The 72,089-nt window shown below is 43.6% G+C and overlaps 1 protein-coding gene across 1 annotated transcript; it reads right to left on the reverse strand.

Annotated features, from left to right (window-relative positions):
* Positions 1-1,912: 1,912 nt before the first annotated feature.
* RAD23B (RAD23 homolog B, nucleotide excision repair protein) lies at positions 1,913-58,671 on the reverse strand. The gene is made up of 10 exons (XM_054178293.1): positions 58,450-58,671; positions 27,001-27,082; positions 22,200-22,279; positions 20,072-20,322; positions 17,313-17,368; positions 7,351-7,478; positions 5,647-5,770; positions 4,427-4,554; positions 3,864-4,040; positions 1,913-2,048 (listed from the first exon to the last, which is right to left on the reverse strand). Exons 1-10 carry the CDS (start codon positions 58,513-58,515, stop codon positions 1,935-1,937), a joined length of 1,206 nt encoding a protein of 401 aa, XP_054034268.1. The 5' UTR covers positions 58,516-58,671; the 3' UTR covers positions 1,913-1,934.
* Between the last annotated feature and the right edge of the window lie 13,418 nt (positions 58,672-72,089).

Genomic DNA, 72,089 nt, shown 5'->3' on the forward strand with positions numbered 1-72,089 from the left:
ACATTCTGCTTGCAGAGTGTTACATCAAAATTCACCTCTTCCAGCCCAGAAAAAATACTGAGGATCCTATTTTGCTGAAGTCTACTGTCTAACTCAGGTAACTGCTTCTCTAAAATGAAAGCACTATGAAAGACTTATTTTCTATTTAGCAATATCACACCTCCTACTGATACTGATAGATTTGGGTTGTGTTACTGATCACTTATAGACACCTTTGAGATTTTAGAAGAATAAACCCTGAATAATTAGAATACATACAAACTGGAAAAAAACATCATGGAAGTCAAAGAAAAGAAAGAAAAAGGCTTTAACACATTTTGCTGTTTTGTGCAGGTAATTTTTTAACAGACTATGGCTAACCAATGAAGAAACAGAATACAAATACAAACATTACAGTCTCTCACTTTCTTCTCTCTGGACAGTTGACTTGTACTTTACTGCTAGGCAGTAGTTAAAGAGTTAATCCACCAATACACAACCCAAGCAGAAAAATTTTCAGTTGTGCCACTGAATCTCTAATCTCTCATCATTATGTTGTACCACTATTCATATCTTCTTGGTTACTGTAGAGATAGATTTTTTTAACCCAGGTAATTGCAGTACAGCTGTAAAAACTCAAAATATCCCCAAGCTGTGTTCAGGAAATGTCACACATATTATCTTTCTGTTAAATCAGAATTTGTTTTCATTGCTAGCATTGCAATGAAGGGCAAAATTGTCTCCAAAACTCAATGTATACTAAAAGGAAGATAGTTAGGCTTTGTGTTGACTAAAAATAAATGGCAATAGGTGCCAAGCAGTAAGATTCAAAACTCTCTAAGCATAGCTTATTTTCCACAGAAAGCTATGAGTGGAGATTTTTTTGGGTTGGAATAACTTGTTTGCTTGGTACCTCTAGTTATGAGCATCTCTTCCTCAAATATCTCCAAAAGCAGTCCTTACTGCACAGAAAGAGCTTGATCATTACAATTAGCTCAAGAGCAACAGAATGCTAGTATCTGCAGGTGCTTACACCTGTATTATAAAAGCTGGTTCAACAAAGACAGGAAGATGAATTTTGATTTAATTAAAGTCTCATTGCTGTGAACAGAACTGATGCTTGAATTTTGTTTGCTGGCAAAAAAAATAAAAATAAAGTACTCAGTCCACAGGAGCGCATGTAACAAAACCAAACATGCAGTCTGCTGCTTTCAAAACTTTTACTGCGACGCAACATCAAAGTGAACGTTATCACATAAAAGTGATAATTTTACCTGTATGTATAGATCATTTGAGGGGAGAAAAGGTGGGGCTGGTATTTCTCAGGGATCAAGACACTTGGAAATCAAACAGGTTTCCATTTGGGGAAAAAAAAAAAAATCCAACACTGTTTTAATCCAGCTTTAAACCAAATACTGTGCTTCTTGCCCTACCTTAACACATCTGCAAAGGCAAAGTGACTGCCCAGATTTTGGTATTCCTATGTATGTATGGTATTCCTATGATTTGTTTGGATTTCACAAAGATGATATCCAGTGTTGCCATAAAATACAGACAGTAGAATCTAGATAGCACAGGCTACTTCCAATACCAATATTAAGCAGATAAGAACATGAAGCAGGGCATTACACTACGTTTCTGGAATTAATACGGTCAGAGGGAAAACCTGCAAAAAGGTAACCTACAGTTTATTGAAGGATTTAATTATCTGCAGAAGCTGATTTTTGGTTGTGTATTATTTTACACTGCGTGATTTTTCTGCATCTGCTCATTTAAAGCAGACATCTTGCTGCTTTTCTTTTCCTTGTTTCCTATGTTCTTTTCTCCTCCCTTCCCCATGCACCAAGAATTATGAATATAAACCACAACATCCCAGACAATCCAGTGAGCAAAAGTAGTGTAATGCACTGGTGTGAGGTGTGAAATTAAAAAAAAAAAAAAAAAAAGAGAGTCTCTCAGTCTTCATCAAAGTTCTGCTGTAGAAGAAAGTTGGCAGCCAAGTTTTCATTCTTCTCACATGCAAAATATGCCTGTATCACAAGTCCTTCAGGAAATCCTAATGCCTTCAACTGAAGAAAAGAAACACATTTAGAAAGTACTTTTTGTATATTAAACTTCTTTGTATGTCTTTGTATGTCCTGAGATGCCACTTAAACAGTTAATGCTTTCTTAAAATAAACATTGCTACCTGGCACAATGCAGCATTTAGAGAGCAAAGAATGAGAAGGTGTTGCTACTGTCTTTAGTAAACAGAAGCCTCACTTGAAAAGGTGATTTGAATTAATATAACAAAGCACCATCAAACGCTTCACTTTTCTTTCACTGCTAGAGTAAGTCACTGCAACAGACCTGAGTCACAATGATGTCGGGAAGTATTGGTACATTGCTCCGCTGCAGGAAAACATTTTCAACAATTCCCATTTTAAACTATGGATTATACAAAGCTCAGGATTTTTAACAGACGCTGCCTGCAACAAAAGCTTCCAGGCTGTGATCACCAGTAGGCAGCCCAACCCACCACATTAAACCATACTTTCAATTATTCCAACAGGACTTGGATTTCGTAGAAAACTGACCACAAGCTGTGGCCAAGAGAACTAAGGTTACATGCAATCTGTTTTTCAGAAGTCAAGTAACTAGTTATTGCCTAGGAAACTATGACAATGGAGAATGAGAATACTACAGAAGAGCTTATTACTGTGCTCAGGGGAGTGACGCTAGCCTACACTTAAAGACATTCAGCAAACCAATCTTGTTTTAACAAAACCCAGGAATGTAAAACCATTTGCAGATTTTGTTAAAATCCTCACAGCACCTGCAAGGTATTTTACATATGGGGCAGATCAAATCTCTGCAGTCAGCTGTGTCCTATTATCCTTTATCAACCATTCTTAGATTTAATTTCATGCTTTCAAACAGCATGAATGTGTCAGCTTGTAAGACATCAACATTTTGAGGTATGTCTTCCACTGAAAGAGGAAGAAGCATATAGGTCTCTGTTGTGCTCTAGAATGGGTGGTAGAAGTAATGCTTTCCTGTATAAAATTATTTTTAAAAGCAAATGCAGCTGACTAGAGATGATCAGACTAATTTTATTAATTGTCAATTTACTTCAGATCTAGACAATTGATAGTTATATTGAAATATTCTTTTGTGATAATCTTTACATAAGCTTTTGCTTTGCCAATTGAAAAACATTGTCTTTAACATACAAAACCACTACTGTGCTATGACATCTTTGCAATTTGTTCTAGAAAAAAATCTCAGAAGCACTGCCAGCTATGCAGATCCATATTTAGTCCCTGTTACACACAGTATTTACGAATGCAGTATTACACCCCCGAGTACCTTCTAATAGAAATGTTTACCTGTATTTTTAGAAAGCTATAATTACCTAATTCTTAAGGATAGACAAATAATTGGATTAAATAGCACCTTAAACTAATCCACTCAACTGTTAAGAGTTCTTACTGTCCAAGTACTCTGCAAACAGTGCTCACATAGACACACCTTTGTACCTGGAAACCTATCACAGCACAGTCTACAACAGTGCTGTCTGAGGCTTTTGCAAGAGGAACTATTCCCCGAGTTCCTGTTCCTGAGGGAAAATCATTCAATCATCAGTTACTACAGACAGCTTCTGATAGTTAAAAAGATTCTGCATCTTCTCAAGTAAGATAGATTCAAGAGATTTTAGACTCAATTGCTACAAAGCCAGAAAAGGCATGATCGAAACAAGACTACAACGGCTATGAAACACCAATGTAAAACACCAAAAATGACACAGAACTACTGAGCATAAACAGACAAAGTTTAAGACATGTCTTAAGCATGCAGTAGACAACACTTTATGGCAACAGCTAAGCAATGTTTCAATGGCTTACCCTTTCTATAGCTTCTTTTTCTTGAGGTGTTACTTGAATGTAGTTCATATGACCATTTCCAGCTTCCACTACACCTCCAGTGCTGGCACCATCATCACTGCTACTTAAACCTTGGCGGGACTCTAGAACTGGCTCATTCAACATATGAATAAAATGTTCCTGGTGTTGGCTTATTTGCTGTGATGCATGGAGAAAAAAATATATTGAAATAAAGCAGGTTTAAACCTGTCAACAGGCAACTCAGTGTTTATTTTCAGTGAATAAGTAGGCAGAAGAATGTGATAAAAGTATACAGAGAAAAACTATTACATCTAGCTAAGAAATGGAACTTCATGTTCAACTGCAGTGACCCTTCCCTCCTCCCGATGCCCTTTGCAACTCTTATAGGCTCACAATCTTTTCTAATGCCATAGAAAATATGTTCTGTGGAGCAACAACTTTGCTGAAAAGACAAAAAATAGAGTATTGCAACTGCTATTAACACACCATCCCACTTACCATCCACATATCCATTTCCTGGAAAGCTACATCAAAATTAGTAACATTATTTTGTTAAGATTCACCTGGAGTAGTTGAGGGTTTTCTCGTCCAATCTGCTGTAGCAATGCTGGTAACAGGGAAGGATTTTGCTGAATAATTTGTCTCATCTGCTGGAACTGAGGCTGATTTCGTAGAAACTCAAGTGGATGTCCTGAAAATCAATGAGGTAATGTGTTTTTTCAGAAAACTAACCAAGATTCTCAATGACGTATATTCCTGCATGATGTAACAGTATACCGAAAAAGGACATGGAAGCAGACAATACATCCCCCACTGAAGGTCAGAAGAGCTTGCTTCCTCACAACAACTTCCTCTAACTTTAAGCATGAATTATTTGTACTAAGGTTAAATGACGCATTTTGCTCTCACCCAGCCTTAAGGTAAACAGTCTCTTGTCACTGATCTCCAGCACTTTTCTCTGTCTGTCTCACCTGTTGAATAAACTCATTTAAAGACATTTACTCACTACTGTCTTGCCTCTATGCCTACAACAGAGTTCTCTACCTCCTTCAGGTCAGTTCTGTCCTTCTTAAGCAAGTCTCACCTTCCCATACTATTAAATACTGCCTTGAATGCAGCACAATCTGAAAGTTGTCTGAAATATCCCACTTCTCTGTATGGGCAATGTTATGTGTGCCTGTCACTATTATTTGTATGTTTAACGCTCCAGCCTCTATCAAGGCTTACATCTTGAACACCATCACTGCCACAACCTCGAAGTTTTCCTACTCCGTGTCTCTCCAGACATCAGGTCTCAGCAGACACCAACCACTCTGTCCTGTGCTCCACTGCTGAAGAGCCCTTGGTTATGGATAGGTTTCTCAGGTGCTACACCTTGTGGCCTCATTGAAGGTTTCTCCTTTGCTATTCTAATCTCCAAGCAGTAAATGCGTAAGTACAGTTACAGGTGACAGTACACAGCTAGCCACAGAAGTAGGAAGCCAGGGTTTAAGTGGGAGAAAACACACCCTTCTCCATGTCTGTTGTTTTACATTTAACTCCAGAATACTGAGTCAAAGGTATTGTGCAAGTTCACAGAAGCTTCCATGTTTTATTCCAGGTATGCCCACAATGTAGCAATCCATTAGTTCCAAGCAAGTACCATACTTAAAATTTCCATGTTACAGCTCTTAGCCAATTCACTGTTATCAGCTCACACACACAAGGAACTTAAAATTCACTGGAGCAGAAAATGCTTAATTATGAGGCTTTATCACACCCTTTCAAATGTAACCTTTCTTACCTCCTAATGAACTAGTAGTTGTAGGTATAGTTGCTACTGATGCTGCCACTGCTGAAGATTGAGGGGCACCAGTGTTTGATGCTTGAGGGGGTTCAGCCACAGCTTGATTATCTCCCGGGATACCCTAAAGCCACAGTTCACATAGTTACCTACAGAATACTAAAGGATTTGTTTTATTGCATGTATTAGCTTTCATAATGAAGAGAAAAAAACATAAATGCTTTCACTGCAAATACAAAGCAAGGTGCTGTGACAGGTATGCCTTTACAGCTAAAAGAGAACACTGAAAAGAGCAATTTATTTTTTATAACAAAAATGTCTTCAGCCATAGTTTCTGTGGCTGAGATCAGGGGTTTCTGATTTACGCTGTCCTCATATTCCCTTAAATCGTTGGCAAAGTCACAGACAGCTTTAGGACTTCCATCCTGTCCAGTCAGGAGTATCCCTCCCAATGTGTGAGCATATTTCTGAGGAGCATGCTGGGTGAGTTTCTTTAAGAAGGGCCATCTCATGGGCACCTCATCTGGGACCAAAGGGAGCTGGACATCCCCGTAAATTATTTCCAGCACAGCCATCTCTCTCAGATACCAAATGCCCTGTTCCATAGTTGTCCATCTAACTGGGACTCTTGAGTGGTACCGGCTCTTTACAGCATTAAGGATCCAGACCCAGAGAGTGTGTGTTCCATCAAGTTTGGCTAACTCTTTGTCCAAACCAGCATCATGAATCAGGGAGCCTAAAAGCTTCACCTCCCTCTTATCCAGGTCCACTGTGTCCACCCCCTCATCCCAGCATCTCAGGGCACAGCTTAGTATTGGCTCACCCTCTTTCCTTGCATAATCCAGACAGTTTTGCCTTAATTCCTTTCTGGGTAGAGATGTAACCATTATTTCCTGATCTGAATCATCTCCATCCACCGCTGGGTTCTGTGAGGTGCTGGGCCCCACTAATGTGCCTTGTTCACCATCTGTGCCTGGAGATGATTTTTGCCTTCTTTTCTGTATGGCACCACATCACTTTAAAATACATTTTACTGCACAAACAAATGCTTGCTTTGATATTTGATATCAGTGAAATAGTGAAACTAAATGTAGTGGTATAACAGTATCTTAGAGAGTTATGCAAAAGAGGAACACCATTGTAGTGAGCACTACAAGTGAGACTATAGATGCCATACAGCCTGGTTCTTTGGACCTCTTTCCTCAGTGTGACAGCTTGACAGCTTATTTAGTGCATTGTAAGTGTGAACTGGTCTGTATGTTATTGAATTTTAGCAGTTGAAAAGAAAGGTAGCTTGCATTTTTTTACTTTAAATGTGCAAGCAACTTCATATAGGAACTAACTGCCCTGAAGGATGAAATGGACACACTGACAAGAAGAACAATTGCAGTGAACTAGAATGTGGGTTACACAACCAATACAGACCTTTCTCCTACAGAGAATCCTTCAAACTTACCACCCTAAATAACTTTCTACTGTCATTGAAATCCTGCACCAGATGTGTCCTTTCCACCTTTCTCCCTCAGGCCTACAAACTTAGGCAGCTTGACATGGGACAGACAGTATGAAAGATTCCTATATGATTATAAGCCTTGGTGGTATAGGCAAGGAAAGCTGGCTGACAGGAACCCCAAAGGGGCAAGTCTTTAGTGAGAACAAAACAAAAAGTGAAAGAGTAAAATGTAGGCAAAATAAACTGCTCACCATTAAAAGGTATTCCACTGCTCTGTCAGGATTGTTGAAGCTCGCCCTCAGTGCTGCAATTACTTGCTCTCGTTCATAGCCCATTGACATGATCTCAGTCACCATATTCTCATATGACTGACCTGTCACTAGAAGTAACAGGACCACCATTGGAAGGGAACAGGAAAAAAACATCAAAACAACAACACAAAGGTTTCAATGGACAGATGTAATTTCTATCCAAATTTGAGTGATTCATCAAAGAGTTAAAAATTGCTCATATAAAACTTGCCATGGTTCTGCTGTTTTAACTCCTAATGTGTTCTGGTAGTCCTAATGTGACGACGGAGGTTGGAATCAATACAGCTGATCAGTATGATCTAGTATCGTTCCTTTATTGTTCCAGTATTCCAGGCCTATGGCACAGGCCTATAGTAAGAGTATATAGCACAGTAAAGTAAAGCATGGAAGGAGAAGGGATAGGACAGGCAGAAGTGCCTAGCAAAGGAACTGCTACAACTTATATAAACTCAGAGTGCCTTGTTGGCGTGGACTCATTGGTTCCCTTTGAGTGACCACACATCACACTATTATAGATTATTGGTCCAACTACTGATGACACGCGAGGTTTGTTGATGCAGGCGCATGTCCTGTTGTCCCAAGATAACTTGCTGTGTTTATAGCTACCAGTGCCTTGCTTTAGTTACATGCTGCAAGACAGCACTGTTTCGTACACTGATAGCTGACTCTGCACTTACACTGAGCATGGCCTACCACCATGGCAGGCTCTAGGCCTGCATTGCCAGATTGCTCACACTGCTCGTCGTTGGCATTGCCACACTAATGTGTTCTGTGAGAGTAATAAACACAAGGCAAACTTCTGCTGAAAGAAGCAGCATTTGTGACACTTGGGATACAATTCAATACACTAAACACTTTCATCTAAGATCAAGAGCATCCCCACAGATAGCGCTCAACTCCTAATGTAATCAAGAAGTTTCTTGCAGTGTATATTTGGAAATTAAACTTTCTAGGTAGAAATCTGCCTGCCAAACTTTGCTGGTCAGGTTTGTCCAAATAAAACCTTTATGATGCCATGGTTAGAGAGATGATAAAATGGTTGTGACCAAGTAGCAATTGTATATTGCTATGTGCTCATGATGATGATCAGTCATTTAATCAACTTAAAGTGGACTAACTGAAGTCAGACAAGTTCCATCTTGGCTCAGGAGAATAAGTTACCTTGTTTAATTAATACTTATTTGATTAGACATACATCACATCAAGTCCCCTGCCTGCGGCCACAGGCAAAAAAGGGTACACACTAATATAAACCAATTTAAGGACAAGTGATTACTACATTAATGATATCATAGCAAGAATTATTATCTCTTCTCATAATCCTTAGTTTTCCTTCCTTAAAAGCAGAGGACAGGTACAACAATTAAGAAAAAAACCCAACTATTCTACTATAAATGGTAAGTGAGCAGCATCTTAAGGGTTATCTTTGTATGCAAAAAAAGGCAGGGGGGTTGTGCAGGAACCCAAAACAAACTTAGGCATTACATGACTATCTCCTTCCTTGGATAAAGGTATTTGTGACCGTTTGAGGCTGTGCCTTTAAGAAAGGGACAGTACTGGGACACTCTGGCTGCGTATTTTGTAAATATTGATATTCTAAACGAATTTCATTGGTAGATTGGTAGAATGCAGCTTTTAGTGCAGTTAGAATCTTGTTCAGCGTGTGTGTGTGTGTGTGTGTGTGCACCTCTTTGCTCACCCCTTACAGCCTGTCTGCTTCTGGGCATCTAGCCAGTACGATCGCAGATAACAGGTAAGCATTAATCCTCCTGCACTAATATTGAAGGCCTACTAAGGTCTTTTCATCGGGAAGCCGTATCGGGACTGCGCCGGGACCTGCAGCCACCGGGGATTGTCCGATTCTCTCCTGTTGCGGCTGCGGGAGCCGCCAGGACTGCGAACACCCCCTGAACATGCCGCGAGGTCAGGTGGAATTGTCTCTTCGCGCCACTGGGGCTCATGATCGCTACGTCACCCCTGGCTGATTTAAACGCTGTTTGCTGCCGCACGCGAGGGTCTTTTCATCGGGAAGCCGTATTGGGACCACGCCGGGACCTGCAGCCACTGGGGATCGTCCGATTCTCTCCTGTTGGGGCTGCGGGAGCCGCCAGGACTGCAAACATCCCCTGAACATGCCGCGAGGTCAGGTAGAATTGTCTCTTCGCGCCACTGGGGCTCATGATCGCTACGTCACCCCCGGCTGATTTAAACGCCATTTGCTGCCGCGCGCGAGGGTCTTTTCATCGGGAAGCCCGTATTATCGTGGTTTCGCTACCTTTTTTTCTTTTTCCAGTGGGTGCTGTGGTCAGGGACAAGCGTGGTTGTAACTCGTAGCAAAAACTCCCTAAAAAAGTCAGTGTCGACCCAGACTGAGGTAGAACACAAGCAGGTAGCTGTCCGGGTATCTGGCTGTAGAGAGTGCTGGAGCCTGGCTCTTGAGATGCAGAGTAGTAGGGGTAACTCTTGCATAAGGTGTGAGCAGATTGACTACCTGCTTAATCTGGTGGCCAGACTAAAGGATGAGGTTGCTAGTCTTAAAAGTGTAAGGGAATGTAGGAAAGAGATGAACCAGAGGGGGAAAGAGATGAACCAGTGTAAGCAGGCTCTGCAGGCTCCCTCAGCAGAGGCTGGTTACCCAAAAAGCAGAGGGGAATGGACACAGGTTCCTCTCAAAAGACACAAGGTTAAACCTCCTTGCCTTCCCACACCTTCCCCGCTGCTCTTGAAAAACAGGTATGGGGCACTGGAGATCGAGGGTGAGGTGGTCTTGTTGCCAGAGGACACACCATCTGGGGTTCTCCCTGTGGCTAAAGAGCCTAAGGTTAAACAACCTAAGGTTAAACAGCCTAAGGCAAAGCAGCCTAAGGTTAAACAACCCTCCCCGGCATCAGGACCTGCTCCCTCAAAAAAAAAGAGGAGGGTAATTGTTATTGGCGATTCCCTTCTGAGGGGAATGGAGGGCCCCATATGTCGGCCAGACCCATCTCATAGGGAACTCTGTTGTCTCCCTGGAGCCCAAGTTAATGATGTTACCAGAAGGCTGCCCAGGCTGGTACAGCCTTCTGACTATTATCCTTTGCTACTTATGCAGATAGGGAATGATGATGTTGTAATCATAACTCCCAGGGCTATCAAAAATTATTTCAGGGCCCTGGGAGATCTGGTTGAGGGGTCAGGTGCTCAAATAACTTTTTCCTCAATACCCTTAGTTGCAGGAGGGAATACCACAAGGAACAGGACAGCAGCCATAGTCAACAAGTGGCTCAGAGGCTGGTGCAGCCAAAAGAATTTTGGGTTTTTTGATCTTGGTAAACTTTCTACTGCACCAGGCCACCTGGCAACAGATGGAGTACATCTGTCCCAGAGAAGGGGAAAGGTCACAGTATATGAGAATGGCCTGTCCCCCAAAGGTAAAAAGATTCTGGGGAGGGAACTGGCAGCTCTCATCAACAGGGCTTTAAACTAGTTTTGAAGGGGGAAGGGGCTGAAACTAGTCCCCTCAGGCAAGAGTCTGGGGACAATAAGCTAGGCTCAGAGGCCAAACCAGCAGCCCAGCTGAGGTGCATGTACACTAATGCACGAAGCATGGGAAACAAACAAGAGGAGCTGGAAGCCTTGTTGCAGCAGGAAAGTTATGACGTAGTTGCCATCACAGAGATGTGGTGGGATAGCTCACATGACTGGAGCACTGCAATTGATGGCTACAGGCTCTTCAGGAGAGACAGACAAGGAAGAAGGGTGGAGGGGTGGCCCTGTACATCAGGGAGGCACTAGATGCCATTGACCTGAAGATTAGGGACGATCAGGTTGAATGCTTGTGGGCAAGAATTAGAGGGAAGACCGGTAGGGCAGACATCCTGGTTGGAGTCTGTTATAGACCACCCAACCAGGAGGATGATGTCGACGAAGCATTCTATAGACAGCTTAAGGCTGTCTCAAGATCTCCTGACCTTGTCCTCATGGGCGACTTCAACCTGCCTGACATCTGCTGGGATCTCAACACAGCAGAGAGGAGACAGTCTAGGAGGTTCTTAGAGTGCATGGAGGACAGCTTCTTATCCCAGGTGCTGCGTGAGCCTACCAGGGGCAAGGCTATGCTTGACCTCCTCTTCACGAACAGGGAAGGGCTGGTGGGTGATGTGGTGGTCGGAGGCTGTTTAGGGGCCAGCGACCACGAGATAATTGAATTTTCAGTATTTGGTCAAGCTAAGAGGGGCAGCAAGAAGACCTCCACTCTGGACTGCCGGAGGGCGGACTTCAGGTTGCTCAAGGAAATAATTCAGAGGGTTCCTTGGGAGAAAGCCCTTAAAAATAAAGGGGTCCAGGAGGGCTGGACCTGCTTCAAGAAAGAACTGATGAAGGTGCAGGAGCAGGCTGTGCCAATGTGCCGGAAGATGAGCCGCTGGGGCAGACGGCCAGCCTGGTTGGGTATTGAACTTTTAATAGAACTAAGGGGAAAAAAAGAGGGTGTATCACCTTTGGAAGAAAGGTGAGGCAACCCATGGAATGTTTAAAGATGTTGCTAGGGCATGCAGGAAGAAAATTAGGGAGGCAAAAGCACATTTGGAACTTAAACTGGCCTCTGTTGTGAAGGACAACAAAAAGTCCTTCTATAAATATATTAATAGCAAGAGGAAGGGCAGGGACAACCTCCACTCCTTGGTTGACATGGAGGGAAATGTTGTATCACAGGATGAGGAAAAGGCAGAGGTACTTAACACATTCTTTACCTCAATTTTTACTAGCGGGAAAGAATGTCTACCAGACAGCTGGCCTGCAGAGCTGGCAGAGGGAGCCAGGGAGCTGCATAGTTTCCCTGTGTTCCATGAGCAAGTGATCGGAGCTCTCCTCAGCAGCTTGGACCCCCACAAGTCCATGGGACCAGATGGGATCCACCCTAGGGTGCTGAGAGAGCTGGCAGATGAGCTGCCCAAGCCACTATCCATCATTTTTCATCAGTCCTGGCTCACTGGAGAGATCCCAGATGACTGGAAGCTGGCCAGCGTGGTACCCATCCACAAGAAGGGCTGGTTGGATGAGCCACGGAATTACAGGCCTGTCAGCCTGACCTCAGTGCCAGGAAATATTATGGAGCAGGTCATCCTGAGTGCAATCACACAGCACTTAGAGGATGGCCAAGGCATCAGGCCCAGCCAGCATGGGTTTAGGAAGGGCAGGTCCTGCCTCACCAACCTGATCTCCTTCTATGATCAGGTGCCCTGCCTGGTGGATGTGGGGAGGCCTGTGGATGTAGTTTACCTGGACCTCAGCAAGGCCTTTGACACCGTTCCCCATAGCAAACTCCTGGCCAAGCTGTCAGCCCATGGCTTGGATGGGAGCACACTGTGATGGGTTAGGAACTGGCTGGAGGGCCAAGCCCAGAGAGTGGTGGTGAATGGTGCCACATCCAGCTGGCAGCCAGTCACTAGTGGTGTGCCCCAGGGATCAGTACTGGGCCCCATGCTCTTTAACATCTTTATTGATGATCTGGACGAGGGCATTGAGTCCATCATCAGTAAATTTGCTGACGACACCAAGCTGGGGGCAGGAGTTGATCTGCTGGAGGGTAGAAAGGCTCTGCAGAGGGACCTCGACAGGCTGGGCAGATGGGCAGAGTCCAACGGCATGAGATTTAACACATCCAAGTGCCGGGTTCTGCACATTGGCCACAACAACCCCATGCAGAGCTACAGGCTGGGGTCAGAGTGGCTGGAGAGCAGTCAGGCAGAGAGGGACCTGGGGGTGCTGGTCGACGGTAGACTGAACATGAGCCTGCAGTGTGCCCAGGCAGCCAAGAGGGCTAATGGCATCCTGGCCTGCATCAGGAACAGTGTGGCCAGCAGGAGCAGGGAGGTCATTCTGCCCCTGTACACTGCACTGGTTAGGCCGCACCTTGAGTACTGTGTCCAGTTCTGGGCCCCTCAGTTTAGGAAGGATGTTGACTTGCTGGAGTGTGTCCAGAGAAGAGCAACAAAGTTGGTGAGGAGTTTGGAACATAAGCCCTACGAGGAGAGGCTGAGGGAGCTGGGGTTGCTCAGCCTGGAGAAGAGGAGACTCAGGGGTGACCTTATTACTCTCTACAACTACCTGAAGGGAGGTTGTAGACAGACGGATGTTGGTCTCTTCTCCCAGGCAGCCAGTACCAGGACAAGAGGACACAGTCTCAGGCTGCACCAGGGGAGGTTCAGGCTAGATGTTAGGAAAAAGTTCTATACAGAAAGAGTGATTGCACATTGGAATGGACTGCCTGGGGAGGTGGTGGAGTCGCCATCATTGGAGGTTTTCAGGAGAAGACTTGATGGGGTGCTTGGTGCCGTGGGTTAGTTGTTTAGGTGGGTTGGATTGGTTGATGGGTTGGACGCGATGATCTTGAAGGTCTCTTCCAACCTGGTTGATTCTATGTATTCTATTCTAAAATTCTTCTTTCTTATAACTGCCTTTTCTCTCTCTAACCCTCTTTGGAAAAAAAAGGGAGGTAGGGGGAGAGAAGTGGGTACAGGGGGGAACCCCCCTCTGTCCGGGGGTTTTGTTCCTGTATCTTTCTTTGCTGTATATTTCTGTATATATATTGTAAATACTGTATGTATTGTGTGTACATACCCTGCATTTCCATATTGCCTGTAAAATACAGCATTCCCTTTGCTTTTCCAGCTGAGTTAGCTGTGGTTTTTTTTAATTCCTTCTTAGTGGGGGAGGGAAAGCTGGGCCTTCTCTCTCAGCCCACCACAGTATTCCAGATCTCAGTGAAATTCTATTATTGACTAACACTAGCAAATTAGCAGCAGGAGAATTAAAGTCACCCCAAAACTGAACAATTTTTTTTTAAAGTAGAGAAAAATACTGCTGGAGCTATTCTGTTAAGACAAGTCACAATTAAAAGAACCAAAAAAAAACCATTAAGTGTCATTCCCTTAGGGAAATGGTGCTTAAACTCAATCCAAGATTAGCACAACCACACAGACTGGCAATTTTTAAAGAATGCTTCTAAATAACCAGTGAATATATGACTGAGAGCAATGCACTCCAGAAAAAAATAGTAGCCCTAGCCCAAAGATACTTTTGTATTGCCCATAAACATTTAGAAGAAAATGCATTTATACCTCTTGACTAATTTGTGAATTTGTTTAGATTTCAAACTAACAGTCCTGAGTTTCAGTGATGCTAAGTTCATGTCTTCATGCACAGCCACAAGATCAACAGTTTTACATGTACCTTCATTATTCCAAAAACATTTTTTTTAAACCATCTAAAGACACGTACTTCTGCACATATTTTCAAAAAAGCCAAGCCAGCACTGTGATTTTGCTGAACCTACTGCTCATGCTCTATCTCACGCAGCACTAGTTTACCCTTGATACTGTTAACTATTAAAATGATCAATGTAAACAGCAGACAGGACACTTTTTGATCTAGTTAGTTGTGGCAATGGTAGCAATAAGCAGTGTGAGCAATCTGGCAGTATAAGCTTAGAGCTTGACATGGTGGTAGGCCATGCTTAGCGTAAGTGCAGAAGTAGCTAGCAGTTTAGCAAGACAGTGCTGTGCCTGCAGCATGTAACTAAAGCTACAAACACAGAGAGTTATCTGGGAATAACAGGACGCACACCTGCATCAACCACCTCACATGTTATTAGTAGTTTAACCAATAATCTATAGTAGTATGATGTGGGGTCACTCGTGGGGAACCAATGAAGCTATGCCAATGATGCTCTCCTCGTCTATATAAGCTGTAGAGGTTCCCTTAATAAACAAACAACACCAGATCATATTGGTTGTTCATATTGATTCCATTCTCCATCATCAACAGTTAGTTGCAACTTAAAACATTTCCATAGTGCCTTTTCAATAAATGCTGGGTATAAAAGTACAAAGTATTTGATACAGGGGAAAAAAAAAGATGCAAAAAAGGCCTACTTGCTTTGGATAGACTGCTACATATGTCACAGTTAAAAGCTAAAGAAGGAACCAGAATTACTGTGAACTTATGCACATATACTTCAGTTACAATCTACTTACACAAGTTATGCAAAAGTAACAGTAATTCAGGAACTGCACACCAGCAATGAGAAGACACGGACTCAGGCCTATCTCTACACAATGGTACTAGGTATGTTTGTGAGGTCAATATTGAACTGGCTGTGCTCTTTGCTTTCGTCTTTCAAATGCTGTTCTAAAGCTGGATTAACTTTCGAATCTAGTTCATCACACTCCCCACAGTAATTCTTGTCCCACGCCCTAAAGAAAGCTTAGGCTGCTCTAGGGAAAGGTAGCATTTCACAGGAGCTGCAAGACATGCAGATCTGTGTGGAGCACAAAGCTGCATCAATTTTCAGCATAGCTAAGAAAAAGCAGAACAAAACAATAACAACAAAAAAACCACCCAACACCAAAGCAGCAGAAACTAACCCCTTTTTCAGGTGGATTCAGGTACCTTCAGATAATGTCATTGAGAAGCCATAGCAAGAACATGCCTAGGATCCTACTTAAAATGTAAAAACATACTACATAAACTCTGGCAAATTCGGTTTTAGATAGTTTCTAAAGAAAAAAAACCACAGAGATCATGCCTTTGAAAATTTTTGGCATATAACCCTTGCAGTATGCTTATGCAGGAAATTACACTCAGTGCCTGTTATTTCCCAGCTGTTAGGGACATGTGGGTTTACTGTATCAGCTGCCAATCAAAGAAATTTATTTTAAATGGAAGATAAAGTGATGTTCTCCTGCTGCACTGAAAGGAGATTATTTTTCCTTGGTTCTAAAGATGACTAAGTGAAGATCACCAGCTTAATCAAACTTGTTGCTCATTGTTGTTAACGTGAATGTTTGTGATGACCACATCGCAACCATCAAGGTACAACAAATGATTAATGAAGCATGCATCAGCTTTGGTGGCAGCAGTCACTTTAAAAATGTAACAGAACTCAACTGTTTGTCTCCTACAGTATCTATCTGCTATTTCAGTGTATACATTTCCTCAGCCTGTAACTGTACTACAAGAAAAGATGTAAACTGCAGTTAAGATTACACATGCAGTTAAGAACACACTTAAAACATTACTACTGCTCCTGAAACACCTTGGGCTGCTGAATCAAAACATCTGCTTCTAATGCATCCACACACCTTTACAAAAAAAAATGTATGTGAAACCCTTTCATTAGTTTAACTTTTTGTACTAAGTTGAAGCTTAATGTTTACAGAGATAAGACAAAAAATAAAAATCCCCCTTATTGCTATGCCTTAATTTATTGCACTCTAAAAAGTCCTCTCAAAAAAAAAGAAGAAAAATGTAAGTAAGAATAAAGAGTTGTGGGTTTGTGTGGTAATTTCCTAGCTACCAGAACCAACGTAAATAAGGGGCAGAACTTCCTACTATTTTCCTACTGAGAAACAGACATTTAAGCTGTCAAAAGAAAAGTGAACTGACTAGTCAGTATAAGGAAGCATTCATTACTCAAACCAGAAAGCAGCAGATCTGGTGAATTTATCTAATCTAAACATGTCAAAAGACAATCTTGTCAAAGCAAATGAATGATAAAGGCAGCCATTTTATCAGATCTGCACAGTAGAGAGAAAAGGTGAGAAAAATGCATATACACATTTACATCCAGTCTTCTGTTCAAGCCACTTCAAACTGAGTATTTGGAAGAGAAAATATGGCAAATAGGTAAAAACTGGCAATTATAAAAATCTTTTTACACCACAAAAAATTATGATGTGAAATACTCTTCAGTGAAAAAATCCTCAATACTGGTTCTAAAATACCAACTTCAGCACTTAAAGAAGAGTACCTTTGATTGTAACTTAACAATGAGAGACAAGAGAATGTCAACATCTGCTACTCCATCTTTTGTTTGTGCTGCACCACATTAAGGTCTACATGAGAAAAAACACTCCACTTACCAAGTGCACTTATAGCATCCTCAAAAAGATTTGATCGAGATGTATCACCTGTTGTACTGTAAGATGAAGACAAGTACAATGGTAATAATAAAACTTAGGAAAACTTCCTGTTTTTTTCAAGAGTAGTGGCAGCACCTGTAACTCTAACAGCCCCTTTTGTTTCTAGAAAAGAACAAAGCTTTCCAAAGAGCTCTCTTGATCTTACAACAAAAGCAGAGTTCACAAACTTAAAATACTACCATTTTTAACACAGGGCCAACCTTCTCCTTTATGCCCCAGTAGTACGGCTCTTGTCCATCTGCTCAGGGATTAGCCATATGCTTGCCTGAACACTTTAAAGGGTAGGAGAACAAGGTGAATTTTGTAAAACGCACAGCAATCTCACTATTTGCTTCCCCACAGTCCTCAGTTTAATCTTAATGAGGACACAATGAGGTCCATGTAAAGCACTTATTAAAATCTCAGTATCCTACTTTCCCAACAATATAAACTGCTAACATTTGCAATTGCTCCATCTCAAATTATCAAGGCTGGCAACTGAGGAGACTAAAGTGCATGCATATTCTGCACGGATGCACATGCTGGCACGTGTGTAATCACCAGCAAACATCATTCTTGATTACAGTGAGTAGGGTAAGATGCTTGAGAGATGGGTATTGAATGGCTACAAGTCAGAGTCAGCTGCTGGAGAGGGTCTGAGGATGGAGCTGCTGGAAAAACTCTAACAGCTGGTAGGGTCATAGGCTTCAACCAGCTAGTGGGGAAACTTGTTTATGCATCCATGAATGAAACAAGTGTGTGACTAGGCAACTCTGGGACTAGACACCAGGGTCAGTGAATGTCTACAGCCTGTTCCTGGGTGGATTCTCTGTGCGGGGGCATCTGGACATGCAAAGGAATGTGAGTAACTACAACTGGAGCGGGATTGCAGGGTTCAGGCAGTCACAAGGTCTCAAAAGCTTGTGAGGGTGAGAGACAGGGGCCAGCTATCAAAACAGACTATCATCAGCTACTAAATTCATACTGTTCTTTTGTGCGTGTACATGTGTATTTTGCACTAGTGGGCTTTGCCCTAGGTTATCAAAAGACATTTCGCAGGGCACAGGATTCACCTGATAGTGTTCTACGGTTGCTGGGGCACTGGTTTTGTACTCGCCTGTGCTGACTTATGCAGCCAGCCATACATACATGTTGTGCACATTTGCTGAGAATACTTGTTCCATCTTGACAGATCTGGGAACCTGGAGCTGCAGCAGCCTCCCACATATCAGGCTGCTACAGTCAGCAACTCGTAACAGCAAGTGAGATGTCATCAGATGGTGACACTAAACATCTACCAAGGTATGCAGAGATGCCTTTTTTTTTTTTTTTATAGTTAAGAAACTGTTTGTTCTAACAAGAATGATTGACTAGTATTTATCACTAGTAAGAGTTACAACTGAAAAAGATCAAGGGCAAAACAGACACCAGCTTACCAGGCCACAGCTCAACAGATTTTCAACAGCCTTAGTAATTTAACTGCTAAAGCAAATCAGAAACCCACTGAAATCGAGGCAGGTGTAACTACAATGTATTTGTTAAATTATTCTCCTGCTTTCTGTTAAGTATGTACACTCAGGCTCTCTTACTGCAGTTTTACTGTAATCTGTACATGGAAAACCTGGAAAGCTGGATGAACCAAGCAGCAAAAAAACCACCAGCCATCAGCATCAAAAAAATTCTAAGTTAGTCAATTCTAAGTTAGTCAAATGAAGCTTCATTTATACTCTAGTTTTAACATATGTCCAGTTCTTGAAATTGTGACATTAAATCAAATTAGGGTATTTACTGCAAGAATTCTGTGATTACTTTTTCAAGATATCAGGCAATTGCCAATTTTACTTCCTTACCATCAAATCATTATTTGATGATGTCTAAATATAACCACTCCAAACATTAATGTCTTGTGCACCAGTATTTAGATAATTAACACAAATAATTGAAAACCAGTGTACAAAAAAGCCTTGATGCCATTAAACTACACTTAACAACATTTTTATCCATTACAATACTTCAGCATCTTAAAATGACCAAAAAAGGTTTCATTATACAACAGGGATGAAATGTCTACGTTCCATTTGATTCCATTTGATGCAGAGAATTGAAATTAAAATCCAACCCACCTTACACAATTACTTGAAGATGGGCAAAGGAAGATTCATAACCCACAAGCTTGTAGGGCTTTAAAACGTTACATGATTAAGAGAATATCATATCCTACATTTTGGAAGGAAAAGCTCTTTGCAGAAATTAAGAGACTGCTGCAAGCAATGAAGAAATTATTGTTCGATTCTAACCAACATGATTCAAAACACGATCAGAGGTCTCATGAAGACAACAGAACACATTCTTCAGAAGTCTTTAAGAGCTTTATGGACATGCAGATGGGTATTTGCAAATAATGTCAGACTAAATCTGGGTCACATTAACTCTTGAAATGCCTACAGGGAGCACATGTCCTGTATTATTTAACTCGCCACTTCATACATTTAGTTCTAAGACCAGACTTCCCACAGGAGGAAGGGTAAGTGGGAAGGGACACTTTTTACTATCAGTAGTTACACTTGAGCCGTAGACTCAAGTTACAATTAATAAAGAAGAAAATTAAGTAGAACAGACAAAATTATTGGATGTCCACTGTAATGTGAAATTCACCATAAAATCAAAGCTGCAAGCAACAGAAACGGACAGAGAAGCCATTTGTGGAGGCTCATTCATACCTGTCAGTTGCTAATGAGCTGAGAGCAGCTGGTGCCTCAGCAGGTGGGTCTTCTACTGGCTTCTCTTCTTCCAGAGCACTCACAGGTTCAGATTCACAGGCAACTGCATCTAGCACTGGTGGTGGAGGGACAGGAGCTGGCACAGGGGCAGCAGCAGGGACTGGTGCAGTGACTGGTGTGGGAGCTGCAGTTGTCAAGCTAACAGCGGTAGTAGCATTTGGCTGCTGAGTAACTCCAGCTGCTGCTTTGGGCTAGAGGAAGACAACAGAATTCAGACAACACAAAGCTCCTGTTTAAACCCAGGTTTTTAAGTTTCGATAACACTATTCGTGTTTGAAATTTCTGCCCTAACTTCCAGCATAATACTGAAACATTGCAAGACATTAAATCTGTAATGCCTCTTATGGTGTGCAAACATGCAACTGGTGTCAGTACTGTACGCAAGTCCAGTATCTGAGTATGAAGTGCAATACAAAGACACCCTCTAAGTATTTACAGACTGCAATACTGTAAACATGAAAACAATCCAGTGTTTTACAACTGGAGTTGGGCATTACTTCAGTGCTATGGGTTTTACATTTTTCAGAAGGATTTTATGTTTTCAGAAGGAATTAAAACAGCTGCCAAAGAACGTGTGGCAAGTTTAACAAGCATATGGACCTTAAAGAACATTTGAAGAAGCCTTTGAGAAAAACATGCCTGAGCATCGAAGTTAACAGTTGTACTTGTATAACAGGGCATGTCTTACTCAGAAAAGAAACTGAGCTTAAACACTTAATTAAAAAACCCATAACACTGAAGTAATGCCCAACTCCAAAAAATAGGCCCTTTAATACAGCAAGGTATTGCATTTAACAGAAAGTCTATCTTCTGCTATAAACAAAACTTAAGCCATACTCTGAAATCTCATCTGCACCTGTTTTGCTGTGCTGATAAACATCTCTTCTTCAGGCAAAGCACAGATGAGAACACTGTTCACAAGACAGCAGTAACAGAGAATCTAAGAAGCCAGTATCAGAACAGAAGTGATGGGGAACTGAATGGAAGTTTACTTTGTCAGAAGGAGGACCTCTAATTTCAAGATTAACTTCATATTTCAAGACAGAGATGAAGCCAGTTTTAGTCAGCTCTCAAGGGTCTGGAATGCCTAGAAAAATCAGGCTTGACTTTCTTCTGGCTTGACTCCCAGAATCAATCTGGCTACTGGTTAAGAGGACAGATAAGATACTTCAAATATATGTCACAGTCATTCCCTTCTAAATTGCAGTTGCAGTCATTCAAAAGTCACAGGCTATGTAACCTTTCTTTACTGGTTTGAGCTGCTGAGCAGCCGTGAGTTTGAAAAGTGATGTGGCACAGCTAGAAGGGATCTGTACAGGGGATTTTGTAACAAACTATCTATGTTCCCTTCTTTCTTTTAGTAGTATCACTGGAAAAATAAGAGAGACATAAAAAAGAACAAATAGTAACATCAGCCACTAGAAATTTTTTTCTTTGAGGTACATGTTCAGCACTGAACAGCAACAACAATCAGTGCAGGCATATTAGGACTGCGAAGCAGTGTTTTTCTACTTATTCACACAGCCATGTAGTGTTGCTATTGATCAAAATTTTGACATGATTACATTCAACTGGTTTTAAGAACAGGCATATACAATTATTTTGTGGTTTAGGCCCAGCCAGCAGCCGAGCCCCACACAGTCACTCAGATGCTACCCTGCCATTCCTACCACCCTGGTGGGATGGGAAGCAAAATGCTAAATCCCATGGGTTAAGAAAAGGAGCGTTTAATACAACAACAGAGAGAGCAAAAAAACAAGAGCAATAACAAAAACACTAGCAAAAATAATATATAGAGCCAGTGATATAGAACTCAACCTGCTCACCCGATGCCACAGCTGCTGTGCCAAAAAAAAAAAAGCTTGGCATGCCCAGTGCAGCTCCACACTTATACAGCAGAGATAACATCAGTATTGTACCCAACAGCTCACTGTCTGGTTCAGCTGTATGTCCTGGGTGAGGTCCTCCTAGCTTCCTTTGAAGAAAATTTACCCTATCCTAGCCCAACACAGGACAATCACTCAACTCAATGAATGCAACTCCTTTCTCAAAAATAAGGACTACTCACTTTTGTCACCATAACCACCACAAAGTTCTTCTCATCAATTTTGTATTCTTTAAGAGCAGTATCATCATTAAGGATTTTGCCTGGGAAATTAAACAGATTATTTAGAACTTGTTATTTAACATATCATTAGGTGATCTTGAGACTCCTTCACACACACAACTTAAAAAAAAAACAATTATCATGAGGATTTATAAACATTACCAGCCCTACCAAAAGTGTTTTAGCTATTAATCTCTGGCAGTAGAGCTTCTCTTCTGATAATGCCCACAGTACCAGTTAGCTTGAAGGCTGTTGCTGTAAGCACTGAACGTGCTTCCGACCATTTAAAAGTGTGGCATTAAATCCAGACACAGACTTACTGGACCTTTAACACCGATGTAAGTAATAGAGAACAGGCTTTAGCATACAATAAGCTTACCTGAGTAACTTACACCTGCTTATGCACTCCAAACACACTAAGCAAATTCCTTCCTGCTTATGTTTGCACTTCATATTTATTAAAATGTCTATAGCTCCCTGCCACAAATTAAGTTCATCTGCATTAGACAACTTTGCAACTTGGTAACTGTAACAATTTGTTTGTAAGAAAAAAAACAAACACTTAAGAGTTAGAAAAATATAGAACCATTCTACAGCCTGTTACCTCGACAGAAAGATGCCAAAGCAGGGGACTTTGCCTGAAGAAGCCCATTTTGTTTTGATTGTCTTAATGATGGTGATGATAACATTGGTTTTGGGTAAGAATCAGAGGGAAGCCCAACAAGACAGATATCCTGGTGGGAGTCTTATAGACCACACAGCCAGAATGAAGACACAGATGAAATTTCTGTAGGCACTGGGCAGAAGTCTCAGTATCACTAGCCCTTGTTCTTGTGGGGGACTTCAACTTCCCTAACATCTGATGGAAATGCAACACAGCAGAGAGGGAGTAGTCCCAGAGGTTCTTAGAGTGTGTGGAGAACATCCTGACACAGCCAGTGAGAGTCAGGCAGCGAAGGTGCCCTGTTGGATGTGATGTTTGAGAACAGAGGACTAGTGGGGGATGTTTTGGGCACAGCAATCACTAATTTTTAAGAGTTCTCAGTTGTTGGAGAAGTAAAGACATCAGACAGCAGAACTGTCACTTTGAAATGCTGGCAGGCAGACTTTGGCCTGTTTCAGAGACCGGTTGACAGAGTCCCTTGGGAGAGTCCCTAAGGACTAAGGAGTCCAGTGAGGCTTGATACAACTCAAGATGAAAGTTTTAAAGGTGCAGGAATGCATCCCCATGTGCTGAAAGACAAGTCAGCAAGGAAGAAGAACAGCCTGGCTGAATAGAGATCTGGGGAGAAAGAGAGCATTTGTAGTCATTGGAAGAAGGAGCAGGCCACTCAGGACTACAAATTTGTTGTGAGGCTAGGCAGGGAGAAAATTAGAAGTGCCAAAGCCCAATCAGAAATTAATTTGGCTTCAGCTGCTAAGTAGAACAGCAACAAAAGGAGAACAAGAATCTCTATCCTTTGTTGGATCCAGGGGTAAAGAATGAGCAAAAGGCAGAGGAGTTTGGTAACTTCTTTGCCCCAGTCTTTAGTAGTAAAACCAATTGTTTCCTGGATACTCAGCCCCCTCAGCTGGAAGGCAGGAATGAGGAACAGAAAAAAAGCTCCCATAATCCAAGATGAGTTGACTAGTGACTTGTTGCAGCATTTAGACATATACAAGTCTATGGAGCTGGATGGCATATACCCGAATGTGCTGACAAAACAGGTAATTGGCCACCAGGCCACTTCTCATCATTCAGTGGCACTCCTGTGACACCCATCTACAAGAGCAACCAGGGGGAGGATCCTGGGAACTACAGACCTGCCAGTCTGACCCTTGTGCAGGAAAAATCATGGAGCAAAATATCACAAGGGACATTATGCAGCATATGTAGAGCAAGGAGGTGATCAGGCCCAGTCAGCATGGGCTCATGAAAGGCAAGTCCTGCTTGACAAACCTGATCTTCTATGAAAAGATGACCTGCTTAGTGAATGAGGGAAAGGCCAGATGTTGTTTATCCAGATTTTAATATCTGACACCGCCTCCCACAGCATCCTCCTGGAGAAACTGTCTGCACACAGTGTGGATGAGTGGATGCTGTGCTGGGTTACAAATTAGCTGAATGGCCGAGCCTAATGAGTGGAGATGAATCGAGTTCCAGTTCACCAGTGGTCACTAACACACCAGGGCTCAGTGCTGGGGCTAGTTCTCTTTAATATCTTTATCAGTGATCTGGACAAGGGAATTGAGTAAACCCTCACTAAGCCTGAGTGACAGTGTTGAGCTCCTCAAAGGCAGAAAGGCTCCACAAAGGGATGTGGACAGAGTGCATCAATGGGCTGAGTCCAAGGTTTAACAAGGCCAAGTGCCTGCACCTGGGTCACAACAACCCCATGCAACACTACAGTCTCAAGGCAAAGTGGCTAGAAAGTTGCCTGACAGAAAAGCAGTTCAGGTGCTGGCTGATAGCAGGCTGAATGTAAGCCAGAAGCGTGCTCACATGGCCAAGAAAGCCAACAGCATCCTGGCCTGTATCTGAAATAGTGCGGCCTGCAGGATCAGAGAAGCAATGGTAAGACCACACCCTGAATAGTATATTCAGTTTTGGACCCAAAAACAACACTGAGCTGCTGGAGTAGGTCCAAAGAAGAGCAACAAAACTGGTGAAAGGGATGGAGAACAGGCCTTATGAGGAGCAGCTGACAGAACTGGGATTGTTTAGTCTGGAGAAGTGGAGGCTGAGGGAAGACCTCATTGCTCTCAACAACTATCTATAAAAGGAAGCTGTATTAAGTTAGTCTCTTCTCCCTATTATCAAGTAACAGAATGAGAGTAAATGGCCTGAAATTGTCAGGGGACTTTAAGATTGAATATTAGGAAAAATTTCTTTATTGAAAGAGTGACCAGGCATTAGAATAAGCTGTCCAGGGAGGCTGTGCAGTCGTCATCCCTGGAGATGTTAAAAAACATGTAGAGATAGCCCTTTGGGATGTGCTTTGATGGCCACAGCAGTTAATGGTTGGACTCAATGACCTCAAGACATCTTTTCTGACCAAAACAATTCTAGGAGAGTTCATGCAGACCTGTCAGCTGTGGGAATGATGCCACATTGCATTGAGGAGTTTTTCTCCTGAGATGCAATGAGCAGCAGAAACAACATGGGATGGACTTAGCTCAAGAAGAAGAGAGGGGTGAGGGGAAGTTTGTTTAACATCTAGTTGTCTTTACCACTGCCCTACTTTGAGTCAATCAGTGCTAGCTTTGTTTAAATTGATTTTTTTCACCCCCAACTGAACTGTCTTCCATGACCATAACAGTCAGTGTGCCCTCCTTGTCCTTGTCTCAATCCTAAAGCCTTTTGTTCTATTTTCTCCTCCTCATCCCACCACAAGCAGGTAGGATTGAGTGAGTGGCTGTGTGGCTGCTTTGCTACCAGCTGGGTAGGCTTAAACCATGACTAAACCACATAGACTTGTGGGTTTTTTTAGGATAAACCAATTTAGAGGCAGTACCACAGACCAGAAAAGTAAGTCTCCATTTCAGCAAGTTTTAGATCACATAACTGGAATGGGCTGCCCAGGGAGGTGGTAGAGTCACCATCATTAGAGGTGTTTAGGAAGAGACTTGATAGAGTGCTTGGTTGCATGGTTTAGTTGATTAGGTGGCTTGGACGCGATGATCTTGAAGGTCTCTTCCAACCTGGTCCATTCTATTCTATATATGCAGACATCTAGTCTTCCCAGGACATATGACCCTAATAGAAATGACAATGTATCTACCTCACCACTAATCAGCATAACCTTTTTTAGAAACAAAATTGTCTGCATTTTTAATAACAAATTATGTACTTTTAATCAGGTTCAGCTGGGAGACCACTCTCTACCATATTGTGAAAATTCCAGAGCTCATTTTAATCCATGTGGAATTGTGATCAATACACCCTTGCTGTATCTCTTGACCAAGAGAAAAACATACTTTACCCTGAGATGGTCTGCTACTCTGAATCTTATTTCCTACTGCTTGTGAGAATTATACAATGCTGCAGATAAAGTCTGGGTTTTGAAAATATGAAAATACTCAAACATTAAAATAGATTTAATGAAACAGCCAAACCAATAGCAATGCCAGTACAAAGTATACAAAATTATACTCAGCCCAGTGAATGAATGTTTGTTGGTCAGAAGAAATGGGAAAGTAGTCCTCAGGAGTAAAAGAGGAGGAGCAGGGTCAGCAGGAGCTCAAGCAGGAAGAGTCCCATGCTCAGCAAAATTCACCCTTTATAATGAGCATGTTTATGGTATGGAATAACCAGTCAGCCAGCTCAAGTCAGCTGCCCAGCTGACTCCAAACTGCTAATGGCCTTCAGACCATGGCTGGCCTATGATTCTGTCCCAGAGAAACTAGGACAATTCCATATTCTGGATGTGCACTCCCTTCACTGAAGTACAAGGGACATCACATTTGCTAAGAAACATAATCCTGAGGACTCTACACAGACATGGAGACACTTCTCTTCTGTTACCCTTTCTATTGTGATCAGTGGATTTAGCTTATTAAAAGTGAAAACCCAATACTGTTCACAAACCAGGTTTTGGTTTTGTTAGTGTTTTTGTGGTAGTTCTTTGTTGTTTTGGATTTTTTGGGGGGGGTGTGTGGGGGTTCAGTCTGTTTGCATTTCAGTACTTGTAACTTTTAAGAATGCTTAACACTCACATCCAAGTCAAATAAGAACATAAAAGATAAGGTATATTCAGACACAGTATTTCCAGAAAATCGTTACCTGCATAAATTAGTTTTTGGCCAGCTACTGGAAAAGCATCTTGCCCCCTCTCTGATTCAATCTTCTCTTTTAGTGCCTTTACCTAAAGCACAGAAACAGTCACAATAAAAAAAAAATAATAATTAAAATTCCACAACACAAATCTACTTTTTCCTATGTTTTAAATACTAAAAAGTAGTTTTCAGTCTTATGTCAAGAACATCAGTCTTACAAAAATGCTACCATAACCACTTGCAGAGCAATGTGTTCCCTTGCCAAATAATCTCTTGCCCTTAATCAAAGTAGATAGAGACTTCTCGTGGAGAAATTACTTAACTACAGGTTTACAACAAAATGGAAAAAAAAAAAAAGGATAAATTTATGGAAAAAAGAAATTAAAAATGCTTTCATCTACTGACCCATTGCCACTTCCTGTGTATGAGGTGCACACACTACACAGCTGATAACTCCCAGCTTTCTTCTTCCTAGCAGTTCTTCAGGAAAGGCCTCATTCTTTTGTAAGGTCATGATGAGACTCCGTTTAACTCACTGGAATGACCTGAGGCCTCGACATGAAAAGACTTGCACAAACCACTGGGTTTGTGAATTTTATGTACGTAGTTTTTAACTCTTTCCCCTCCCCCATAATTTTTGGAGCTCTGCATAGCAATTTTAAGATTACACTTTAAAGCATTTTGCCTCATTTACTTCTTAGGCAGGCTATTGACTCATAGGCCACACTTTCAGAGAACCACACAAAATAGCTCAATTGACACTGTGTGAGTGTCTTATATTAGAATGCCCATATTCTCCAGAAAGACCTCATTAAGCTATCATAAGGAGACAGAGGATGCTCACAGAATCACAAAATGATAGGTTTTGGAGGGATGTCCAGAGACCATCTAGTCCAACCTCCCTGCTACAGCATGCTCACCTAGAGCAGGCTGCCCAGGACTGCATCCCAGACGAGTCTTTTGTACTGCTAGAGAAGGAGACTCCACAGCCACTCTGGGTAGCCTTTTCCAGTATTCTGTCTCACCCTCAAAGTAAAGAGGCTTTTCCTCATGTTCAGATGGAACCTCCTGGGTTCCAGTTTGTGCCTGTTGCCCTGCTGCTGTACACCACTGAAAAGGCATTGGCCTCATCTTCTTGACACCTAGTTTTAGATATTTATAAGCATTGGCAAGATCTCCTGCCAGTCTTCTCCAGGATAAACAGCCTCAAGTCTCTCAGCCTCTCCTTTAAAGAGAGATGCTTCCCTAATCATTTCTGTAGCACTCAGACTCTCTCCAGAAGTTCCCTGTCTTTATTGAACTGGGGAGCCAAAAACTGGACACAATACTTTAAAGTGTGGCCTCACTAGGGCAGAGTACAAGGGAAGGATAATCTCCTGTGATATGCTGGCCACACTCTTCTTAATGCACCACAAGACACTGCTGGCCTTCTTGGCCACAAGGGGCACATTGCTGAGTCAAGGTTAATTTGCCCACCAGACCCCTGGGGCCTTCTCCACAGAGCTGCTTTGCAGCAGATGAGCCCTGTGGGAGGTACAACTACGCTGGCTAACACAAAAAGCTTGACAGTTTTCTGGACAAAGGGCCAAGACTGGCTAGGAGTTGACAATGATCAGCCTGACACCCCTAGAGACTAACTGGCACCTCTGGGCCCAGACATTCTGACCTTGCTTTTGTGTGCTCTCCAAATAAGAAATTGACCACAGCCCACCCTGGACAGGATATAAAAGGAGTCCTGCTATGGAGAGGGGGTTCTCTACACAGCAAACAGCCTGGCAGTCAGATCCTCTCCTTCCAGACTGAGATCTTGCCTAAGGAGTCCTCACTCCTCCCTGCTTTGGTGAGTACATGTGTTTTTGGTACTTTGGAAGAGAGCTTCCCTTTCTCAGTGAGTGCACATTTTGGTTCACCTCCCTCGAGATAGCTTAACTGGTTGTGCAGCCACTGACATCTGAACCTGTAGTTTCATTGTGGTGGAAGGAGTGCAGAATAATTGCAATTAATCAAACGGTTGTTGTTGTCTGGTTTGTGGGTGCTGCCACAACAAACCCCTAACCTCTACTGGTGTATGTTGTTTCACTTCCTTACACTTGCCCTTACTGAACTTCATGAGGTTCCTCTCTGCTGAACTTCTCAGCCTGTTCAGCTCTCACTGAATGGAAGCACAGCCTGGCAGGGTGTCAGCTACTACACCCAGTTTCATATCATCAGCAAACTTGCTGATGCTGCACTCGGTTCCTTCATCCAGGTCACTGATGAATATATTAAACAAGACTGAACACAATACTGATCCTTAGGGAACACCACTAGATACAGGCCTCCAACTAGACCCTGCACCGTTGATCACAACCCTCTGTTCTCTGTCATTCAGCCAGTTCTCAGTCCACCTCAGTACACTCATCTAATCCACACTTCCTAAGCTTATCTATAAGGATGTTACAGGAGACAGTGTCAAAAGCCTTGCTGAAGTTGAAGTAAACAACCATCTACTGCTCTCCCCTCATCTACCCAGCCAGTCACACCATCATAGAAGGCTATCAGTTTGGTCAGGTATAAATTCCCCTTGCTGACTATTTTTGATAATCTTCATTCCCTCTACACATGCTTAATGATGACCTCCAGAAGGAGCTATTCCTGTGCCTTGGATGGAGGTGAGCCTGACTAGTCTACAGTTCCCTGGTTTTTTGAAGAATGGAGCAACACTGGATTTCTTCCAGTCCTCAGGAATCTCTTCTGTTCATGATGTTTCACAGATGAGAGATCATGACTTAGTAATAACATCAGCCAGCTCCCTGAGCAATCATGGCTGCACCTCACTTGAGCCCATGGGTTTGTGGGTGTCCAATTTGCCTAAATGATCTCAAGTCCTATCTTTTCCTTGTCCAGACTTTGCCTCTTACCTTCAGGAAAGGGCTTCTGCACTGATACATTTGAAATAATGTTTTAAGACAAACTACATGTACACAAACATTCATTCTTCTTGCTTCCTGAAGATACTCCCAGTGTATGGAAAATAAAGACAACCAATCTGTTATGAATTTGTCTTGGGTTTAAGGAGTAACACAGAGCTCTTTAGCCCTTCTCTAAGTAGTTAAATGCTCCAGACCAGATTGGAGAGAATTGGAAATTTTAAATGGAAGTGCTATTTGTAACTGCATACTACAGTGCAAAGATTACGCAATACACAAAGCTTCACAGTCTACCACAGCCACGGTTCTCAAAAAACCTCCTTAGGACAAAGCTTCCCACCACCTTCCTCCAAACCAGGCCAAAACACCCAGGCCTCCAATGCACCTCCTCCCCCAGGCCAAACCCAAGTGATGCAGCTCCAGGCCCCATGCCAGGCCTCTCCAGGCCTTGGCATAGGAAAGAAAAGGGACCCCACCAGGGAGAGAGTAAGGGAAAAGAAAGGGAAGAAACTGGCTCTGCAGCCAGATTATATAGGCATTGTAGAATTATGGGATGCAGTAACAAGTTACAATTTCCTGGGTCCATCTAGTCCCTCTGGAGGACCTTAAGGAACTCTACGGTTCTTAAAGGCACCCAGCCTCAAATCATAACAGAACTTAACACTACAAAGTAACTCCATCTTCTGAATGTTTTCCTCAAATATTCATACTTTTTTTTTCATGAAGCATCAAAAGGTCAGGTGGCCTGTGGCAGACAACCATTATGATACCTCTTTCCCTTTCCTTCCTTTTAATCCTCCCTTTTCCTCTCAGATTTTATCTCTGCGCTTCTTTATTCCTTTAGCAGGACAATCCCTTCAGTTTATTTGGTCCAGAAAAGACAAACCAGACTAACAGTCCCAATGGAGGAGCATCTTTTCAGTATTCTACATGAAAAGAAGTATTGTTTTACCAGGCTTCATAACCCAGCAAACGAGGCCTGCAGAATCAAGTCTTCTCTAACCTTACATCTGGTGTAGGCTATTAAATCACTTGCCATACAACGACACAGAACAAGATCACAGAATCAGAATGTGTCCAGTTGGAAAGAACCCTCAACGGTCATCTTGTCCAACCACCCTTCAGTCAGCACGGACACAAGATGTGCCTTCCCTCTATGGGACTACACCAAAGTAGGGAGCCAATTCTTATCTTTCTTAGCAGGTGGAAGAAGGATGCTGTGGGTATTCTTATTATACATGCCATCCCAGCACCTGTCAACAGCTTCAGAGTCAATCTCCAGCCAGTCAGTTGCTTTTCTGCAGCAAAACTAACAGCAGCTCACTGTTATTCTTAATTCTTCAGGCAGGGTCAAACCATTACTCATTTTAGTAATAATCTGCTGATACCATCATCATTCCCACACACTTCTGCTTATCCCTGGCTTTACATTTATTTTAAAACTGCATTTCCTTGAAAAATAAAAATCTAATTGGTAAATTCCTCTCCAATTTTCTAAGACTGGAGGTCACTCAACTTCAAACTGAAAAATCTCTTTAGGTCATAGATAAACCATCAAGCAATTTTTCCTGAGCATTAGTGTTTTAGTGTTTTGAGTTTCATTGCAGACTACAGACTCTCTCCTACAAGGAGCAAACCTAAAACCTGTTTTCTCAAAAAATTGTCTGAACAGCTCAATAGGGTAGTTTAGGTCAGGACACACTAAACACACATTATTACAAAATAATTGGATCCATATGAAGGAATTAAGATATTAATTGTAGTAAAATAGTGACAGTAAAATTCCAACAATCCATTCACCTTTGCTGCCCATCTTGTGTGCAGTGCTTTCCCCAACTACAATGTGACTGATGTGCTGCAAGTGACCTGCAGCGCTGCCTTCTTCCAAAACCCTCTGTATAGATCTGCTGCAAATGACACGGCTATTACCTGGCTTAAGAAGATATCCTCCACATGCTCCAGGAGTCTGCTGGATTACCTACAGCTTGACATGTTACATTTCCAGCAGATGTCAAGGTGGTTGCCCAGCAGGATGAGAACCTGAGTGCATAAAGCCTCCTGTAGCTGGAGCAATGCTTCATCAACTGGCTCCGCTCAGTCAGGCGGCCTGTAGTAGACACCAACAAAAGGCTCCCTTTGTCTCTAATTCCTCCAGTCTCTTAATTCTTACCCATAAGCTTTCAATCTGGCTACTCCTCAAAGACAGCTGTTTTCTACTCTATCTATTTCTTGACATAAAGGGCAATGCATCTGCCCTGCACAGCCTGTGGCCAATGACAGCCACATACCTGTCACGGAATTTGTCCACCAAATTTCGGCAATGACAACCAGATTATTGCCGCAGAACAGCAGCATGGTGGCTTCCATCTCCACCTGTCTACTACCCATGCTGTGTGTGCTGGTGTAGAGGGACCTCAGTTGGGCTGTCAGCTGTATCACTTCTTAGAGAAGCACATCCTGATTACTTTGAGGCATTTCATTGATGATCCTATGTTGCCTCCCATTACGTCAGGACCCCCAGGCTCAATTCCGTAAGACCTCAAGCATGCTGCAGTATTCCCAGAACATCTCAGAGCAACAGACCAAGGACTCTGTCCCTCTGACCCTGGTGTCTTTTCCCACAGACTGTCATGAGCAAGCCTGATATTGCTACCCTCCCCCTTCAAGTCTAGTTTAAAGCTTTGTCAATGTGCTCCAATGAGCAAAGACTTCTCTTCCCCCTTTGAAAAAGGGGAAATTCCATTTTATGTCAGCAGGCCTGCAGCCATGTAGTCCATTCTACTGGCAAAACATTCAAAACTATGGTGGCAACACCAGCTGCATAGCTATGTATTAATAGACAAGATCCTTCTGTGGCTTCCAATGTCATTGCCTGCAACCAGGAAAGAAGAAAAACAGCCCATGCCCTAGATTCCCTCACCAACTACCCCATGGCCCTTGAAGTCCCTTTTGATTGCCCTCGGACTATGTGTTGTGGTTTCACCACCACTCACAGGCGAGATGAACAACAGACAACAGTCTGAGGGCTGTACCAAGCTAGAATTCTCCTAGCGATGTCCTTAAGCCAAGCTCCAGGGAGATAGCAGACTTCCATATGAGAAGGTTCTGTCCAGAATATTGGACCCTTTGATGTCCTAAGAAGGGAGTTAACTACCAGTATAACCTATCTTCCTTCTGCAGGTGGTCACAGTACAGGGAGTCCTTTCTGACCTTGGAGACACTTTTCGCACAAATGGACCATCATCCACATCCTTTATTGACCTACTTTCCACATCCAGAGCCTCACACCTGTTGTACAGAGGCACCTAGGAAGGAGAGATAGGCAAGGAGACAGTTTGCCTATCACTTACCTCTGTTGACAGAATCACAGAATATTAGGAGTTGGAAGCGACCTCAAAAGATCATCTAGTCCAAGCCCCTTGCCAGAGTCAGATCACCTATAGTAGGTCACACATGAATGTATCCAGGTGGGTTTTGAATGTCCCCAGAGAAGGAGACTCCATAACCTCTCTGGGAAGCCTGTTCCAGTGCTCTGTCACCTTCAGAGTGAAAAAATTTTTCCTTATTATTTACATGGAAAACCTCCTATGCTCCCGCTTGCACCTCTTGCCCCTTGCCCTATCACTGGGCATCACTGAGAAGAGCCTGACTCTGTCCTTCTGACGTTCACCCTGTACATATTTATAAACATGAATGAGGTCACCCCTCATTCTCCCCTTCTCCAAGCTAAAGAGGCCCAGCTCCTTCAGCCTTTCCTCAGAAGGAAGATGTTCTACTCCCTTAATCATCTTTGTGGCTCAACACTGGACTCTTTCAAGTAGTTCCCTGATGTCCTTCTTGAACTGAGGGACCTGGAACTGGACACATTCCAGATGTGGCCTTACCACAGCAGAGTAGAGGGGAAGGACTACCTCTCTTGACCTACTAACCACACACCTTGTAATGCACCTCAGGATGCTTTTTTCCCCCCAATCGCTGTTCCTAATTCTGTCTCAGGAAGGGCACAGGATGGTCCCATCAGTCTCTTTCTCAGCCTCCCTGATGCTCCTTAAACGTTCTGCTTCCTCTCACAGTTCTACCATCACACTGAGCAGCTTATTCTCTTGGTCACACAGCTCTCACCACTGCCATCAATTACTGGTGTGCCCTGAATTCAGCCCAAGATCTGGACAGATGTCTGTACGTTTGCAGCCCTTGTGTGGGCTGCCACATCTAATCTGGCAAATGCAGAGGACAGGGCTTTCTGCCAGGTGGATACCATTGTGAAGCTTCTTCCAAGAGGGTGAAAACTATTAAATGAACTTGTATCTTAAGCTGCAAGGTTGACAATGTCCCCTCTGCGCTCTTCTGTGTGAGCTGTCACTCAGGCTGAAGTGCAACATGCTGTTTGCTGTGTTTCTTAGGCCACTTTTTATAGGTCTGAGGGTGGTAGTAACTGCTCTGGCAACACCTGGCAGAGCTGCCTGCTTGTCTTGGGTCTCTCCACTGCCTGGTCACTTCACTATCAGGAAAAAAAGCCCTGTGCATAAAGTCTGCTGCTTTGCTGCAGGTTGCACCAGCTTCAGAGCAGCTCCCCTCACCAAGTTTATACTGTAGTTCTAGCACAGCTGGTACTGCATCACTGGAGGGTGGTGTTATTTTGTATTCAAACCTCAATAGTATACAGCTAATCCCCAATCCCCACTGGGTTTGCACACAACTTATAAAACATTGTTGAAGGGTGAATGAATTCATGCAACCATCCCCTGACTTTTCAGTTCTTAGATATGATCATGCTTAGGACAAAACAAACCGCCATTAGTTCAGTACACTGTGATCAGTGCTCCATTTGAGTTGCAGCCAGCAGTAACCAAAGCAATACCTGTACTTCTAACAGGTCAGTCAGCTGAGGTTTCCACAGAAGCAATGTTAAATACTCAGCATCCTTGTGGATCCTTAAAATATCTGTTCCTCAAAAAAAAAAAAAATCAGTGCCCAAGATGCACAGGCAAGTCCCACTACATCACCATGCTTACAGCTTCCTCCTAACAAGACATCAGCCTCTACTACGTGCTGTTCCTGCTGGCCCATATGGAGTTAGAATGAATGATTTACTGTTATCCTAACATACACTACTTACACAAAAGCTCCAGTAGGAATACAGCATGCACTGCCTGCTAGGCTCCTACCCTAAGCATCAAATCACAAGACTACAGCCAGAAGAGCTAACTCAGCAGCCACAGTCTCAGCCTCATGGACATTCAACAGACTCTACTTCAGCTGTAAAATACCCTTCTACAGTTCAAATGCCCTCTTTGGATTCCACTCTTTACACCATTTTTAATAATGTTGCGGTTTAAGTCAGGATAGACTTAAACCACACAAATTACTATGCAATAATTGGACCTATCTGGAGGAGTTCAGTATTTATTGCCTCATTGAAGTAGTTCCTATTAATACAAGTAACACCACAAACATATGTGAACATAGTCATCTCTGCTTTCCCTTAGCTTTCCAAGACGAGCAGGACTGCAAGCAGTCAGGAGGAGCCATGTGCGAGCTGGGGGTGCTACTGACCTTTGCTTGGAGCACAGTGGCTCCAGCTGTGCAAGCTTCCCAGGCATCACCAGAGGTCCTCCACAGCAAAGTACCATGAACCACACGGATACTGAACACAGGAGCAAACTACAGATTTGCTCCACAAAGAACAGAGGCAACCATTGGCTAATAGGTAGTAATACAGTAGTCATGACTATCTTCAACAAGGAATTCACAGATTCATTGAACTGTTGAAGCTGCAAGACACCTTTATATCATCAGGTCCCTCTGCTTGTCCAGAGCACTCAGTTCCACCACTACTGCTAAGATACTACCACTAAACCACATCCCTCAGCACCACATCCACACGTCTTTTAAATACCTCCACCACCTCCCTGGGCAGCTAGTTCCAACATCTGATAACCTTTTCTGTGAAGAATCACAAAATGTATGTGGACCTTAAAGATCACCCAGTCCAAACTTCAACCCAGTACTGAAGGGCCAACACTAAACAGCCCCAATATTGAACCCTGGGGAACACCACTAGCAGCTGGTTGCCAGCCAGATTTAACTCCATTCACCACCACTCTTTGGGCCTGGCCATCCAGCCAGCTTTTCATCCAGTGCAGAGTGCACTGGATCCAAGCCTTGTGCCATGAGTTTCTGAAGAATGACGTGGGAGACAGTATCAAAGACAGTATCAAAGACTTCAGTAAAGTTCAGGCAGACAATGTCCATGGCTCTTCCCTCATCCACTACGCATGTCACCTTACTGTAGATCAGATTAGTCAGACAGGACCTGCCTTTCATAAACCCATGCTGACTGGGCCTGATCACCTGGTTGTAAGTGCTGTGTGATGGCACTCAGGACGACCTACTCCATAACCTTTCCTGGCACTGAGGTCAGAATGACAGGCCTGTAGGTCCCTGGGTCATCCTTCAATTCCATCGTGCAAATGGGCATCACATTTGCTAGCCTCTAGTCAACTGGGACCTCCCTGGTTAGCCAGGACAGTTGACAAATAATGCTGAGTGGCTTGGTGAGCACATCTGCCAAATCCTTAAGTATCCTTGGGTGGATTCCATATGGTCCCACAGGTTTGTGCACATCTAAGTGGTGCAATACATCACTGGTAATTTCCTCCTGGATTGTGGGGGCTGTTTTCTGTTCCTCATCCCCATCTTCCAGTTCCAGGGGCTGAACCACCACGGAGCAATAGGTGTCACTGACAAATACTGAGGCACACTAGCCAGTCAGCAACTCAGCCTCTACCCTGTCTTTAGTTACCAGGTTTGCTCCTACATCCAACAGTTGGTGGACATTCTTCCTAGCTCTTCTTTAACACATTTATAACAGCAAAAGAAATTTTTCCTAATATCCAACCTGAACCTCATTTGGCACAACTTAAGGCCATTTCCTCTTGTCCTGTCACTTGTTGCATGGAAAAAAGACAGACCCCCACATTGCTCCAACCTCCTCTGAAGCAGATGTAAAGGGTGATGAAGTCTCCCCTCAGCCTCTTCTTATGAAAGCTACAAAAAACCCAGTTCCCTCAGTCACTCCTCACAAGACATGTGTTCAAGGCCCTTTACCAGTTTAGGCGCTCTTTGGAGACACTTCAGTACCTCAACATTCTTCTCGTAATGAAGGACCCTGGGGAACAAGCACTTCTAACTGGTCATCAACTGGATTTAGCTCCATTCACCACCACTCTTCGGGCCTGGCCATTCACAGCCAGATTTTTACCCAACATAGTGCATGCCTATCCAAGCTATAAGCAGTCAGCTTCTTCAGGAGGATGCTATGAGAAACTAAGTCAAATGCCTTACTAAAGTCAAGGTAAGTAACACTGGCAACCTTTACCTCATCCATCATTTGAAAATGAAGATACAAAAGAGAAGTCCATTATAGTTTCCAGCACTAATCTGCTTTATTCTCAGTACATGCCAAGTGTTGGAAGCACAAAACAGTGGCAAAGCACAATATTTATAAACACATAGCAAATGACATAGGTGCATGGACTGGCTGTAGATCATGTGGTCCGTGCTTCCATATGACTGGAATGTGGAACAGGTAGAGATCTATTCTTCCACTGAGCGGGGCTGCAAGCTAATCCCTCCAGTGATCACTCTCAAAATGGTGTAACTGTGAGTGAAACTGACAAAGAACAATGGCTTGACCATAGTGCCAGCCTCAACATTCTGCACAACAGTAGGTAACAGGTATAAATAGTGGCAGGGTTTAGTATCCACTCATTCCCTCCCAGAAGGGAGACCTTTCTGGGTAAAATTCATGACCATGACTCAGCTCCCAAGTTATTTCCTGGGAGATTCTATGCTCTTCCTTACAATTGTATTTTAGAGCTACACAGCTGTTCTTCAGTTCAATGCATTTACCACCAGCAACTGTGAAGAATTTGTGAATGTTGCATGAAAATAAGCTGCACTATTCATGTACCTGACTGCTTCTTTTGAAGGCTGACAGACCTACAGCAGACAGGCTGATCCTGCATCTGTGTCAGGCCTAGAGTATCAAATATTAAACTGACGTATCTATGAAGAGATAAATCCAGCCACTTCTAGCCCTTCTAACCTCTGAGGACCAGCTAGAACGCAGACAGATTCATTTGCCACTAAATCTACCCTTCACTAAATACAATGTTGCCACACAGTATCACTAAGGTTGGAAGAGACCCGAAAGATCATCCTGTCCAACGATACACCTCAATCTGTTTAAGAACAGATCATAGACCAAATTCAAACTTCTCAGACATTTCTCCAACTGAGAGTTTACAAAAATCTAAACCAAATTTAAACTCAACCGCATCCATAGACACGCCACCATGTGCAAAGGCAAAGGTTATTGCACACAGCCTTCTCTCGTTTAAATGGCTTTTCACTCTTTGAACTTCTGCCAAAGCTATCTGTTACCGTGATTTACAGCAATTTAACACATGATGAGCTCTAATTTATTAAAAATTCTGTAATGTACTTCAAGTTTTTCCTATAAAACTGAAAATACACAATACTCAAGTAACTTCCCCAAAACGTATAAACTGTTTTATACCAAGGAATCTGTCATATCTCAAATGAATTCACTTAAGCAACTGTACCTATTTAACGGAGCAAACTAAAAGCACTTCTACTTAAGACCACTATTAAATACTATATATTGAATCTGCAAGAGAATGCAGTCAGCTGCAGATGTCAGCATTATCCTATTAGAGGCAGAAGTTCAAGAAACACTCAGGCTAAAGTAAATTCTTACAAACAGGGCTTGCTTGGTTTTTTGGCTTTCATCGCTGCCTGGCCTGAGAGGCCAGAAACACTTCATTTGTAGAGTATCCAATACTAATCTTCAGAATAAAAAAAGGAGTAGGTAGCATCAGATACATCCAATTTAACAGTGCCATGCTAGTGGCATAGAATTTCCTCTTGTAACTGTAACTGGAGCGACTGATGACCACCCCCTAACAAGATATCCATGCACTTCATCTGGCAAATGAAAAAGACTATCTATGAGCAGTCCCTGCAACAACCCATGTGTCAGACACAATATGAACCACCTTCATTTAGATTTAAACTCTAAATGCTACTTTTTCAAAGAAAAAAAATAATAAGGAAGCCCTCTCTTCAGAAAGGCAGCTGTATCTTTCAGCTCCTCTTACACAGAGCTGCTGAAACCTCACCTACAGCAAATTAGAACTTTGGGAACATAGATTTCAGTATCACTATCAGTTCAGAGTTAAACATAAATTAGTTTCAGGGAACCATACTAATCTGTCCAAGCTAGAAAGTAGGTTTAAGATATACAATCAGCCTCTGCATTCATAGTATTTTTTTCTCTTCTTTCTTTCAGAGAATATTTTTCTGGAGAGGCACATCCATAAATCAAATCTTCAGGCTACCTAGTTTTATTCCACATGATCAGAGTTTGAAACATTTATCAGCCCTTAAAGAATGCCATTTTCCTTCTGCCCTAATAAACTTTGGAGTAGAATAAAAAGAATCCATTCTTTATGGCATCTCTAAGAATGAGCATCAGTTCATCTGCCAATGCTTACCCTAAAGATTCAGCACACTTACTACAGTGGCCAACCTGTAAGACAGTATGATTTTCTTCTGCCCTCAGTCAATTTAGATATGAAACTCTGCCTCCTATTCAGAAACTGTAGTGAACAATGATTTTTAATCATGCCATCTGTTCTTGAGGACAGAGTTGACTGACTTCTAACTAAAAAAAAATTAGGTCTTCCAAAGAAATACCAGTCCCTAACTACATCCCAGCTGAACATCCTAAAAATGTGTTATATGTGAAGCTGCTATTGCTAAGTTGTCCAGCTGTTCCCTACAGCTATTTTAGCCAGCTAAGCAAGCAGCATATGCTGGATTCCATCTAGGCAAGTAGTTCTCATAGAGCAAACTTTCTCCCTTCCCCCTCACATACCAATTTCCGTTTCCCCTACCTTATACACTATGCCAAAATAGAAGAGAAAAAAACCCATCTGTTTATTCTGAGACCTATTTCACCATTTCTAATAAAAAAGTGAACACTATACTTCCATCAATTTTAGTAAGGTAAACTTTTAATTTCTTGAGCTCTATAGAGAAACTGGGCATAAAAATGAAACCAATCCCTTCAATCCACATACCTGCCTTCCACACCACAACCTTCAAAGGAATCTGATCCGTATTCACCTAAATTAAGGTCATTTCCTCCTACTTCTACCACAAGGCTGCAACAAAGTTTATTCTGATGTTAGAAGCCCTTTCCTAAATTCCAGATCAAATTAACTCACCGACTATGACTACTCATTTGTTCTTGTGCTATAGTTAATTCAAGTGTGAACAGCTTTCCCAGCTCCCATGGTGCTTACCACTGTAAAAATATTTACACATCATTATGAATTTTTTCTCCCAGCTTGTCAGCCAAGCCAGCCAGGGCCCTTTAGTGCAGTTCCCCATACACTCCTAAGCGTCTCTTTCCTCCACGTGCTCTGGAAGAAATTCACTGCCTTTGGTGGCCAGCATACATGTCATAGACTGTCATCACTACTCTTACCAGAAGTTGCAGAAGCCATGAGCTTCATACTTCAGTGAATATAACTCATTAATCTACGCCGCCAATTTGATAGCCATTTCCAAAAGACTGACCCCAAATCATGCATTTGACTACAAACATAACATTTACATTATTCAATTCCCTCACGGTTCTATTGATTTTTACTCAAAATCACCAAATTCTTAAACTATCTAAAAGGACTATAAAGAGATGGATCCTAAGACCAACCCAGAAAGACAACCTACCAACCTACCTACACTTAAACTGTATCTCTCTTTATTAAGAAACTGAGTAGGGGGGGTGTTTAATCTTCTTTAAAATTCTCTACCTAGCTCTATCTCCTCTGCAACAGACTAACAGCTTTCTCCCACACTTTGGGAAAGTCATTGTTTAAATAAGGATGAAAGCATTCAGCCCAAAGAACTTTGCTCTCCTCCCTAAGGAATGAGATGCTAGTCCAAGAACTTCTGTTTGTAACTTGGACTCAATGCGCCCCATTTTTCTCTTTAAAACATATTCAAGCACACATACTGCCTGTGGCAGTTTTATGCTATGCCTTTAAAAGTTAGCTGCAGATTTTGAGCAGAAAAGTAGAAAAATATAAATAATTCACTATTGGGTGTAAAAAGGAAAACAAAACATTATTCTAAACTAATTTCATTGGCCAGAATGTGCGAGATGGATGCAGATGTACAGTATCAGTCTTTCGTTTCTTGGGTACAGTGGGATTTTGGAGACTGCACGTTCCTGGATACAGGCGGATTGCGAAACCTCTGTACGATGTGACTTGGAAGAGAAACAGTTTCCAGTGGTGACCTGAACAACAAACAGCCTTTGACCACATAAAGCAAGAAGTAGTCCAAGCAATGGGTCTGGGACCTGTCCGAGATGGTCCAGACATTAAGAACATTTTGTACATGGCTGCAGGTGACAATGGTCCAACCTGGTGCTTGTGGCAAAGAGCCACGTGAGACACACGGACATCCTCTTGGTTTCTGAAGTTGAGGCTACAGAGGCTCAGAGGCACAGAAAGAGATTCTAGATGCCTGGGAAGGAGCAAAAGCTGCTTCTGAAGTAACTGGAACTGAGTCACAACTTCTTCTAGCTCCTAGATTGCCAATTTTAAATTGGATGTTCAAAGGTGAAGGTTCCACACCACATCATGCCACATGGTCCAAGTGGATGGCTCTGATAACACAAAGAGTTCGAATGGGAAATCTTGAAAGACCTGGTCTGGTGGAGGGCATCACAAGCTGGCCAGAAGGCACTAGCTGTACCAGACCTCCAGAGGAGAAAGTAACTCGTGCTGAGGAAGCTCCTCCTTACAATGACCTTTCTGATGATGAAAAGAAATATGCTTTGTTCACAGACAGTTCCTGTCATCTTGTCGGAAACAAGAGGAGATGGAAGTCTGCAGTGTGGAGTCCAACACACCGAGTTGCAGAGGCAAAGGATGGAGAAGGAGAATCCAGTCAGTTTGCAGAGGTAAAAGCTGTCCAGCTAGCTCTTGACGTAGCTGAACGTGAGAGATGGCCAAAGCTTCATCTCTACAACAACTCATGGATGGTAGCCAATGCTCTGTGGGGCTGGCTAAAGAACTCGAAAAAGAATGGTTGGCAGAGAAAAGGAAAGCCTATGTGGGCAGCTGAACTGTGGCAGGACATTGCTGATCGAGCAGAGATAATTCCAGTGAAGGTGAAACACGCTGATGCTCACATTCCTAAGAGCAAAGCTACTGAGGAACACCACCACAACCAGCAGGCAGATCAAGCTGCAAGAGTTTCTCAAGCAGACACAGACTCTGATTTTGATCTCAATTGGAAACACCAAGGTGAGATGTTCTTAGCTCGGTGGGCTCACGATTTGTCAGGACATCAAGGCAGAGATGCAACATACCAGTGGGCTCGTGACAGACCCATAGACATTTCCATGGATGCTATCACACAAGTCATCCATGACTGTGACATCTGTGCTCCTATTAAGTAAGCAAAGCAAGTTAAGCCCTTGTGGTATGGTGACCAACGGTATAAGTATGGTGAAGCCTGGCAGATTGACTGCATCACTCTACCTCGTTCTCAATCTGGTAAGCAATACGTGCTTACCGTGGTAGAGGCAAACACTGGATGGTTGGAAACTTATCCAGTTCCACATGCAACTGCATGCAACACCATGGAGAGACAAATCCTGTGGAGACACAGAACTCCAGAGCGGATTGAGTCAGACAACAGAACTCATTTCAAAAACAATCTTGTGAAAAACTGGGCCAAAGAGCACGGCATTGAGTGGATATTCCACATTCCTTACCATGCACCAGCTGCAGGGAAGATTGAACACTACAATGGTTTGCTGAAGACCACTCTGAAAGCCATGGGGGGTAGATCTTTGAAAAACTGGGAAAAACATTTAGCACAAGCAACCCGGCTGGTAAATAGTAGAGGTTCAGTGAATCGAGCTGGACCTGCACACTCAGATTTGCTATGAAAGGTAGAAAGTGATAGAGTTCCTAAACCTCCCCTGGTGCAGCTTGAGACTGTGCCCTCTTGTTCTGGTGCTGGTTGCCTGGGAGAAGAGACCAACCCCCACCTACCTACAACCTCCCTTCAGGTAGTTGTAGAGAGCAATAAGGTCTCCCCTCAGCCTCCTCTTCTCCACGCTAAGCAACCCCAGCTCCCTCAGCCTCTCCTCATAGGGCTTGTGTTCCAAACCCCTCACCAGCTTTGCTGCCCTTCTCTGGACACCTTCCAGCAAGTCAACATCTTTCCTGAACTGAGGGGCCCAGAACTGAACACAGGACTCAAGGTGTGGCCTAACCAGTGCTGAGTACAGGGGCAGAATGACTTCCCTGCTCCTGCTGGCCACACTATTTCTGATGCAGGCCAGGATGCCATTGGCCTTCTTGGCCACCTAGGCACACTGCTAGCTCATGTTAAGCCAGCTGTCAATCTTTACCTCCAGGTCCCTTTCTGCCTGGCTGCTCTCCAGCCACTCTGTCCCCAGCCTGTAGTGCTGCATGTCATTGTTGACACCAAAGTGCAGCACCCAGCACTTGGAATTGTTGAATGCCATCATGTTGAACTGCGCTCATCTGTCCAGCCTGTCAAGGTCCCTCTGCAGAGCCCTTCTACCCTCCACCAGATCAACATCTGCTCCCAACTTGTTGTCATCTGCAAACTTACTGATGGTGGACTCAATCCCCTCATCCAGATCATCAATAAAGATATTGAACAGGATGGGGCCCAGCACTGATCCCTGGCGGACACCACTAGTGACTGGCTGCCAGCTGGATGTGGCACCATTCACCACCACTCTCTGCCCTCCAGCCAGTTCCTAACCCAGCACAGAGTGTTGCTGTCCAAGCCACAGGCTGACAGCTTGGCCAGGACTTTGCTGTGGAGGATGGTGTCAAAGGCCTTGCTGAAGTCCAGGTAGACTACACTCACAGCCTTCCCCACACCCACCAGGTGGGCCACCTGATCATAGAAGGAGATCAGGTTGGTGAGGCAGGACCTGCCCTTCCTGAATCCATGCTGGCTGGGCCTGATCCCTTGGCCACCCTGCAGGTGTGCTGTGATTGTCCCCATGATGATCTGCTCCATAATTTCTCCTAGCACTGAGGCCAGGCTGACAGGCTTGTAGTTTGCAGGTTTATCCATCCAGCCCTTCTTGTAGATGGGACATCACATTGGCCAGTTTCCAGTCATCTGGGACCTCTCCAGTGAGCCAGGACTGGTGGTAATAGATGGAGAGCAGCTTGGCCAGCTCTTCTGCCAGCTCTCTCAGCACCCTAGGATGGATCCCCTCTGGTCCCATGGACTTGTGAGTGTGCAAGTGGCTCAGGAAGTCCCTAACTACTTCCTCATGGACTTCAGGGGCACTACACTGCTCCCTGACCCCATCTACCAGTTCAGGAGGCCAGTTATCCTGAAGTCCTCCTGCCATACTGTTGGAAATGGAGGCAAAGGAGGTATTTAGTACCTCAGCCTTTTCCTCATCTTTAATTGCAGTGTTCCCCTCCAATAAAGAGTGGAGGTTCTTCTTGGCCCTCTTCTCAGCATTAATATATTTATAAAAATGCTTTTTGTTGTCTTTCACAGAAGTGGCCAGCTTCAGTTCTAACTGGGCTTTTGCCTCTTTAAGTTTTCTCGTACATGATCTAACAACATCCTTGAACATATCACGAGTTGCCTCCCCACTTTCCAAAGGTGATATATCCTCTTTTTTATCCTGAATACCTTCAAGAGCTGCTTGCCCAACCAGGTCGGTCACCTTCCCCGCTGGCTCATCTTTCGGCACACAGGCACAGCCTGTTCCTGTGCCTTCAAGAGCTCCTGATTCAAGTAGGTCTAACTCTCCTGGACCCCTTTGTTCTTCAGTGTTGTGGAATGGCTTGAATTGCAGGGACATGGTTTTATGGAACAGCTGCTTGAACAAAGTGTGTAGGCCGGACTCCATCTTGTTGTTTACTGCTCAAAGTAAGCTGGTGTGCTGATGCACCAAGGCCACCGTAGTCTTGTGGCTGTGCTTGCAGCTGCTTGCAAGATAACAGTATGTGAAACAAAGTATATGTGAAACAAAGGACTACTGAGAAAGGAGCTTGTGAAGTTGCACATAGACCTAACCGCAAGGAGGCTGGATATTATAATGTAACCCTGGACTAATAGCCAATAATGACATTTGTGCATATTTAGCTGAGATGCTTTATAAGCCATGCTTTCGAACAATAAAGTTGAAGCTTGCTTATCAATCATATTGATTGTTGCGAGTCTTTCCCTCACCCATCTCGCCGTTGGGTATTTCTTCCCAACAAATGGCACCCGAACACAGGGACCTGAAGGCTTAATAGGAACAGAAGAGTATCCGACGGCTGCTTCAGCAAGCTCACAGTCTACGGCTGCTGAAGGAAGGAGGTGCGGGTGGGGCCGGAGTGTGTCGATAGGGTATTCCCAGGTCTGTGCAGCGATCGACGGGCAAAGTGTGAACCCAATGCTGGCGTAGGGGGTTCATACCATGCCTGGGCAAGAATTCAACAGGAAGGATTCTGCTCGCTGTCCGGCTAAGGGCTACTGGCTCAGGTTCAAGGCTGCACTTAAGGACATGCCCGGCCGGGGTACGGAGAGCGAAGTAGCCCTTTTAATGTTTCCTTGAGAAACGAGGCTTGCTTTATTTAGAACAATTAGGGAAGCTTGTAGCATGGGAGAGTCTTAAGGACACTGGCGTGGAAGGACGAATACTGGTGATCATGGAAAAAGAGGCAGCATTCTCATTGCTTCATTGTTTTTTAGAAAAACAAAAGGCAGATGTATCGTCTAAGATAGTTCTCGGGCTTAGTTATTTTGATGAAACTTGTTGGAGAGACTATGGAAACAGACTGTGGGACTGGGTCACTATCAAGCTGCAAAAGCCGTGGCGAGAATGCATAAAGTGTATTAAAAAATATAAGCTAGAACAGCGAATGGCTGCTGCAGTTGCAGCAACTTTGTCAGGACAAGATGCAGCCCCAGTTTCGTCTGCACCCAGCGGGGAAAAAGCCGAAAAAAGGCAGCTCAGTGTGTCCGATCCCGTTCCTTAACATCTTCCTCTGATATCGCCAGCGAGGGCTCGGACAACACCGGCAGCACCGACAGCAGCGACGGCCATGGCAGCAGCCCCCACCCCTTTCCCCCGCAGAGGCTCGCACCAGCGACCCCCTTCCCAGTAGCTTCAGCCACGACTCTGCTCTGATTTAAAGCGACAGTGCTAATTTTATCATTTCTGGTTGTAATGTCTTTTAGAGAGTTGGTTTTTAGAGTTTTGCTAAGTTTTTCTACTAAGAATAATGAATAGCAAGCATTTGGTATTTACAGGTACTTAATACATAGTAATTGTAGCAAGGTATACCTACTTAGTAATGAGTTCAAATTATAAGATTTTCTTTTAGTTCGAACCTTCTTACTTGTGTGCCTAAGTATTTCAAAGGAGCTCCATGTAATATAGTTAAGATTTGTAATAAATAGGTATTAATTTTTAAAGGTTTTCTTTAGTTAATGTGCAGAAGAATCAAGACTATGAGGAAGAAGCATTTCAAACATCGATCACAATAACTGTTATGATAATCTGGGATCAAAAGCATCAATCAGAAGAATGTACCATAGCACCATGTGAATAAGGATTGAATATTAGAGTTGTTTGATTGTTGTATGATTAGATAAAATGTTCCTATGGACTTATATGTTATATATCTATATTACAAAAAAAAAAAAAAAAAAGGGGGGGGGGGGGAAGGAAGGGAGACAACCCCATAGCAAAAAAGTTTTTTAATGGTACCACTAAGAGATCAGTATTACTAAGATGAGCAAACACGCCATTATGTGGAATTTTATATTGGACAAAGCAATGAAGCTCTTTTGCTCTTGCGGTTTGCCTGCAAGTTTTCTGTCTGTGAAGCTAGAGCCTGGCCAGATCTACCTTTACAGATTAAAGAAATCTTGCTACCATTAAACAATTCATGATTTTTGACCATCCTAGAGAAAATAAAGATGCAACATACCTCTAAAGCAGATTGTAAAAGAGTGCTAAGGATTGCATTTGTGTCTTTATCTCTGTGTGCTATGTGTTCAAGCATAATCAAGTTTTCTCTATTAACAAGAGGAGTGAAATGTAAAGATCGGAACTATTAAGATCTAAATTCTTTTTTACAGTGTCTGTTATCTTTGACCACGTATTATGCCAGCTCTGTTAGAACATTGTAACTAGTTCAACTTAAGCTTTGTGCCTTGTATCAGTCTGTTAGACATGCTGTGTTACGGAACTTTTGGTTTTGCTATATAGCTTAGCTTTAATTTGTTTGCTTTTGTGTATGCAAGTAATATCTTGTGTAAGATGAGAACAACTCCTATGACCAAATGCCAGTGATGAGTAGTGTGAGCAATCTGGCAGTGTAGGCCTAGAGCCTGATTGACAAAAGAAGCTTTTAGGTTTTTAGGTATCATTGTATTAATTTTGATTATTGTTAAACTTGTGTATAATTGTATCATGCAAAGTGACAAAGGATAACCTCCAAGGCCTTATTTGTACAAAAGAAAAACGGGGGAATTGCTGTGGAATGGCTTGAATTGCAGGGACATGGTTTTATGGAACAGCTGCTTGAACAAAGTGTGTAGGCCGGACTCCATCTTGTTGTTTACTGCTCAAAGTAAGCTGGTGTGCTGATGCACCATAGTCTTGTGGCTGTGCTTGCAGCTGCTTGCAAGATAACAGTATGTGAAACAAAGTATATGTGAAACAAAGGACTACTGAGAAAGGAGCTTGTGAAGTTGCACATAGACCTAACCGCAAGGAGGCTGGATATTATAATGTAACCCTGGACTAATAGCCAATAGAATAATGACATTTGTGCATATTTAGCTGAGATGCTTTATAAGCCGTGCTTTCAAACAATAAAGTTGAAGCTTGCTTATCAATCATATTGATTGCTGCGAGTCTTTCCCTCACCCTGCTCGCTGTTGGGTATTTCTTCCCAACACTTCAGGGCTGCTACCCAGGGTACTCTCCAAATAAGTTGCTTAATCAAGCTGAAGTTTGCCCTCCAGAAGTCCAACATAAGGGTTCTGGTTTTGCTCCTCCTTATTTCCCTGCACATTGAAAACTCCACTATCTCATGATCGCTGCACCCTAGACAGCCTCCTACCATCACATCTCCCACCAGCCCTTGTCTATTTGAGAACAGCAGGTCAAGCAGAGCCTGACCCCTGGTAGGCTCACTTAACAGCTGCATCAAGAAGCTGTCCTCCATATGCTCTAAGAACCTTCTGGACAGCCTCCTGTCCGCTGAGTTAAGTTCCCAGCAGATATCTGGCAGGTTAAAGTCACCCACAAGGACAAGGTCTGATGATCTTGAGACAGCCTTCAGTTGCTTACAGAATATTTCATCTGCCTCTTCATCCTGGTTGGGTGGTCTATAACAGACTCCAACCAGGATGTTGGTTTTGTTAGCCCTCTCTCCAATTTTAACCCAGAGGCACTCAATCCTTTCATCCTCAACCTCAAGTCCTGTGGTAACAAGAGCCTCGCTAATCAGGAAATCCCAGGGCCACCCCTTCTCCTCCATTCCCTCGCCTGTCTCTCCTAAAGAACTTGTAACCCTCCAGTGCAGTACTCCAATCATGTGAATAGTCCCACCATGTTTTTGTAATGGCAACTAAATCTTGGTTTTCCTGGTGAACCAAGACTTCCAGTTCCTCGTTTGTTACCCATGCTGCGTGCATTGCTGTACATGCACTTCAGCTGGGCTGCTGATTTCTCATCTAACTCTGGTTTACATCCCTGTCTCTCCTTTCTGGAGAGAATGGTTTCAACACCCATCCCCTTCAGACCTAGTTTAAAGCCCTCCCAATGAGCCCTGCCAACTCTAGTGCTAGAGCCCTCTTGCCCTTTCTAGATAAATTCACCCAATCTAGGTCTGGCAGGTCAGGTGCAGTAAAAGTTGCCCCTTGATCAAAGAAGCCAAAGTTCCACTGCTGGCACCATCCCCTGAGCCAATTGTTGGTGGCATGGGTTCTCCTGTTCCTTTCAGTGTACACCCCTGCCACTGAGGGAACTGAGCAGAACACCACTTGAGCTCCTGCCCCATCAATCAGTTGTCCAAGGGCCTTGAATTCCTTTTTGATTGTCCTGGTGCCCTTCTTATCAATCTCATCGCTGCCAGCTTCGATTACCAGCAATGGGTAATAGAGGGCTGGATTAGCTTTGTTAGTCTCCTCGTGATGTCCCTTACCCCAGGCCTCAGGTAGGCAGCAGACTTCCCTGTGGGATGGGTCAAGACAACTTAGGGGTGCCTCTGTTCCCCTCAGGACAGAGTCTCCAACAACAGTTACTCTCCTCTTTTTCTTTATGGCACTAGTCCTGATGGTTGGTGGGGACTGCTTTGCTTTAGGCATCCCCTTAGATGGTTCCTCTTCTGTCATCTCATCCACACTGCCCTTAACCTGCAGGGCCTCATACTTATGCAATGGCAGTGGGGGAGGGAAAGAAGAAGCATGGGTAATCCATCCCAGCCCTAACAGGGACATGTATCCATTCCCCTCCATTTCCAGGAACAACACGGGAGGTCTGCAAAGCCTGCTCCCACATATCTAACTCCCTTTCACATTCCCTTATAGTCCTGATCCTTGCTACTTCATCCTTTAGCTCAGTCATTTCATCCTTAAGCTCAGCCACCAGATTGAGGAGAAAATGCATGGTCACACCTGACACAGGTGTTGTGTCCTTCACCCTCCATTCCAAGTGCCAGGCTCCAGCACTCTCTGCAGCTAGCAGCCTGGACACCTGCGTGCTTGTGCACCAGCTCTGTCTGGATACCTACTGTTTTTCCAACAGCCTTTGGCCAAGTTGTTACCATGGCTAGATCCCTTCAGGCAGGTGAAATTAAGTTTAGGGGGTTTATTGTTTGTAGTTAAAAATATATATTCCACCTGACTGCTATGTTTTATCCGAGTTACCACAGAGGCTTCTGAACGCTGTTGGCTGACCCAGCACACGCAACCGGGCATGAAGGCTCTCCAGCCAAAATGGTGTTGTGGGGCTCAACCCTGCTGGGTTTTAAATTTCCCACAGCTGACATCATGATCTCGAGCAGGCACGTGAGAGGACAACCCTGCCAGTCCTCACTGTCTGCCGAGGTCCTCCCACCCCGAAAAGCCCCAAAAAGAAATGTCTCAGCTCAAGCACGCCAGTCCCGGTGGCGGTCCTGAGTCAGCTCTCTAGCCAAAAATGGTTAGAGAGTAATGACATGTATTGTGCCTACTATTTAAATGTTCAGTGGGCAAGAAACTACTCAGCTCACAACAGAGTGCTTTAAAGTAGCATTACTGATAGGAACACATTTGGTTCTAGCTGCTTTCTTCTACAAATACTAAAAGCAGGTTTTGCTGACATAAACCTACATTTACTATTAATCTCTAAACAGGACACTCAGGACAATCAGAAGACCACTTCAGCAATTCCATGATGAGATCACTGCCCTATTTCAAGTCCCAAAGCCCTAGCAGATGCAGACATTAGAAGAACCATGCAAGAGGAAGTGTCTTTTCAATCCAGCTAAGTTTATGAAATGAGTGGCCAGGCGAAAAAGAAACTATTTGTATTCAAATGAGACATTTTAAATTAATATAGTATTTAAAAATAGCCTCATAGACAGGAGAAAGCTTATATTCTGAGCAGTGACTCTCAATGACCATATTGATTACCAAACCAACCCTGGAGTAGCTTCTGTGCAGGAAATTTTTACAACAGGATGTTCTCCACACAATTATTTACAAGTGTAAAAGCAATACAATGGTTTGAATAGGCACAAAAATGGCAAGACATCGTAAGTCTTTATAAAAAGACACTTAAAAACCCTCCACTTCCACAATACTGCACACTGACAACCAGTTGAAGGAGTAAAACAAGCTTTACAGCCTTTAATTAGACAACCAAAGAAACCCCCACAAATTAGAAATACAAGGTGTGAAGTTCTGATATTCTAGCTGGGGGGATGGGCATAGGGATTTCAACCTTAGTTCTCTCCCTTTCCTTGAGCTTAACATGCCTCTGATGCAAAAACACAGGGAATGACAGAACTACAGCAGTCTTTCAACCACACTGACTCAGCATGCTTGTCTCAGTCTCAAGCACTTTCCTCTTCACATTCAATTAATTATCCTTGCAAGGTAACATGCCAAGGCCTCTTGTCTGGCCTCTACAGGGCCTAAGTGAGATACACTCCACTCCACCACATCTTCTAAATTAAAAAAAGGGATTTGTTTTAATGAGTCCACTCTATCCAGTTATCCTGTCTGGAACAGTGGCCAATAATACCAGCCTTGGTGGAAAAATACATTGGAAGCCATATCCTTCAATGTTGTACATTTACGTAGCCCTGTAAATTTCCTTTCAGAAAAGTATTTTCCTATGTTTCAGAAATACAACTAAAATGCTTTCAGAAATTTTGCCAGCAAACATGCCCTTCTAGGCACAAGGGCAGCAATGGGGCTGTAGACACAGTTCATCTGCTCGTACTATTAACAGGTGTGTACTCTCCGATTTCCTTGAGTTCCAAAAAGGAACACTTTCCAGCCTATTGTTATCCATATCAAAGATAGATATGTTTCCTTACCAATTATATATTTGAAGTCTATTTAAAAGATAAGACAATTGTATGCATATCTATCTGCCAGTGCATACAATCTGTATATTTAACTTCTCAGTTTACCAGCCACCTTGGGAATGGTGGTCCAACAAACTTGGAACTGTTAAGAACTACAGCACATAGTATTGACAAATTATTAAAAGTATGAAAGCAACTTTTTCTTGATGACTTAGCTAAACTGGCTAAGAATATTCCAAATAAATCAAACGTACAATTATGGTCATAGAGCCATAATGCATTCAAAAAATGGCGAACATGTAAAAGCATGCTCTACTATAGATCAAATCAGTTGTATTCACAACTTGTGCTATCTTAACCTTTCTTTGACCAACAAGTATGTGTCATCCTCCCCTAGCTCTTTGATAATTATATTACTAGATTTCAAGGAAAAGCGTAAAATTGTTTTGACTAGAAAGCCCTATCAGATTGAGTCCCACCACCAACCTAACAGCAACATGGCCATTAAAGCAACATGTCTACATGTTAACACCTCCAGGGACAGTAACTCCATGACCTCCTGGGCACACCTGACCACTCTTTCAGTAAAGATTTTTTCCTTAACATCCAATCTAAACATCCCCTAGGACAACTTGAGGCCATTTTCTCTCATTCTATCACTTGATACTAAGGAGAAGAGACCAATTCATTATAAACACCTTTCAGGTCCTGATAAGACTTGTTCTCAAAACCCTTCACCAGCTTTGTTATCCTTCTCTGGACTCACACAACTCAATGTCCTTCTTGTAGTGAACACAGTACTCAAATCTCACTGCCCCCCAGTACAGAGGCACATTCACTTCCCTACTCCTGCAGGCCAACCCATTTCTGATACAAGCCAGGATGCTGTTGGACCTTGGCCACCTGAGCACACCACTGGCTCATACTCAGTTCACTGCTGACCAGCATCCCCAGATCCCTCTCTGCCCAGCAATTTCTCAAGCTACTCAGCCCCAAGCATGTAGTGGGTTTGTGTGGGTTTTTGTGACCCACACACAGGACCTGGTACCTGGCCTGGTTGACTATTACACAATTGGCTTCAGCACACCAATCCAACCTGACCAGATCCCTAGAGAGCCTTCCTACCTTTGACCAGACCAACATTCCCCCTCAATTTACTGCTTTTGCAAACTTACTGAGGGTGCAATCAATCCCCTCATCCAGACAACTGATAAAGATAGCAAACAAGACTGGCCCCAAAACTGAGCCTTGGGAAACCCCACTAGCAGCCAGCCATCAAATGGATCTAACTCCATTCACCACCACTTTGGGCACAGCCAATCAGCTAGCTTTAACCCAGCAAAGCATCTGCCTATCCAAGACATGAGTTGCCAATTTTTCCAGGACACTGTGGGAGACAGTGTCAAAGGCTTTATTAAAGTCTGGGTAAACAATATCCACAATCTTACCTCATCCCCTAAGCAGTTCACCTTGCCATTGATGATCAGGTTTGGCAAGCAGGACCTGCCTTTCATAAACCCATGCTGACTGGGTCTGATCAGCTCATTGCCCTGCACATGCTGCATAGTGACCCTCAAGACTATCTGCTCCATGACCTTCCCCAGCACCAAGGTCATACTGACAGGTCTGCAGTTTCCCAGATCCTCCTTTCAGCCCTTCTTATAGATGGGTGCCATGTTCACCAATTGCCAGACAGATAGGACCTCCCCAGCCAGCCAGGAACTATTTCTAAATACAGGAAAGCCTAGCCTTCTTCACTGGAACAGCTTCCCTTGCTTGAAAACTCTAACTCTTGCCAGGAAACAGGGGAAAAAAAAGACTAGACACCTAAGAAAAACACTAGCAAAAACCCCCAGACAGTTAACAAAATAAGCATGAATTATCAGCGAACATAACTTGAAAATTGCTACAGTCCACAAAGAAAGAATGAAATTCTCCCTGACGTGTTTATCCTGGTAATCTCCAAATATATGATTTTTGCAGAATAATTTCTTAAACCTCAAGTAACATGTATGAGCCCTTTAAATTTACACATCCTAACTGTGCAAGTACATACACTCACCAATAAAATCCTAGACGATGTGAGAGCTATGTAACACTCCTCTAGAAAATGAGAAACATAACCTGCTGCAAAATCAAAGAAAAACTGGATTAAAATATCAGAATTAGAGGAAGAAAGACAACTTTAACCTAGAAGGACATTTCTGGATTTTTAAACAGAATGAGAGCACTTTTCCTCTAACCGTTCAGATGGTTAGGGAAATGTAAAAACAATCCTCTTATCAGCAACTGCCAGAACATCAACCGATACTTTAACACATGTAGGAAGGAGCTGGTCAGAACAAGTTTGTACCTCCTCACATGTTACAAGCAAAGTCTGATTTCATCATTTCACCCAGCAGTATTCTCTGGGTCTTGCAGAACTTGTTAAAATGTTAATTCTCTTGATGAAATACAGTAAATTACACATTCAGCAAAACTAAATCTATTACTTTATCTTCTTATATCACAAAAGAACCCAAAAAAACACACCACTATTTTCTTATGAGGTAAATGTACTACTACTTGCAATTTGTTCAGTTAACCTCTATTCTTCACCAATGCTGCTAGATAAGGAAATATTTTTCCCAACAGAAGCACACAGTTTACCAGCAGAGCTCTAAGATAAATGAAAATGATTGATACCTTTTACAACAACCCACTGTTTCCATGCATCTTTCTCAGTCCCAGACAGAACAGAAATTGAAGCAAAGTATGCATCAAAACTGCATAGTTTTTCAATACTCATCTCCTTTTTTATTAGATGTTTTAGTATAGCTCTCAACATACATAACAGATACAGACAGATCGATCTGATTTGTGGGTTCATGATTAATATTTGCTTTTGTCTGGGTTCACAAATCATACTTTATCCATTCAGATAATAGTCTGCACTAATTCAGACCTTTAATATTGCACTCTCTGAAGAGAATTACAGCAGCTTGTGATTTTTATCATAGGCATCCCACATGTACATATTTAAAAAGTATCCCACTTGAACACACCACCTTGTTGTTACAAAGCCAAATTTTTTTTTGGACTCCTTATAAGTCAGAAAAATACAAATTCTTTGTTATGCCTGTCTTTGGTTTTTCAAAAGTATTATCCCTTTTTCCCTCCAGTATAACTGTTTTATCTGGAAAAGTGAAATATATGCCAAATGTCACCTCTTCCTTATTACCTGCCCTATGGATATTGCTTCACTTTGCTGCAGTACACTCCCCACACATTTATCAGAACTTCAGTATCTACTCTAAATTTCTAAACTTAAAATCAAAAGCTTCCAGTACTAAAGAAGCATAACACTAGCATCCAAAAATTCCCATATGCTTGTTTAACAATAAAGCATAGCCATACTAAGGATGCAACAAAATACACAGAAGTTCAAAATTTCGCAACTGTCTTGTTGACACAGCATTAAGCAAGCGAGCATTTCCTGGGTGTTCAAACATAGTCAACAGAATGAAATGTGAAAGCCCACATTCTACAACACAGACTGACCCAAAAACTACTGACATCCTGAACATTCCTTGTACTTCTCTGCATTTTGTCGGTCAGATTTTTAGGTTAACAGCGCAGGAAAGCTGAAAAAGAAACACACTTATTTTCAATTGCTAATTCACTTTCAAAGGCAGTTAAGAATGCTTGTTAAGATTTTTTTCAAAGCCTACATAGTGGTACCTACAACAGGAGCACTAGCTTTAGACATCTACAATGTCATCACTGTCACCTGAGACAAGACATGTACTTACAAAGGTCTGCATTACTTCAGCAGCAGATGTTTATTATTTGCTCGTAATAAACTATTAATGTATTTAATATCTCACAGACACCAAACACATGAAGGTGGTATAAGTAAACACACACTTTCATTTACCCTGGTTAAGTCAGAGCGCACAAGGAACAACCTGCGCTGGTCAGAACACTAGAACAACTGCAACACCTAAATCCACCCCACTACAGAGCACAGCGAGTACAACATTGCTTCCCGTGAACTCCAGAGGTTTGTCCCCAAAAACTTAACAAAAAGTCATGCCTGCAAAAACTTCTCAATTTCATAGAAAGCTTTTTCAAATAACAGGGCCTGAGGCAAAATCTTTTCAAACGTCAATCAAAACATTTGTCTTCATCTAGCACTTTCATAATCAAGAACACTCCATGCTTCAAAAGTCTAATCTTTATTCAGTCAACACACTCAGCTGGTCAATACTTTAAAACACAACTAAACCAAAATTAAAGTCACATTATTAAAAGTATGTTTTAAACTTAAAAATTCAATTGTCTGATTAAGGTGGGGAAAAAAGAAAGTCAGCTACCTCTGTAAAATATGTAACAAGACTAATTAACTATTATAAAGTGTGCTGCTTCAAATTATCACTGGAAGGTTTCTTTAAATATTCCTTATTAAGAACAGCTTTTAGTTGTTATTACTAATAATGCATGATGTGCTGTTAGAATACTACTTTGCACTATAACATTAAGTCTCTTCAGATTCAATTTTGTAGTGAGATTAAGGGGAGAACTTGCTAGAACAAGAATCCAATTTTAGCGCAACAAGTTCCACGGGCCTATCACCAGATGATTTTTGGCCTTGTCACAGTAGAGGGCACAGTTCCAAGTAAACAAGCTTACCTCTGGCTGACAAACACACATGTGGTTCAAACACTAGAAGCAGTGTTTCCTAAACTCTGCAAAACACATTTGTTTCAAGATACTAGAATCTAAGAAACCAGGGCACTTAGCTAAAATTAGGATTTTTCTAAATCAGACTGAGAACTTTAAAAAGTGTATTTGTGAAATGTTTGAGTGATGGTATTTCAAAGCATTCCCCAGTTTTAACATACTTGGTTTCTGACTTAAGGATCAAAAGTGTTTATTATTGAGTTCTATTATCTACAACACTTTCAACAAGACTTCCTTCATAATTTTCTGAAAAGTAGACCAAGAAAATGTAAATGCATTTTTCACTTCCACACCTTTACAGCTAATAATAAAGCTTTAACTTGCTTGCTCTAAACCAAAGTCTTTTCCAAATCCTATGTATATTTCCTCTTATCACCCATTCCTCGCCAAAACCTGAAGTACTCATGCCCATGAGAAGCATTCTTGTTTCAGTTACTTATCTACTGAAGTAACTATTTATGAACAGGGAGCAGAGTCTTATTTCCCATAATCCAACTCCTATCTAAAGCATTCTGCTGTCTCATACACTGGTGAGCTCTCCTTTTCATTTTCTTTCCCAGCACTTTACTGAATACAGAAAACAGAAGATTTCCAACAGCTTTTCTCAGTAGTAAGACTAACATTTTAAATTCTTGAAGGCTTCCAACATGTGCTTCAGCTAGGTATTTGCCACCTCCCTCTGCCACACTGTTCAACCAAATGAATTCTTAGTCTGACTTGTAACTGTTGTCCTTTATTTTTCTTAAGACAGAAGGGGAGCTGGGTAAACGAACAGACTTTATAAATGCAGATGCAATGTTCCAGAGTTTCTATTCCCAGATGTTACATTAAAGGCTGCTGCAGACACACCTTCAGATGCTCAGTTCCCCATTCTTTCAAATGAAGGCCACAAAGATACCTCAATTTGGCTATCAAAGGCAACCACTCATGCCCAAGCAAGTGACAAGGCAACTTCCAGCCCTATTAACTCATTGAAGGCCCTTCCTCACTTCAGAATGAATCTCCCCGAGTGTTTTTCAACAGATTCGCACATGCCAACAGAAAATGTTCACCTGCAACCAAAAGACATCTTGTACGCAGAGATAGTCACTACGACCTGTAACAAACCTCACCACACAACATTTATCCTAGCAAAATCTCACACGCACTATCTCACCTCATAAGTGCCGATTAATCACTGCAGCTCCCACTGTAGGCCAAACAATAAAGCCTAGCTGCATGCATCTCTTAGGCAAGCATATCTAGGACAAAGGCTCACCAAGTTCTTCTCCTGTACATACTGCTGCAGGGAAGACCCCTACAACTATTCCAATGTTTCCTTTCTAGGCAGGCACCTGCAGAGACCAAGTACCACACTCATCTTCTGCCTGCACTACCTTCCCTGCCAGGATGTCATGACCCCACTCCCAGTACACCTGATACAAACCAGCTGATTACTACTTTGCCCCATTAACAACTAATGCACAGGTATGGGCACACATTCCTGAAAGGAAAAAACCTTTCGCTTCCCATAGTACTCTTGCTCCTCTCGTTCACAGTCCAGTGTGAGGTATTCTCCCACGTTCTGGGCACTCTTCTCCAAGACGAGGGAAGTCCTTGAGCTGTGGGATTAGCCACAGCAGTCCCTTTCCTCCAGTCATGAGAAGTCACTCTCACTCACATGTCCTCTCTGAACGACGAGGAAAACGTGTCACCCCACGCCGGCCTGCGCCCCTCGAAAAGCGGTCCGCATCACCCCCGCCTCCCTATCCCCAGCACGCTAAAGCGCCCCGCTCCTCACTCCCACGTTGCAGCTCCCTACCCCCGGCTGTCCACGAACATTCCCCTCCTCCCGCGCCGCAACCTCCAAACTTCTCCCAGGCGGTCACATCACCCCAACGCAACCCTGCCCCTAGGCCCTCACAGAAGCTCTGACCACCACTCATGGCCGCACACGTTGCCCGCTCCTCCTCCGCGGAGCGGTCTATTCTCATCCTTCCCCCATCGTGCCCCGGGGGAGGGGAAAAGTCCTTCGCAACATTTCCCTCGCCTGAGCCCTCCCCTTCGCGAAAGGGGCGCGAGGCCTGAGGCCGGGAGGGAACAGAGCGCGGCCCTCCCGCTGCCTCCCGCGCGGGCCCGCACCGTCTCCTCGGGGTCGATGTCAATCCGGAAGGTCTGCTGCTGCAGTGTTTTCAGTGTGATCTGCATGGTGGCGGCTGCACGCAACCCGTCGCGGCTCAGCTTCCGTCCCCGTGTCCCCCCGCAGCGCGGCGGGACAGGCGGGGAAGAGGAAAGGGAGGAAGAGCAGGACGCGGCAGCAGAAAAGGTGGAGCCCCGAGACGCCTGTCACACTCAGTGCGGCGGCAGGCGGAAAGGAGGCGGTGCTCAACCACCGCGGCCCCGGGAAAAGCAAAGGCAACGGAGACTGGAGCGCATGGCGGCTGCACGCCCCCGCCCGGCGGGATTGGGAGGGTCAGGCAGCGATTTACAGCGCCTGCTCACCGCCCTTTCGGGTGGTTGGGGAAGGTACGCATGCGTAGGCGTCCCAGCTGGGTGGTACCCGCCGCTCCGCCCCTTGCGTCACTACTCCGATCGCTAGGCGCCGGCGGGGTGGGGTGCTGCCTTGCGCAGGCGCGGAGGAGCTCGCCGAGGTTGCCCCTGTGCTGGAGCGCGGCGGCGGCGGCGGCGGCGGGCCGGACGGTGGGGGGCGCGTGAGAGGGCGGTGGAGTTGCGTACGTGTACGCTTACAAGGCGTGCCACTTATAAGCTGTTCCTACAAGCCTATTCACACATGCGTGCGTGTTTACAGGGTTCAGGGGCCTCTGAGGGTTGCAGCTTTACGCAGGGTTGCTGTGGCGGGTCATGGAGGCCGTGCGTGTGTCTGTCCTTCCAGCCAGTCTGCCGTGGCTGGGAGCTGGGGCTGTGCAGTGCTTCGTCTCTGCTACATGTATTATTGTGAGGTGGCTGTGCCTCTGAGTGAGCCAGCTGCTTGTCTCCCTGGAAAACGCAGGTTGCTCTGTTGGCCCGTGTATACACGGTGGGCGCTCTTCCTTGCCGCAGTTCTGCCGTGAGATAGTGGGCCCATTCTGTTGGCAATACTGAGTAATGCACAGTGACCAAAACTGACACATCGGAAAACCACAGTAAATGTTGAGCACGGTTAAATACTGTCCTCTGAGAAGTCAATAATGTATTATTAAACCCAGAACAACTTTCTTGAAGACCCAATGTCTTTTCAGAATCACAGAATCATTCCAGTTGGAAAAGATCATCAAGTCCAACCATTAACTCAGCACTGCCAAATAACCGCTAAGTGCATGTCTTTCTGTACCACATCTACACATCGTGGGAATTCCTCCAGGGATGGTGACTCCACCACTTCCCTGGACAGCCTGGTCCTGGGCTTGACAACCATTTCAGGGAAGAAATTGTGCCTCCTGTCCAATGTAAACTTGCCCTGGCACAACTTGAGGCGATTTCACCTTGTGCTATTGGTTGTTACTTGGAAGAAGAAACAAACATCCTAAATGTTTTTCCCCAAACTTCATCAAAGAACTCTATCCTTTTTAAAAAAATGTAACAAAGCAAACTGTGGTCCCTGTATGTTACCACCACTTGCCAGGCTGTACCTCTGAGGAGCAGCCCATGCCATTCCCAAGCTGTGGCAATGCTGCAACTGAAAGCAGAGTTCCTCTCTCCCTCAGAGGGAGCTCTGGTGCCAGGGGAATGTGGCAGAGGAGAACTCTGGGCCCTCACAGCTCCTTAGTGACCACAGGCCCAAGCTAGGGCAAGACCTAAAATGTGCATACTGCAGAAGTGTAGACTAATTCTCTGCCATACTTGTCTCAAGCCTTTAAACTGGCATTTATAAGCTGTTTGTTTTTCCTGAAGTCTGTATCTTTTCTGCATTATCATTTCTACTTCACTCTAGTCCCATGCATACAAATAGGGAATTCATCACATAAACTGGAGCATTGGATGGGACAATGTAGTGCCTCAGTTGCACCCATGCTGGTTTTAACAGTGCTAACTTGATGAGTTATTAACCTTTGTTTTCCCTGGTACTTCTTAGGTAGTGATAACGAAGCCTTGCTACAAACAGCATTTAAAGTTGAGCCATCTGTACCAGTAAAAGAGACTTTTGACATCATGACCTCCTCCTTCACTAGGTGTGGAATCTCAGAGTGTATTTTCCTCGTAACCAAGACTGTCTTTCTGAAAAAGCGAACACTGAAGTTAAGCTAACAATGCTGTGGTATAATTAAACCCCAAATTTCTTACTATTATACAATGCCTTGAGAAGTTCTACTCTGTCACACTGTCAACATAATATTTGTAACAAAATAAACCTAACCTTTTAACTCATTATCACAGTAATCTTGGTTTCACAATAGTTTGGTGCCAGCAGCTAGGTGAAGCAAGGGCCAGCAGGGTATATAGTAATAGAAAAGGAAAATGGGAGACGCCTCACCCTGCAGGACCGTGTAAGTGTTGCTCGCACAGCTGGTGATGCTGTCATCATCTACCTCAGACTCTGACAGAGCTGCTATACAGCTAAAGCCTTTTAGGGCTTTCACAGCCCTACCGTTGCTAGCAGGAATTCAGCATTCTTGGCCACACAGAATGATTTGCTTGCATTGTGCAGAGCCTTTAAAGAGGGAGGAAAAAAAAAAAAAACAAACCAAAAAAAAAGTGGTGTGAGGTAAAATATTGCTTGGTTTTTTTTGGCATGAGTTGTTTCAATTTAGAATACACTGCTTCACTTTTGTTATTGCACAATACCAGATCTAATTCTGTGCTTTGCCGATAACATGACATGGATTTTTTCAAACTTCCCATTCAGCAGTCCAGGCTGAGTAAGTGCTGAGCTTCATATCCAAATGAAAGTACCTCCTGCTAAGGAATTATGTCACTACAAAGTTTCACTACTCTTTTCTGCTCAGAACATGTTAAATGCAAACTATTCATTCTGGGTTTTGTGGTTTCTAATTATAGTATGAAACCATTCATCCTAGTTTGTGGTGGGGCAAGGGTTCATTTATATAGAGGCTGTTTATCTCTGCTGTGAGGGCTTGTAAAGGCCTCAGCATAACTGGAAATCAACTGCAAAGGCTGTGAACTGCTAAGAATGGAGCTTTCCCTGATTGTTTATTTGCACTTTAAACAAATAGAATGGGAAAAAAAAAAAGGAAAAAAAAAAGTGGTCTTTTTTTGGTTGGTTGGTTGGTTGGTTGGGGTTTTGTTTTGTTTTGTTTGTTTGTTTTTGGTTTCTTCCCCACTGAGCATTAGGGCCTCACTTTATAGGGCCTAAACTAAATAAACAAATTACTGTTATTTCTTCTAGCTCAGACCTTTCAAATCCATTAGAATGGTTAAGGTAGAGCTGAACTCTAGGTTTTGTTTCAGCCTGCTTCCCATCAGTTGCAGTTGCATCAATTGCAGTTTTTTCCCCTGGAGCACTCTTGTCTTTTGGTTTCATAGTGCTTCTCCTTGACATCCAGTGCATATTTTTATTTTTTCCATTTGCATCTGAAGTATTTTGGGTAATTGTCCTGTGTTAAGACTGGAGTATCACACTCACTTCATTTACAGCAGTCTGGATGCTGACTCAGTGAATGCATGAACCTCTGCACATACAGAAAAACCTACATATAGAGAAACTTACATCAGTTGGACTAGGTGATCTCCAGAGGTCCTTTCCAACCCTTATCTTTCTGTGATCTGAAAGAGAAGTGAAACACAGCCCAAAAGTTACACAGAGGTTTGAATGTAAATGTGTACCGTGATTAGTATTTGTTTTTTCAGGACTGCTGAAATTGGATTTGCAAGTAAGTTGGTCTCCCTGGTGAAGTTACCCCCAGCTTCATGCCAACATGTCTTTGTCTGGCTCAGCTCTTTTCATTTGTGATACACAGAGCCACAGAATCACAAAATAGGTAGGGGTTCAGAGAGACTTTGGGACATTGACTAGTCCAACCCGATGCCAAAGCAGCTTCACCTAGATTGGGTTGCATAGGAATGCATCCAGGTCAGATTTGAAAGTCTCCAAGAGAAGGAGACTACAGCCTATCTGGGCAGCCTGTTCCAGTGCTCTGTCACCCTCAAGATAAAGAAGCTTCTCCTCAGTGAAATCTCCTGTGTTCTATTTTGTATGCATTGGCCCTTGTCCTGTCACTGGGCACCACCTAAAACAGCCCAGCCCAGCCTCATGACCTCTATCCTTTAGATATTTATAAACATTTAAAAGCTCTCCGCTTAGTTTTCGCCATGCTAAAAAGACCCGTGTCTCTCAGCCTCTCCTCATAAGAGAGATGTGGCGGTCCCCTAATTGCCTTGGTAGCCCTCCAGTGGACTTTATCCAGCAGCAACTTGTCTCTCTCAAGCTGTGGAGCCCTGAGCACAGTACTCCAGATGTGGCCTCACTAGGGCAGAGTAAAGGATAATCAAGGGCAGGATAATCTCTCTCGACCTGCTGGCCACACTCTTCTTAATGTACCCCAAGATACCAATCACCTTCTCGGCCATGAGGGCACATTGCTGGCTCATGGTTAACACTGTCCACCAGGACTTCCAGGTCCTTCTTCATGGAGCTGCTTTCCAGCAGGCTAGCCCCTAATCTCTCTATGGGTGCATGGAATGATTCCTCCCCCAGGTGCAGGACTCTCTGCTTGCTGTTATTGAACTTCCTGTCCAGTTCCCCAGCTGGTTCTGCTCTCACTGAATGGAAACACAGCCTGACAGGGTGTCAGCCACTATTCCCAGTTTTGTATTATCAGTAAACTTGCTGAAGTACACTGCTCCTTCATTGATGAATGTATTGAACAAGACTGAACACAATACTGATCCTTAGGGAACACCATTAGATACAGGCCTCCAATTAGACCCTGCACAACCCTCTGTTCTCTGTCATTCAGCCAGTTCTCAGTCCACCTCAGTACACTCATCTAATCTACACTTCCTAAGCTTATCTATAAGGATGTTACAGAAGACAGTGTCAAAAGCCTTGCTGAAGTTGAGGTAGACAACCATCTACTGCTCTCCCCTCATCTACCCAGCCAGTCACACCATCACAGAAGGGTATCAGATTGGTCAGGCATGATTTCCCCACGGTGAATCCATACTGACTATTTTTGATCATTTTCATTTCCTCCACATGCTTAATGACAACTTCCAGAAGGAGCTATTCCAATGCCTTTCCAGAGGGATGGAGGTGAGCCTGACTAGTCTACAGTTCCCTGGCCCCTCCTTTCTGTTTTTTGAAGAGTGGAGCAACATTGGATTTCTTCCAGTCCTCAGGAATCTCTCCATTTCTCCACAATCTTTCAAAAATGATGGAGAGTGACTTAGCAATAACATCAGCCAGCTCCCCCAGGACTCATGGGTGCATTCTGCCCGTGGATTTGTGAATGTCCGTCTTGTCTAGATGATTTCTATCCCAGTCCTCCTTGACTTAGAGCGACTCTTCCTTCCTCCAGACTTTCTCTTTTTCTTTCTTTTTTTTTTTTTTTTTTCCCCTCCAGGGACTAGGATTCCTGAAAGCTGGTCTTGGCAGTTAAGACTGAAGCAAAGAAGGAATTCAGTAACTCTGCCTTCTCTTTACTCTCTGTCACCAGGTCACCCACCTCATTCAGCAGCAGGCCCACATTTTTCCTGGTCTTCCTTTTCCTACTGATGTACTTGAAGAAGCCTTTCCTGTTGTACTGTTACATCCTTTGCTAGATTTAATTCCAAGAGGGCCTTATCTTTCCTCGTTGCATCCCTACATGCTCTGGCAACATTCCTATATTTCTCCCATGTAGGCAATCCCTCTTTTCCACATACTGTGAACATCTTTTTGGATTTGAGTTTTTCCAGAAGCTCCTTGCTCATCCATGCAGGTCTCCTGCTACCAGCTGCCCACAGTCATTCTCACTTATTGCCCAAGGCAACACTGAAACCGCCTCACACTGCCTTTGTCGTGATAGTAAAACGTCATGATAGCTCAGGTTAATCAAGTTGCTAGATCGTGAAGTATTAGGTGGTGACCATGGGAGAAGTGGTAACTTTTCAGCACTTTGCTTTTTGTCCTGACTGCCAGATGAAAGAGAACAATGTGCTACACTGAGTATTTTTTCATAGTGTTTCATAACTTCTGCAAGCCATCTGCTGTGGAGTACTGCAGAGGACACAATACATTGCTTTCCTAGCTTGTGCATAGCCTGACAGCTGGAGAATGTGAGCCCTCTGGATTCATCAAGAATTCTCTTTTATCTGTAGCTACTCTGTTCACATAAAGTCACATGTAAAACAATACTAACTCTGGGTCACAGAAAGCACAGAAAGATTGTACTTTGAAGGACATGGGTAGTTTCTAGTCCAAACTTCTACTTGGAGCGGAGTCAAGAATTAATATAAACCTCAGACAAAGCTCATGCTCAGAGCTTTGTCCAGCCAGCCTTTGAAAACCTTCAAGCACAGAGGTCCCACAGTCTCTCTGGTTCCTGCCACACTGCTTAATTATTCTCATTTTTTTTCACCTTCTAACTATACTGAACCTCTGTAGTTTCAGCTGATGTCACTGTCTCTTGCCCTCTTGCTAGTCAACACTGGGAAAAGCCTGTCCTCATCCCTTGATCCCATTTAGGCACCAGGATGTGCCATTGTGTGCCACAAACCCTTCTCTTCTCCATGCAGAACCAGCCTTGGTGCCACAAACACTATTTTTAGGGCAAATACTTCAGTCCCACAGCCCCAGTGGCATCCCCTGCACTCCTCTGATTCATCAATGTATCTCCTGTTTGGGACCCCAAAGAAGATGTAGTGCCTGGATGAGGCCTGACGGATGCTGAGCAAAAGGCATTACCCCTTCTTGCCTCCTCTCACCCTGGATACAAAATAAGAGAAAATCCTCAAAGGTGAGCCAAGTGCTGCCTGTGAAGCAGCACTCCCCCTGCCATGGGAAGAAGCAGGGAGCCCACAGAGGTGGCCAGCAGTGCTGGGCTGTAGGTACAGTCTGTAGAACTTCGTCCTGCAGCTTCCAGGGGAGTCATATGTTATTATCCAACGAACCCTCTTGTTATATGTGCCTGGAGACTCCTGCCATGGCCATAGTGACCTGATGGAGCCCAGGGAAGACATAACTGAGGCCTCAGGGACAGGTGTGAAACACTCTGAGCACGAGACAAGAGACAGGGAGATGGAGTAGACAGTGACACTGTGGTAACTTCATACATCGCACACTATCTGAGGCCATACTGCTACTGGAGCAAGCAAGGATGGCCTGTTGTGACATCCCTGAGTAACAGACTGATGTCACCCAGCAATGCACTATGATGAACACCGCTTATACAAGTCTCATCCAGCCAGTTCTTGCCAGGATTCCAGTTTCTGAGGCTGGAGTGCTGAGCAAAGATTTGGTGCTGGTGCTCTGAGTGGGACATTGTTGGCTGTTATCCTCTGTACACTCTTAAGAACCTTCTACACTGCCTCCTCTCTACTGTGTTAAGTTCCTAGCAGATATCAGGCAGGTTAAAATCACCCATAAGAACAAGGTCTGGCAATCCTGAGACAGCCTCTAGCTGCCTATAGAATTATTCATCAACCTCTTCATCCTGGTTGGGTGGTCTATAACAGACTCCAAACAGGATGTCAGCCTTGTTGGCCTTCCCTCTAATTCTCACCCACAGGCACCCAACCTGATCATCCTTGATCTTTAGTTCCATGGTGTCTAGAGCCTCCTTGATGTACAGGGCCACCCCTCCACCCCTTCTCCCTCACCTGTCTCTCCTGAAGAGCCTGTAGCCATCAATTAAGTGAATCTTCCCACCACATTTCTGTGATGGCAACTACATCATAACTTTCCTGCTGTAACAAGGCTTCCAGCTCCTCTTCTTTGTTACCTATACTGCATGCTTTAGTGTACGTGCACTTCAGCTGGGCTGCTGGTTTCACCCCTGACCCCAGCTTACCACCCTCAGACTCCTGTCTGGGATGACTGGCTTCAGCCCCTTCCCCCTTCAAATCTAGTTTAAAGCCCTGTCAATGAGCCCGGCCAACTCCCTTCCTAGAACCCTTTTCCTTCTAGGGGGTAGGCTGTTCTCATGTGCTAGGATTTTTCTTCCCCTCTGGGACAGAGGTATTCCATCTGTTGCTATCAGACCTGGTGCCATAGGAAGTTCCCCAAGACTGAAAACCCCAAAATTCTGTTGGTGGCACCAGCCTCTGAGCCACTTGTTAATTACAGCTGCTGTCCTGTTCCTTTCAGTATTCCTTCCTGCAACTAAGGGTATTGATGAAAAAAATTACCTGTGCCCCTGACCCCTCAACCAGTTTTCCCAGAGTCTTGAAGTCCGTTTTGATTGCCTTGGGACCTCTGGTTTCAACATCATTGCTCCCTACCTGCACAACTATCCAGGGATAGTAATCAAGAGGACTGTACCAGGCTAGGCAGCCTTCTGGTAGCATCTCTGACCCAGGCTCCAGGGAGGCAGCAGACTTTCCTGTGGGAGGGATTTGGCCAACATATGGGGCCCTCTGTTCCCCTCAAGAGGGAATCAACAATTACCCTCCTCTTTTTTTTTGAGGGAACAAGCCCTGTTGCAGTGGACAGGCTGTTTTGCCTTAGGCAGCACCTCAGATGGTGTGTCTTCTGTCTTCTCATTCACCTCACACTCAGCTTCCAGTGCTCCATATTTGTTTTGCAAGGGCAGCTGGGAAGGTGAGGAGAGCCGTGAGGGGTTTACTTTATGTCTCCTAAGAGGGACCTGTGTCCATTTCCTGCTGCATCTTGGGTCACCTCCCTCTGCTAGGGGAGCCTGCAGAGCCTGGTTCCTCAAATCCAGCTCCCTTTCACATTCCCTTGCAGTGCTAAGTCTAGCAACTTCTTCAGTTCAGCCACTGGATTAAGCAGATAACTGAGCTGCTCACACCTAATGCAGGTGTTGTCTCCACTGCCCTCCATTTCAGGTGCCAGGCTCCAGCACTCTCTGCAGCCAGTTGCCTGGACACCTGCCTGCTTATGTTCAACCTCAGTCTGGGTCAACACAGATCTTTCGAAAACAGCTTTGCTGCCAGTTGCAACCATCCCTATCCCTGGCCACAAGATCTTACTGAAGAACAATTCAGGAACGAGCCCATGTGCCTCAGCACGTCCCTCCCTCTGGTGACAAGAACATGCCGCGGCAGGTGCCGCTAGCTGCAACCGCGCAGGAAGGCTCTCTTGCCAAACGGCGTCGCGCAGCTCAGCTCTCCCACTGTTAAATTTTTCGTGGCTGACATCACCCTCTCGAGCAGGCACATGAGACGAGAACCCTGCTGGTCCTCGCTGTCTGCCGAGGTCCTCCCACTTCAAAAAGCCCTAAAAAGAAACTAAAATGGATTGTCTCTCGGCTCTAGCATCCCGGTTCTGGTGCTGGTCCTGAGCAGCTCTCTTGCCAAATAGATCTGTTGTACTTTTTCTTTGCACATCAGTGTCGCTTTTTGTTTGGACAAGATTCTCTTGAAAGGTCTGCTAGCCCTTTTGTACTCCTTTGCCCTTCAGAGCTGGCTCCCACAAGAGCTGCCTCCCACCTTCCTCATCCTTGAATAAGCCAGTTTTTTGCTCCTGAGGTCCCTGGCTATGGACCATCCTAGCTGCTTCCAGAGTCTTGACCTCCTCTGTATTAGGATCATTACAGTCATGGCTCCTATTCACTGTCACAGCCCTGACCAGTTCTTCCTTGTTTCTATTTAGTGCATCCAGAACAACATCACCCCAGACTGGTCCATCGATCATCTCTGTTATCCCTGACACCCTCTAGAAATCTCCCTGATGGATTTTCCGTTGCAGCACATGCAGGGAGGTTGTGATGCCCATTTTTAGGAAAGGGTGTAGAGAGGATCCAGGAAACTATCAAGTTGTCAGTCTGATTGTGATTCCAAGGAAGGTCATGGAGCAGATCATCTTGAGAGCCATCACATGGCATATCCAGGACAACCAAGGGACCTGAATCTGATCTCCTTCTATTACAAATGCTTAATGGCTGAGAGAAAAGCTGTGGATGTTGTATACTTGGACTTTAGTAAGGTCTTTGGTACACTTCCTCACAGCAACCTTTTGGACAAACTCGCTGTCCGTGGTCTGGACAGGCACACTCTTTGCTGGATCAAAAACTGGCTGGATGGCTGGATGCAAAGAGTGGTGGTGAATTGAGTTAATCCAGTTGATGGCTGGTCACAAGCAGTGTTCCCCAGGGCTCAGTATTTGGGTCAGTTCTATTTAACATCTTTATCAATGACCTCAACAAGGGGATTGAATGTACCCTCAGTAAATTTGCGAACGACACCAAACTGAATGGGAGTGTCATTCTGCTGGAGGCATGAACAGCTCTCAGAGGGATCTGGACAGGCTGAATCAATGGGCTGATGCCATCTCTACAGATTCCAACAAAGCCAAGTACCAGTCCTACACTTGGGTCACAAAATACCCATACAGCACTACAGGCTTGGAGCAGAGCGGCTTGAAAAGTTGCTTAGCAGAGAGGGATCTGGGGTTGCTGGTCAACAGATGACTGAACATGAGCCTGTGGTGTGCTCAGGCCACCAAGAGGGCCAACAGCATCCTGGCCTGTATCAGAAATAGTATGGCCAGCAAGACCAGGAAATTGATATTACCCCTGCATTAGGCACTGGTGAGACCACACCTTGAATACTGTGTTCAATTTTGGGCCCCTCACTGCAGGATGGAGGTGCTGGAGCATGTCTAGAGAAGGGCAGTAAGGCTGGTGAGGGGCCTTGAATACAAGTCCTGTGAGGAGTGGCTGGAGGAGCTGCGGTTGTTTAGCCTAGGGAATAGGAGGTTGAGGGGAGACCTCATTGCTCTCTACAACTACGTGAAAGGAGGTTGTGAGGTGGTGGCCACACTCTTCTCCCAGGTAACATGTGATAGGATGTGAGGAAACGGCCTGTTTACCTTCTTTCTTTTATCAGAATCACGTGTTTTAATATGTGAACAGTGCTGTAACCTTTAAGATCATCACTAAGTTTCTGTATGATATTTCCACTTCTTGCAACACAGTCATTAAAGGAAATTTCCAGTAAGATGGGTCCAAACAACGGTCCCTGAAGAATTTCTCAAATAAGTTTATTACAAAGTAATCATCTGCTGCTGTCATTATAGATGCCTCTGCACCTCTTCTTTCTAATCAGTCTCTTGTCTGCTCTACCGTGATGGCACTGTCTCTTCATTTTTGCCAGTATGACTATGTCTAAGATGACATCAAGCGAAATCACCACTTCTTCTGCTGTGCAAAAGATATCAACAGAGCATCCAATATTTTTTGATGGCACACAAGGCTATTTTTATATGACTGCAATGCAAGATGGTACAGCCTACACTGTGTTAGGAAACACAGGTTTTGGAGTGCTTCGGATGATTTGGGTTGAATGACACTGTTGTGTCTAGATGCTCCATAACATGCAGGTGGATACATGCAAACAGACACACATATCCCTGTTCTGTACTTCTAGCTTCCCTTGCACGTTGTCTTGTCATATTTTAGCAAGGCATTCAGAGATACTTGTACGTGAACCGCCACAGCAATTGTTTGAATGCTAATGGGGCAGCAAACTCACTGGGAACATGTCTTACTACATTAGGTGAACGAGAAGTGTGCTGGGTGCTATCTTTTAGAAGAGATTATTGCAGATTCTTGGCTGGCTGCAGTACATATTCCAGATCACTACTTACCAACCAAATTTCAAGGTTCAGCAAGCAATTCAACTAGGGCAGAAGGAATAATTACAGAGCTGTGAAAGGCTGAAATGTAAAACAGATGAACAGATTGTTCCCTCCACCTGCCAACCCTAGGAAGAAAATAATTCAGCTTCTGCTTAACAGCAGCTCTCTTAGCTTGAAAGGATCTTCCCTCTCTCTCAGAGTGTAAGAGATTGCATTGCACACTTCAGTGTCAAATCTTCAGTTTGCATGTCATGCAGTTCTGATATCCAGCTTATCATCAGGATCCCTGTGCTCACAGTAGCCAGTGCAAATACTAGCTGCCTGCAAATTACCTTGTCCAAGCGTGCTGTTACCAAACTGAGATCTACGGCATCTGCCAAGTCCATTGATGTACTTCCCTGTTCAACTGACTGTTTCACAGTTAGGTCTGGAACACTGCTGATCTCCTCAGGTAAAGCCTTTTCCTGTGCTAACTAAAGCAGGGATATGTCACCATTAGTTCATACGCCCCTTTCCATTAGAGCTCTCCTGGCTGTCTGCTCTGTGGTGAGGGATTACTGTACATGTGAGAATACCAGGCTTGGCTCAGATTTCACATGGCTACCAGTAAAATAAAATTTGGATAAAATGGTGGGCTGATTTTCTGGGGATTTTGTAGGTTGTTTTTCCACCTTTACTCCCAACCGATTGGTTCTTCTTTTACCACTGTGTTCCTAGGCTTCCAGCTGCAGGTTTACCTCAGAGCAGTGGGTAGGGCACTTGAAGATGGGTAAAGAGGCATGCCTACTAACCCTGCCCAGAGTAACCAGTCAGCTAATGATTTTGAATTTTATCTGTATGTGGTTCTGTTCAATCTGTGCTGAGAACTCAATAGATCTGCAAGGTACAATAACATTAAAATCATCTTCATAGTATTTTTTATTAATTAAAAACAAGAAGGAAATTAAATTACCAGGAGTGACAAGAAGAAATAACAGTCATCTACTAAGTGTTTGTTGGAAGATGGGCTCAGTGAAGGGGAAAATCAAATTAGATAGGTACTGCTGGGTTCATCTTCAATACTTTCTTCACTAAATGATGTTTTTTGAGATCAAGAGGAGGACCAAACAAGCAGCAATTCCATTTCAGGATTCATGCAGTGTTTACTTCCATGTCTGTTTACAAATATTGATGGTAGCAGTAACACTCTCTGCTACAGTTTTCTCCTACAAATAAGATTATTAGCAGCACAAAAAGCTTGAAATAGGTTAATTTTTCTGAGGTGAGAAGGCTTTTAAAGATGAAAAATTGAGTATAAACTCATTTAAATTGAGCACAAAAGGCAAATATTAAATCAGGCAAAGCAAGCAGATGTTAACCAATGCAAAAGAGTGGATTAATCTGCACTGAGGAGAGAAATTAAGGGAGTTATTAGCAGCTGTGTTGCATAGCTGCTGTAGGAGGAGAGACTGAAAAGGTTCATATTCCATAGATGTGCATGCTTGTAAAAAGGTGCAGTGGAGACGTGGTAGGGACAAGCAGAGTGAAGCCATTAGTGGAGCCACACTGAGCAGCAAAGTGGGGAATTGCTGATAGCCCTCAGCAGTGTGCTGTGTCTTATATGAGACATCTGAGGCACCTGAGACAGACAGTTTATGTGAGTTACACATTTTTGCATATATACATGACATCTAATGTACTCAAGATGCAGCAAATCATTTATATTTCTTGAGAGGACAGGACAGGGAAGCACAACAGATTTTAGCCACAGCTCACCAGCACAGCAGCCATGCATAATAGCTGTAGGTGGTTGACATGGCTCAAGCAATGCTGTGGTCTCATCAGAGATTTCCAGCAGTGTGGAAGACACACTTAATTTCCAGCCAGCAAAAGACAGAAAGCAAAGGACCATCCAAAAGAGCCAGCAAGCTCCACAAGCAGGACTTCAATGGAGATGAATTGGCTTAGCCAAAAGATTCATGTCTGCATTCCCCACAGGAATCATTTATAAAAGTCAGTATTGCTCACCCCTACAATGAGAATGTCATTTTAATATTGTAAGTGATAATTTAGTAAATTTAATATGTAAATATTGACTGTATTTGGT

This window comes from Dryobates pubescens, chromosome Z (genome assembly GCF_014839835.1).
Source record: "Dryobates pubescens isolate bDryPub1 chromosome Z, bDryPub1.pri, whole genome shotgun sequence".
NCBI classification, from domain to species: Eukaryota; Metazoa; Chordata; class Aves; order Piciformes; family Picidae; genus Dryobates; species Dryobates pubescens.

Bases quoted from the DNA above. Each gene is read 5' to 3' on its own strand.
- RAD23B (XM_054178293.1), bottom strand. From the start codon at position 58,515: ATGCAGATCACACTGAAAACACTGCAGCAGCAGACCTTCCGGATTGAC. The intron at 22,280-27,000 runs GTAACGATTTTC...TTAATTTCCCAG, and splicing joins CCAAAAACTAATTTATGCAG to GCAAAATCCTTAATGATGAT. The intron at 7,479-17,312 runs GTAAGTGGAGTG...TGTTACTTCTAG, and splicing joins GGATGCTATAAGTGCACTTG to TGACAGGTCAGTCATATGAG.